This window comes from Rhamphochromis sp. 'chilingali' (genome assembly GCF_963969265.1).
Source record: "Rhamphochromis sp. 'chilingali' genome assembly, chromosome: 1".
In the NCBI taxonomy this organism is placed as follows: Eukaryota; Metazoa; Chordata; class Actinopteri; order Cichliformes; family Cichlidae; genus Rhamphochromis; species Rhamphochromis sp. 'chilingali'.
The window spans coordinates 44,524,147-44,596,235 of record NC_137929.1 but is presented as its reverse complement, the minus strand read 5'-3'; the positions used below and the strand labels follow the sequence as shown (position 1 = coordinate 44,596,235).

General features: G+C 42.2%; 1 protein-coding gene across 1 annotated transcript; it reads left to right on the top strand.

Annotated features, from left to right (window-relative positions):
* Positions 1–33,089: 33,089 nt before the first annotated feature.
* Positions 33,090–71,537, top strand: hdac8 (histone deacetylase 8). Its single transcript, XM_080896780.1, has 11 exons — positions 33,090–33,667; positions 33,765–33,817; positions 34,840–34,970; positions 36,273–36,414; positions 37,109–37,221; positions 37,345–37,422; positions 37,513–37,621; positions 39,727–39,899; positions 46,326–46,420; positions 62,194–62,299; positions 70,431–71,537. Exons 1-11 carry the CDS (start codon positions 33,551–33,553, stop codon positions 70,451–70,453), a joined length of 1,140 nt encoding a protein of 379 aa, XP_080752906.1. The 5' UTR covers positions 33,090–33,550; the 3' UTR covers positions 70,454–71,537.
* Positions 71,538–72,089: the final 552 nt, after the last annotated feature.

Sequence of the window (72,089 nt, the reverse complement as noted above, 5' to 3'; positions counted from 1 at the left end):
CAAAATGACTGACCATGAGAGACGTGAGACCGTCTCTGGAAGGCTCTGATTCTTCTATTGAAGTTGGACTTGAAGTGGATTGGACTTGAGAGTTTTATTTCTTGAACATCTGTAAATTGTATTCAACAGATATTAACTGAAATGGAACTAGGGCAAGAGCATAGTCTCATGTAACACACACTCGTGTTACATTTGTACCACAAGGTAACCAAGTAAGTTATTACAAAGATATTCCTATTTACAACGATGGGCTAGGGAAAGGTAGTAATGAGAGTATTTAAAAAGAAGTATCAAAAGTTAACCCTGTATTCCTGAGAATTCTTTTAGAATGTTTCGAATTCACAAGAGCTATTTTAGGATTTTTGAGAGTTCTATTAGAATGTTCCAGATTCCTGAGCGTTCTTAGACTGTTCCAGATTCCTGAGAATTCTTTTAGAATGTTTCGAATTCACAAGAGCTATTTTAGGATTTTTGAGAGTTCTATTGGAATGTTCCAGATTCCTGAGAATCCTTTTAGGATGTTCCAAATTCCTCCAAATAATTCTCAATGACACATTGCAACACCAAGTTTTATTATAGTCACACATTGCAATAGAGTTTTCTGGGTAATTGACCAAGTCTGGTGGCATTACCTCCAAAGCTTATAGAAGTTTCTGCTAACAGCAGCTACATTGTCAGGAACAGCACCTACCAACAGATATCCTCAACAGCTCACCTCACTATCATAACCGAGCAATATTATTGTCAAATGTTGATGTTATTCACCTACAAAAACTCCTGGCTGTCCGTTGCTGTCATGGGGTGCGGAGGGTTAAATAGCAGCGCACATCTGAAAATAGCTTAACATACTCATGGTCCCTTTGTGGTTGTATAATACCTTGGTGCCACTGGATTTCAGCATGTCTCTCACACTCATACTGGTAACAGATGGTATCTCAGGATGTTTGAGGGAAGCATTCACACATAAAGGACCCAGAGTGGGGGGAGGAGTCTTTTGTCTCCTTCTCCACTGTAAGAGGTGGCAAGGGAGTGTGAAACTTTCTTTGGGGGTGGGGGTACCAAAGGTGTGAAAACAGCTGTGTACTGCCTTTAGTTCCTGTAAGAGGTATGTAACTGAAGGCCATGCTAGACTCAGTTAGGGACTCTGCCCATCGTCTGCCCCGCAATGATGCATTCCTTCACCAAGCTTGGCTTCTGTTCTTGTTATTATTAAAGAATGTTAGCTACCACTGACCGCTTGTCTGGAGGCTTTATTGAATGGAAAACTTGCACAACACCTAACATCATGGAGACCGCTGGAAGCACTGTGAGAATCATGTTCTTTGATTTCTCCAGTGCCTTCAACACCATTCTTCCCTCGGTTCTAAAGGATAAGCTGGAGAACTCTGGAGTGGACCATCACCTCACTACCTGGATCCTGGACTACCTCACCGACCGACCACAGTATGTGAGGACTCAGGGCTGTGTGTCGGACAGGGTCGTCTGCAGTACGGGGGCCCCACAGGGAACGGTTCTGGCTCCGTTCCTCTTCACCATCTACACTGCAGACTTCTCCCACAATTCCACCCAGTGCTTCCTGCAGAAGTTCTCTGATGACTCTGCAATAGTCGGCCTCATCACTGATGGGGACGACAAGGAGTACAGAGGTCTGACCCAAGACTTTGTGGACTGGTGCCAGCTGAACTACCTCCAGATCAACGCCAGTAAAACCAAGGAACTGGTGGTAGACTTCCGCAGGCACAAGCATTCTCCACTGCAACCACTGAACATCCAAGGTATGGACATTGAGGCTGTGGACAGCTACAGGTACCTTGGTGTTCATCTGAACAATAGACTGGACTGGACTCATAACTCAGACGCCCTCTACAGGAAAGGGCAGAGCAGGCTGTACCTGCTGCGGAGACTCAGGTCGTTTGGAGTGGAGGGCCCACTCCTGAAGACCTTCTATGACTCTGTTGTGGCTTCTGCTATCTTTTATGGCGTGGTCTGCTGGGGCGGCAGCATCTCTGCTGGGGACAGGAAGAGACTGAACAGGGTGATCCGAAGGGCCAGCTCTGTTCTAGGATGCCCTCTGGACCCAGTGGAGGTGGTGAGTGACAGGAGAACGGCGGCTAAGCTGTCATCCCTGTTGGACAACATCTCCCACCCCATGCAGCAGACTGTGACAGCACTGAGCAGCTCCTTCAGTGGGAGACTGCGGCACCCACGGTGTGGGACGGAGAGATTTCGCAGGTCTTTCCTCCCCACTGCTGTCAGACTCCATAATAAAGACTTTAACTGATCAAGCACACACATCCATACATATGCAATAATACTAAGTGCAATAATCCTTCTGTCATCGTTGTATTTTTACTCAGTTGTATATAGTATTTGTATTTGTATTCTATTTTTATCTTATTGTATATTTATTTTATTTTATTCTACTGTATATAGTATTTTATTTTATTCTATTCTGTACAGTTGTGTACTGTATTTATTCTTATTGTATTCTAATTTTTGCCTCATAACTTTTGCACTGTCCACTTCCTGCTGTGACAAAACAAATTTCCCACGTGTGGGACTAATAAAGGTTATCTTATCTTATCTTATCACCCTGGTTTGGAAGAATTGCTCTTGATGAGATTCCTGCTTGATTGTACTTGACAGACATTCTGTAACAGATTTGAGTTCCACTGCAGCCCTTACAATTTATTGGTAGGGGATGGAAGAAACACGAAAAGAACCTGAAGACTATGGCAGCAGTGGGATTCGAACCCACGCCTCCGAAGAGACTGGAGCCTAAATCCAGCACCTTAGACCGCTCGGTCATGCTACCATTGCGAGTGAGGACCTCATCGCAAAACTCTAGACAGTAAAACTTGAAAAAGTGCAGCACAAAATAGGAGCTCAGAACATTCAGTGATGCTCTTACTGTTGTAGAAAAACATGTTTAATACTTTTTGGACACAAAAACATCTGCCTGTCCTGGTTAAAACCTGTTCATCAACCCTGATTAACAATGGGCTCTTGGCTCAGTTTCATCATTGTCCATATGCAACTTGTCATAAGCACTGATCAACAGGCAGGATCACCATTCACAGAGAGTCAAGGAAGGGTTCCAATCACAGCATTGTAAGATGGCAAGAGACATACCCTTAATGCACCCACCCTTGTTTCAAAGAAGCTCATTTGATTTTCACATAAACAGCCACCTTGACTCGCCGCTCATAATTGCAGGCCTGCTTGTGTACATCCTCATCACTGAAGACTGTACAGTCCCGATCTGAACCGTTATGCCATGTGCTTAGCCTTACCTGATGTTTGCCTTCAGCCAACAACTTTGCCCTATGTAATCCATCGTGGGATTAACACAAAGAACACATTGGCTTGTGGGCACATTAAAGACATGTTCCCATACCGGGAGTTGAACCCGGGTCGCCTGGGTGAAAACCAGGAATCTTAACCGCTAGACCATATGGGATTGGTTTGGTAATGCGCCACTGTCGTGCTCGTGCTGCTGGGTTAGAACCAGGCATTCTAGCCGCTAGACCATATGGGACTGCTCCACTGTCATGAAATCAAGGATACTCTTGTCACTCTGCAGCCTTGGTGAGACCAACATAGCAGCACCTTAATCAATTCTCCAGCAGTTGCAGGTTCTGCTCAAAAGCACATTACAAGGGAGTGGACTGGACTTGAAGCACACTTGAGTGGCATGTGGGAAAGTCCACTAACCAGTCAGTGATGAGACCATGAACAAAAAGACATGAAAAACATGCAAGTTGTAAATGACTTTACAGCACGTGCCTAATGTGGTTTGGAAGAATTGCTCCTGATGGGTTTCCTGCATGTTTGGACTTGACAGACATTCTATAACAGATTTGATTTCCACTGCAGCCCTTACAATTTATTGGTAAGGCATGGAAGAAACAAAACTTTGCCGCTAGAACACTATGGCAGCAGTGGGATTCGAACCCACGCCTCCGAAGAGACTGGAGCCTTAATCCAGCACCTTAGACCGCTCGGTCATGCTACCAATGCGAGTAAGGACCTCATCGCAAAAATCTAGATAGTAAAACTTGAAAAGTGCAGCACAAAATAGAAGCCCAGAACATTCAGTGATGCTCTTGCTGTTTTAGAAAAACATGTTTAATACTTGCCTGAATGTTTTTGGATACAATAGCATCTGCCTGCCCTGGTTAAACTCTTATTGCAGCAATAGGATTTCAACCCACATGTGTGAGGAGCCTGGAGTCTTAACCCAGATCCTTAGACCACACAATCTAACACCTTACAATGCGGTGGACTTGAAGCACACTTGAGTAGCCACTAACCAGTCAGTGTTGACACTGTGAATAAAAATATATGAAACACCTGCACATTGTAAATGACTTTTGCAAAAGAATTTCTTTTATTCATGTATTAATCGCATTATTATAAAAACAAACAATATCCTGCTCACTCTTCTGTTAATCTTCTTCTCCACTGATGCCTTACAAAAGCCGAAGCTATTGTTGCCTATCTGTACTTCAACATCATTAGTGAAAGGTCAAAATGACTGACCATGAGAGACGTGAGACCGTCTCTGGAAGGCTCTGATTCTTCTATTGAAGTTGGACTTGAAGTGGATTGGACTTGAGAGTTTTATTTCTTGAACATCTGTAAATTGTATTCAACAGATATTAACTGAAATGGAACTAGGGCAAGAGCATAGTCTCATGTAACACACACTCGTGTTACATTTGTACCACAAGGTAACCAAGTAAGTTATTACAAAGATATTCCTATTTACAACGATGGGCTAGGGAAAGGTAGTAATGAGAGTATTTAAAAAGAAGTATCAAAAGTTAACCCTGTATTCCTGAGAATTCTTTTAGAATGTTTCGAATTCACAAGAGCTATTTTAGGATTTTTGAGAGTTCTATTAGAATGTTCCAGATTCCTGAGCGTTCTTAGACTGTTCCAGATTCCTGAGAATTCTTTTAGAATGTTTCGAATTCACAAGAGCTATTTTAGGATTTTTGAGAGTTCTATTGGAATGTTCCAGATTCCTGAGAATCCTTTTAGGATGTTCCAAATTCCTCCAAATAATTCTCAATGACACATTGCAACACCAAGTTTTATTATAGTCACACATTGCAATAGAGTTTTCTGGGTAATTGACCAAGTCTGGTGGCATTACCTCCAAAGCTTATAGAAGTTTCTGCTAACAGCAGCTACATTGTCAGGAACAGCACCTACCAACAGATATCCTCAACAGCTCACCTCACTATCATAACCGAGCAATATTATTGTCAAATGTTGATGTTATTCACCTACAAAAACTCCTGGCTGTCCGTTGCTGTCATGGGGTGCGGAGGGTTAAATAGCAGCGCACATCTGAAAATAGCTTAACATACTCATGGTCCCTTTGTGGTTGTATAATACCTTGGTGCCACTGGATTTCAGCATGTCTCTCACACTCATACTGGTAACAGATGGTATCTCAGGATGTTTGAGGGAAGCATTCACACATAAAGGACCCAGAGTGGGGGGAGGAGTCTTTTGTCTCCTTCTCCACTGTAAGAGGTGGCAAGGGAGTGTGAAACTTTCTTTGGGGGTGGGGGTACCAAAGGTGTGAAAACAGCTGTGTACTGCCTTTAGTTCCTGTAAGAGGTATGTAACTGAAGGCCATGCTAGACTCAGTTAGGGACTCTGCCCATCGTCTGCCCCGCAATGATGCATTCCTTCACCAAGCTTGGCTTCTGTTCTTGTTATTATTAAAGAATGTTAGCTACCACTGACCGCTTGTCTGGAGGCTTTATTGAATGGAAAACTTGCACAACACCTAACATCATGGAGACCGCTGGAAGCACTGTGAGAATCATGTTCTTTGATTTCTCCAGTGCCTTCAACACCATTCTTCCCTCGGTTCTAAAGGACAAGCTGGAGAACTCTGGAGTGGACCATCACCTCACTACCTGGATCCTGGACTACCTCACCGACCGACCACAGTATGTGAGGACTCAGGGCTGTGTGTCGGACAGGGTCGTCTGCAGTACGGGGGCCCCACAGGGAACGGTTCTGGCTCCGTTCCTCTTCACCATCTACACTGCAGACTTCTCCCACAATTCCACCCAGTGCTTCCTGCAGAAGTTCTCTGATGACTCTGCAATAGTCGGCCTCATCACTGATGGGGACGACAAGGAGTACAGAGGTCTGACCCAAGACTTTGTGGACTGGTGCCAGCTGAACTACCTCCAGATCAACGCCAGTAAAACCAAGGAACTGGTGGTAGACTTCCGCAGGCACAAGCATTCTCCACTGCAACCACTGAACATCCAAGGTATGGACATTGAGGCTGTGGACAGCTACAGGTACCTTGGTGTTCATCTGAACAATAGACTGGACTGGACTCATAACTCAGACGCCCTCTACAGGAAAGGGCAGAGCAGGCTGTACCTGCTGCGGAGACTCAGGTCGTTTGGAGTGGAGGGCCCACTCCTGAAGACCTTCTATGACTCTGTTGTGGCTTCTGCTATCTTTTATGGCGTGGTCTGCTGGGGCGGCAGCATCTCTGCTGGGGACAGGAAGAGACTGAACAGGGTGATCCGAAGGGCCAGCTCTGTTCTAGGATGCCCTCTGGACCCAGTGGAGGTGGTGAGTGACAGGAGAACGGCGGCTAAGCTGTCATCCCTGTTGGACAACATCTCCCACCCCATGCAGCAGACTGTGACAGCACTGAGCAGCTCCTTCAGTGGGAGACTGCGGCACCCACGGTGTGGGACGGAGAGATTTCGCAGGTCTTTCCTCCCCACTGCTGTCAGACTCCATAATAAAGACTTTAACTGATCAAGCACACACATCCATACATATGCAATAATACTAAGTGCAATAATCCTTCTGTCATCGTTGTATTTTTACTCAGTTGTATATAGTATTTGTATTTGTATTCTATTTTTATCTTATTGTATATTTATTTTATTTTATTCTACTGTATATAGTATTTTATTTTATTCTATTCTGTACAGTTATGTACTGTATTTATTCTTATTGTATTCTAATTTTTGCCTCATAACTTTTGCACTGTCCACTTCCTGCTGTGACAAAACAAATTTCCCACGTGTGGGACTAATAAAGGTTATCTTATCTTATCTTATCTTATCACCCTGGTTTGGAAGAATTGCTCTTGATGAGATTCCTGCTTGATTGTACTTGACAGACATTCTGTAACAGATTTGAGTTCCACTGAAGCCCTTACAATTTATTGGTAGGGGATGGAAGAAACACGAAAAGAACCTGAAGACTATGGCAGCAGTGGGATTCGAACCCACGCCTCCGAAGAGACTGGAGCCTAAATCCAGCACCTTAGACCGCTCGGTCATGCTACCATTGCGAGTGAGGACCTCATCGCAAAACTCTAGACAGTAAAACTTGAAAAAGTGCAGCACAAAATAGGAGCTCAGAACATTCAGTGATGCTCTTACTGTTGTAGAAAAACATGTTTAATACTTTTTGGACACAAAAACATCTGCCTGTCCTGGTTAAAACCTGTTCATCAACCCTGATTAACAATGGGCTCTTGGCTCAGTTTCATCATTGTCCATATGCAACTTGTCATAAGCACTGATCAACAGGCAGGATCACCATTCACAGAGAGTCAAGGAAGGGTTCCAATCACAGCATTGTAAGATGGCAAGAGACGTACCCTTAATGCACCCACCCTTGTTTCAAAGAAGCTCATTTGATTTTCACATAAACAGCCACCTTGACTCGCCGCTCATAATTGCAGGCCTGCTTGTGTACATCCTCATCACTGAAGACTGTACAGTCCCGATCTGAACCGTTATGCCATGTGCTTAGCCTTACCTGATGTTTGCCTTCAGCCAACAACTTTGCCCTATGTAATCCATCGTGGGATTAACACAAAGAACACATTGGCTTATGGGCACATTAAAGACATGTTCCCATACCGGGAGTTGAACCCGGGTCGCCTGGGTGAAAACCAGGAATCCTAACCGCTAGACCATATGGGATTGGTTTGGTAATGCGCCACTGTCGTGCTCGTGCTGCTGGGTTAGAACCAGGCATTCTAGCCGCTAGACCATATGGGACTGCTCCACTGTCATGAAATCAAGGATACTCTTGTCACTCTGCAGCCTTGGTGAGACCAACATAGCAGCACCTTAATCAATTCTCCAGCAGTTGCAGGTTCTGCTCAAAAGCACATTACAAGGGAGTGGACTGGACTTGAAGCACACTTGAGTGGCATGTGGGAAAGTCCACTAACCAGTCAGTGATGAGACCATGAACAAAAAGACATGAAAAACATGCAAGTTGTAAATGACTTTACAGCACGTGCCTAATGTGGTTTGGAAGAATTGCTCCTGATGGGTTTCCTGCATGTTTGGACTTGACAGACATTCTATAACAGATTTGATTTCCACTGCAGCCCTTACAATTTATTGGTAAGGCATGGAAGAAACAAAACTTTGCCGCTAGAACACTATGGCAGCAGTGGGATTCGAACCCACGCCTCCGAAGAGACTGGAGCCTTAATCCAGCACCTTAGACCGCTCGGTCATGCTACCAATGCGAGTAAGGACCTCATCGCAAAAATCGAGATAGTAAAACTTGAAAAGTGCAGCACAAAATAGAAGCCCAGAACATTCAGTGATGCTCTTGCTGTTTTAGAAAAACATGTTTAATACTTGCCTGAATGTTTTTGGATACAATAGCATCTGCCTGCCCTGGTTAAACTCTTATTGCAGCAATAGGATTTCAACCCACATGTGTGAGGAGCCTGGAGTCTTAACCCAGATCCTTAGACCACACAATCTAACACCTTACAATGCGGTGGACTTGAAGCACACTTGAGTAGCCACTAACCAGTCAGTGTTGACACTGTGAATAAAAATATATGAAACACCTGCACATTGTAAATGACTTTTGCAAAAGAATTTCTTTTATTCATGTATTAATCGCATTATTATAAAAACAAACAATATCCTGCTCACTCTTCTGTTAATCTTCTTCTCCACTGATGCCTTACAAAAGCCGAAGCTATTGTTGCCTATCTGTACTTCAACATCATTAGTGAAAGGTCAAAATGACTGACCATGAGAGACGTGAGACCGTCTCTGGAAGGCTCTGATTCTTCTATTGAAGTTGGACTTGAAGTGGATTGGACTTGAGAGTTTTATTTCTTGAACATCTGTAAATTGTATTCAACAGATATTAACTGAAATGGAACTAGGGCAAGAGCATAGTCTCATGTAACACACACTCGTGTTACATTTGTACCACAAGGTAACCAAGTAAGTTATTACAAAGATATTCCTATTTACAACGATGGGCTAGGGAAAGGTAGTAATGAGAGTATTTAAAAAGAAGTATCAAAAGTTAACCCTGTATTCCTGAGAATTCTTTTAGAATGTTTCGAATTCACAAGAGCTATTTTAGGATTTTTGAGAGTTCTATTAGAATGTTCCAGATTCCTGAGCGTTCTTAGACTGTTCCAGATTCCTGAGAATTCTTTTAGAATGTTTCGAATTCACAAGAGCTATTTTAGGATTTTTGAGAGTTCTATTGGAATGTTCCAGATTCCTGAGAATCCTTTTAGGATGTTCCAAATTCCTCCAAATAATTCTCAATGACACATTGCAACACCAAGTTTTATTATAGTCACACATTGCAATAGAGTTTTCTGGGTAATTGACCAAGTCTGGTGGCATTACCTCCAAAGCTTATAGAAGTTTCTGCTAACAGCAGCTACATTGTCAGGAACAGCACCTACCAACAGATATCCTCAACAGCTCACCTCACTATCATAACCGAGCAATATTATTGTCAAATGTTGATGTTATTCACCTACAAAAACTCCTGGCTGTCCGTTGCTGTCATGGGGTGCGGAGGGTTAAATAGCAGCGCACATCTGAAAATAGCTTAACATACTCATGGTCCCTTTGTGGTTGTATAATACCTTGGTGCCACTGGATTTCAGCATGTCTCTCACACTCATACTGGTAACAGATGGTATCTCAGGATGTTTGAGGGAAGCATTCACACATAAAGGACCCAGAGTGGGGGGAGGAGTCTTTTGTCTCCTTCTCCACTGTAAGAGGTGGCAAGGGAGTGTGAAACTTTCTTTGGGGGTGGGGGTACCAAAGGTGTGAAAACAGCTGTGTACTGCCTTTAGTTCCTGTAAGAGGTATGTAACTGAAGGCCATGCTAGACTCAGTTAGGGACTCTGCCCATCGTCTGCCCCGCAATGATGCATTCCTTCACCAAGCTTGGCTTCTGTTCTTGTTATTATTAAAGAATGTTAGCTACCACTGACCGCTTGTCTGGAGGCTTTATTGAATGGAAAACTTGCACAACACCTAACATCATGGAGACCGCTGGAAGCACTGTGAGAATCATGTTCTTTGATTTCTCCAGTGCCTTCAACACCATTCTTCCCTCGGTTCTAAAGGATAAGCTGGAGAACTCTGGAGTGGACCATCACCTCACTACCTGGATCCTGGACTACCTCACCGACCGACCACAGTATGTGAGGACTCAGGGCTGTGTGTCGGACAGGGTCGTCTGCAGTACGGGGGCCCCACAGGGAACGGTTCTGGCTCCGTTCCTCTTCACCATCTACACTGCAGACTTCTCCCACAATTCCACCCAGTGCTTCCTGCAGAAGTTCTCTGATGACTCTGCAATAGTCGGCCTCATCACTGATGGGGACGACAAGGAGTACAGAGGTCTGACCCAAGACTTTGTGGACTGGTGCCAGCTGAACTACCTCCAGATCAACGCCAGTAAAACCAAGGAACTGGTGGTAGACTTCCGCAGGCACAAGCATTCTCCACTGCAACCACTGAACATCCAAGGTATGGACATTGAGGCTGTGGACAGCTACAGGTACCTTGGTGTTCATCTGAACAATAGACTGGACTGGACTCATAACTCAGACGCCCTCTACAGGAAAGGGCAGAGCAGGCTGTACCTGCTGCGGAGACTCAGGTCGTTTGGAGTGGAGGGCCCACTCCTGAAGACCTTCTATGACTCTGTTGTGGCTTCTGCTATCTTTTATGGCGTGGTCTGCTGGGGCGGCAGCATCTCTGCTGGGGACAGGAAGAGACTGAACAGGGTGATCCGAAGGGCCAGCTCTGTTCTAGGATGCCCTCTGGACCCAGTGGAGGTGGTGAGTGACAGGAGAACGGCGGCTAAGCTGTCATCCCTGTTGGACAACATCTCCCACCCCATGCAGCAGACTGTGACAGCACTGAGCAGCTCCTTCAGTGGGAGACTGCGGCACCCACGGTGTGGGACGGAGAGATTTCGCAGGTCTTTCCTCCCCACTGCTGTCAGACTCCATAATAAAGACTTTAACTGATCAAGCACACACATCCATACATATGCTATAATACTAAGTGCAATAATCCTTCTGTCATCGTTGTATTTTTACTCAGTTGTATATAGTATTTGTATTTGTATTCTATTTTTATCTTATTGTATATTTATTTTATTTTATTCTACTGTATATAGTATTTTATTTTATTCTATTCTGTACAGTTGTGTACTGTATTTATTCTTATTGTATTCTAATTTTTGCCTCATAACTTTTGCACTGTCCACTTCCTGCTGTGCTAAAACAAATTTCCCACGTGTGGGACTAATAAAGGTTATCTTATCTTATCTTATCACCCTGGTTTGGAAGAATTGCTCTTGATGAGATTCCTGCTTGATTGTACTTGACAGACATTCTGTAACAGATTTGAGTTCCACTGCAGCCCTTACAATTTATTGGTAGGGGATGGAAGAAACACGAAAAGAACCTGAAGACTATGGCAGCAGTGGGATTCGAACCCACGCCTCCGAAGAGACTGGAGCCTAAATCCAGCACCTTAGACCGCTCGGTCATGCTACCATTGCGAGTGAGGACCTCATCGCAAAACTCTAGACAGTAAAACTTGAAAAAGTGCAGCACAAAATAGGAGCTCAGAACATTCAGTGATGCTCTTACTGTTGTAGAAAAACATGTTTAATACTTTTTGGACACAAAAACATCTGCCTGTCCTGGTTAAAACCTGTTCATCAACCCTGATTAACAATGGGCTCTTGGCTCAGTTTCATCATTGTCCATATGCAACTTGTCATAAGCACTGATCAACAGGCAGGATCACCATTCACAGAGAGTCAAGGAAGGGTTCCAATCACAGCATTGTAAGATGGCAAGAGACGTACCCTTAATGCACCCACCCTTGTTTCAAAGAAGCTCATTTGATTTTCACATAAACAGCCACCTTGACTCGCCGCTCATAATTGCAGGCCTGCTTGTGTACATCCTCATCACTGAAGACTGTACAGTCCCGATCTGAACCGTTATGCCATGTGCTTAGCCTTACCTGATGTTTGCCTTCAGCCAACAACTTTGCCCTATGTAATCCATCGTGGGATTAACACAAAGAACACATTGGCTTGTGGGCACATTAAAGACATGTTCCCATACCGGGAGTTGAACCCGGGTCGCCTGGGTGAAAACCAGGAATCTTAACCGCTAGACCATATGGGATTGGTTTGGTAATGCGCCACTGTCGTGCTCGTGCTGCTGGGTTAGAACCAGGCATTCTAGCCGCTAGACCATATGGGACTGCTCCACTGTCATGAAATCAAGGATACTCTTGTCACTCTGCAGCCTTGGTGAGACCAACATAGCAGCACCTTAATCAATTCTCCAGCAGTTGCAGGTTCTGCTCAAAAGCACATTACAAGGGAGTGGACTGGACTTGAAGCACACTTGAGTGGCATGTGGGAAAGTCCACTAACCAGTCAGTGATGAGACCATGAACAAAAAGACATGAAAAACATGCAAGTTGTAAATGACTTTACAGCACGTGCCTAATGTGGTTTGGAAGAATTGCTCCTGATGGGTTTCCTGCATGTTTGGACTTGACAGACATTCTATAACAGATTTGATTTCCACTGCAGCCCTTACAATTTATTGGTAAGGCATGGAAGAAACAAAACTTTGCCGCTAGAACACTATGGCAGCAGTGGGATTCGAACCCACGCCTCCGAAGAGACTGGAGCCTTAATCCAGCACCTTAGACCGCTCGGTCATGCTACCAATGCGAGTAAGGACCTCATCGCAAAAATCGAGATAGTAAAACTTGAAAAGTGCAGCACAAAATAGAAGCCCAGAACATTCAGTGATGCTCTTGCTGTTTTAGAAAAACATGTTTAATACTTGCCTGAATGTTTTTGGATACAATAGCATCTGCCTGCCCTGGTTAAACTCTTATTGCAGCAATAGGATTTCAACCCACATGTGTGAGGAGCCTGGAGTCTTAACCCAGATCCTTAGACCACACAATCTAACACCTTACAATGCGGTGGACTTGAAGCACACTTGAGTAGCCACTAACCAGTCAGTGTTGACACTGTGAATAAAAATATATGAAACACCTGCACATTGTAAATGACTTTTGCAAAAGAATTTCTTTTATTCATGTATTAATCGCATTATTATAAAAACAAACAATATCCTGCTCACTCTTCTGTTAATCTTCTTCTCCACTGATGCCTTACAAAAGCCGAAGCTATTGTTGCCTATCTGTACTTCAACATCATTAGTGAAAGGTCAAAATGACTGACCATGAGAGACGTGAGACCGTCTCTGGAAGGCTCTGATTCTTCTATTGAAGTTGGACTTGAAGTGGATTGGACTTGAGAGTTTTATTTCTTGAACATCTGTAAATTGTATTCAACAGATATTAACTGAAATGGAACTAGGGCAAGAGCATAGTCTCATGTAACACACACTCGTGTTACATTTGTACCACAAGGTAACCAAGTAAGTTATTACAAAGATATTCCTATTTACAACGATGGGCTAGGGAAAGGTAGTAATGAGAGTATTTAAAAAGAAGTATCAAAAGTTAACCCTGTATTCCTGAGAATTCTTTTAGAATGTTTCGAATTCACAAGAGCTATTTTAGGATTTTTGAGAGTTCTATTGGAATGTTCCAGATTCCTGAGAATCCTTTTAGGATGTTCCAAATTCCTCCAAATAATTCTCAATGACACATTGCAACACCAAGTTTTATTATAGTCACACATTGCAATAGAGTTTTCTGGGTAATTGACCAAGTCTGGTGGCATTACCTCCAAAGCTTATAGAAGTTTCTGCTAACAGCAGCTACATTGTCAGGAACAGCACCTACCAACAGATATCCTCAACAGCTCACCTCACTATCATAACCGAGCAATATTATTGTCAAATGTTGATGTTATTCACCTACAAAAACTCCTGGCTGTCCGTTGCTGTCATGGGGTGCGGAGGGTTAAATAGCAGCGCACATCTGAAAATAGCTTAACATACTCATGGTCCCTTTGTGGTTGTATAATACCTTGGTGCCACTGGATTTCAGCATGTCTCTCACACTCATACTGGTAACAGATGGTATCTCAGGATGTTTGAGGGAAGCATTCACACATAAAGGACCCAGAGTGGGGGGAGGAGTCTTTTGTCTCCTTCTCCACTGTAAGAGGTGGCAAGGGAGTGTGAAACTTTCTTTGGGGGTGGGGGTACCAAAGGTGTGAAAACAGCTGTGTACTGCCTTTAGTTCCTGTAAGAGGTATGTAACTGAAGGCCATGCTAGACTCAGTTAGGGACTCTGCCCATCGTCTGCCCCGCAATGATGCATTCCTTCACCAAGCTTGGCTTCTGTTCTTGTTATTATTAAAGAATGTTAGCTACCACTGACCGCTTGTCTGGAGGCTTTATTGAATGGAAAACTTGCACAACACCTAACATCATGGAGACCGCTGGAAGCACTGTGAGAATCATGTTCTTTGATTTCTCCAGTGCCTTCAACACCATTCTTCCCTCGGTTCTAAAGGACAAGCTGGAGAACTCTGGAGTGGACCATCACCTCACTACCTGGATCCTGGACTACCTCACCGACCGACCACAGTATGTGAGGACTCAGGGCTGTGTGTCGGACAGGGTCGTCTGCAGTACGGGGGCCCCACAGGGAACGGTTCTGGCTCCGTTCCTCTTCACCATCTACACTGCAGACTTCTCCCACAATTCCACCCAGTGCTTCCTGCAGAAGTTCTCTGATGACTCTGCAATAGTCGGCCTCATCACTGATGGGGACGACAAGGAGTACAGAGGTCTGACCCAAGACTTTGTGGACTGGTGCCAGCTGAACTACCTCCAGATCAACGCCAGTAAAACCAAGGAACTGGTGGTAGACTTCCGCAGGCACAAGCATTCTCCACTGCAACCACTGAACATCCAAGGTATGGACATTGAGGCTGTGGACAGCTACAGGTACCTTGGTGTTCATCTGAACAATAGACTGGACTGGACTCATAACTCAGACGCCCTCTACAGGAAAGGGCAGAGCAGGCTGTACCTGCTGCGGAGACTCAGATCGTTTGGAGTGGAGGGCCCACTCCTGAAGACCTTCTATGACTCTGTTGTGGCTTCTGCTATCTTTTATGGCGTGGTCTGCTGGGGCGGCAGCATCTCTGCTGGGGACAGGAAGAGACTGAACAGGGTGATCCGAAGGGCCAGCTCTGTTCTAGGATGCCCTCTGGACCCAGTGGAGGTGGTGAGTGACAGGAGAACGGCGGCTAAGCTGTCATCCCTGTTGGACAACATCTCCCACCCCATGCAGCAGACTGTGACAGCACTGAGCAGCTCCTTCAGTGGGAGACTGCGGCACCCACGGTGTGGGACGGAGAGATTTCGCAGGTCTTTCCTCCCCACTGCTGTCAGACTCCATAATAAAGACTTTAACTGATCAAGCACACACATCCATACATATGCAATAATACTAAGTGCAATAATCCTTCTGTCATCGTTGTATTTTTACTCAGTTGTATATAGTATTTGTATTTGTATTCTATTTTTATCTTATTGTATATTTATTTTATTTTATTCTACTGTATATAGTATTTTATTTTATTCTATTCTGTACAGTTGTGTACTGTATTTATTCTTATTGTATTCTAATTTTTGCCTCATAACTTTTGCACTGTCCACTTCCTGCTGTGACAAAACAAATTTCCCACGTGTGGGACTAATAAAGGTTATCTTATCTTATCTTATCACCCTGGTTTGGAAGAATTGCTCTTGATGAGATTCCTGCTTGATTGTACTTGACAGACATTCTGTAACAGATTTGAGTTCCACTGAAGCCCTTACAATTTATTGGTAGGGGATGGAAGAAACACGAAAAGAACCTGAAGACTATGGCAGCAGTGGGATTCGAACCCACGCCTCCGAAGAGACTGGAGCCTAAATCCAGCACCTTAGACCGCTCGGTCATGCTACCATTGCGAGTGAGGACCTCATCGCAAAACTCTAGACAGTAAAACTTGAAAAAGTGCAGCACAAAATAGGAGCTCAGAACATTCAGTGATGCTCTTACTGTTGTAGAAAAACATGTTTAATACTTTTTGGACACAAAAACATCTGCCTGTCCTGGTTAAAACCTGTTCATCAACCCTGATTAACAATGGGCTCTTGGCTCAGTTTCATCATTGTCCATATGCAACTTGTCATAAGCACTGATCAACAGGCAGGATCACCATTCACAGAGAGTCAAGGAAGGGTTCCAATCACAGCATTGTAAGATGGCAAGAGACGTACCCTTAATGCACCCACCCTTGTTTCAAAGAAGCTCATTTGATTTTCACATAAACAGCCACCTTGACTCGCCGCTCATAATTGCAGGCCTGCTTGTGTACATCCTCATCACTGAAGACTGTACAGTCCCGATCTGAACCGTTATGCCATGTGCTTAGCCTTACCTGATGTTTGCCTTCAGCCAACAACTTTGCCCTATGTAATCCATCGTGGGATTAACACAAAGAACACATTGGCTTGTGGGCACATTAAAGACATGTTCCCATACCGGGAGTTGAACCCGGGTCGCCTGGGTGAAAACCAGGAATCCTAACCGCTAGACCATATGGGATTGGTTTGGTAATGCGCCACTGTCGTGCTCGTGCTGCTGGGTTAGAACCAGGCATTCTAGCCGCTAGACCATATGGGACTGCTCCACTGTCATGAAATCAAGGATACTCTTGTCACTCCGCAGCCTTGGTGAGACCAACATAGCAGCACCTTAATCAATTCTCCAGCAGTTGCAGGTTCTGCTCAAAAGCACATTACAAGGGAGTGGACTGGACTTGAAGCACACTTGAGTGGCATGTGGGAAAGTCCACTAACCAGTCAGTGATGAGACCATGAACAAAAAGACATGAAAAACATGCAAGTTGTAAATGACTTTACAGCACGTGCCTAATGTGGTTTGGAAGAATTGCTCCTGATGGGTTTCCTGCATGTTTGGACTTGACAGACATTCTATAACAGATTTGATTTCCACTGCAGCCCTTACAATTTATTGGTAAGGCATGGAAGAAACAAAACTTTGCCGCTAGAACACTATGGCAGCAGTGGGATTCGAACCCACGCCTCCGAAGAGACTGGAGCCTTAATCCAGCACCTTAGACCGCTCGGTCATGCTACCAATGCGAGTAAGGACCTCATCGCAAAAATCGAGATAGTAAAACTTGAAAAGTGCAGCACAAAATAGAAGCCCAGAACATTCAGTGATGCTCTTGCTGTTTTAGAAAAACATGTTTAATACTTGCCTGAATGTTTTTGGATACAATAGCATCTGCCTGCCCTGGTTAAACTCTTATTGCAGCAATAGGATTTCAACCCACATGTGTGAGGAGCCTGGAGTCTTAACCCAGATCCTTAGACCACACAATCTAACACCTTACAATGCGGTGGACTTGAAGCACACTTGAGTAGCCACTAACCAGTCAGTGTTGACACTGTGAATAAAAATATATGAAACACCTGCACATTGTAAATGACTTTTGCAAAAGAATTTCTTTTATTCATGTATTAATCGCATTATTATAAAAACAAACAATATCCTGCTCACTCTTCTGTTAATCTTCTTCTCCACTGATGCCTTACAAAAGCCGAAGCTATTGTTGCCTATCTGTACTTCAACATCATTAGTGAAAGGTCAAAATCACTGACCATGAGAGACGTGAGACCGTCTCTGGAAGGCTCTGATTCTTCTATTGAAGTTGGACTTGAAGTGGATTGGACTTGAGAGTTTTATTTCTTGAACATCTGTAAATTGTATTCAACAGATATTAACTGAAATGGAACTAGGGCAAGAGCATAGTCTCATGTAACACACACTCGTGTTACATTTGTACCACAAGGTAACCAAGTAAGTTATTACAAAGATATTCCTATTTACAACGATGGGCTAGGGAAAGGTAGTAATGAGAGTATTTAAAAAGAAGTATCAAAAGTTAACCCTGTATTCCTGAGAATTCTTTTAGAATGTTTCGAATTCACAAGAGCTATTTTAGGATTTTTGAGAGTTCTATTAGAATGTTCCAGATTCCTGAGCGTTCTTAGACTGTTCCAGATTCCTGAGAATTCTTTTAGAATGTTTCGAATTCACAAGAGCTATTTTAGGATTTTTGAGAGTTCTATTGGAATGTTCCAGATTCCTGAGAATCCTTTTAGGATGTTCCAAATTCCTCCAAATAATTCTCAATGACACATTGCAACACCAAGTTTTATTATAGTCACACATTGCAATAGAATTTTCTGGGTAATTGACCAAGTCTGGTGGCATTACCTCCAAAGCTTATAGAAGTTTCTGCTAACAGCAGCTACATTGTCAGGAACAGCACCTACCAACAGATATCCTCAACAGCTCACCTCACTATCATAACCGAGCAATATTATTGTCAAATGTTGATGTTATTCACCTACAAAAACTCCTGGCTGTCCGTTGCTGTCATGGGGTGCGGAGGGTTAAATAGCAGCGCACATCTGAAAATAGCTTAACATACTCATGGTCCCTTTGTGGTTGTATAATACCTTGGTGCCACTGGATTTCAGCATGTCTCTCACACTCATACTGGTAACAGATGGTATCTCAGGATGTTTGAGGGAAGCATTCACACATAAAGGACCCAGAGTGGGGGGAGGAGTCTTTTGTCTCCTTCTCCACTGTAAGAGGTGGCAAGGGAGTGTGAAACTTTCTTTGGGGGTGGGGGTACCAAAGGTGTGAAAACAGCTGTGTACTGCCTTTAGTTCCTGTAAGAGGTATGTAACTGAAGGCCATGCTAGACTCAGTTAGGGACTCTGCCCATCGTCTGCCCCGCAATGATGCATTCCTTCACCAAGCTTGGCTTCTGTTCTTGTTATTATTAAAGAATGTTAGCTACCACTGACCGCTTGTCTGGAGGCTTTATTGAATGGAAAACTTGCACAACACCTAACATCATGGAGACCGCTGGAAGCACTGTGAGAATCATGTTCTTTGATTTCTCCAGTGCCTTCAACACCATTCTTCCCTCGGTTCTAAAGGACAAGCTGGAGAACTCTGGAGTGGACCATCACCTCACTACCTGGATCCTGGACTACCTCACCGACCGACCACAGTATGTGAGGACTCAGGGCTGTGTGTCGGACAGGGTCGTCTGCAGTACGGGGGCCCCACAGGGAACGGTTCTGGCTCCGTTCCTCTTCACCATCTACACTGCAGACTTCTCCCACAATTCCACCCAGTGCTTCCTGCAGAAGTTCTCTGATGACTCTGCAATAGTCGGCCTCATCACTGATGGGGACGACAAGGAGTACAGAGGTCTGACCCAAGACTTTGTGGACTGGTGCCAGCTGAACTACCTCCAGATCAACGCCAGTAAAACCAAGGAACTGGTGGTAGACTTCCGCAGGCACAAGCATTCTCCACTGCAACCACTGAACATCCAAGGTATGGACATTGAGGCTGTGGACAGCTACAGGTACCTTGGTGTTCATCTGAACAATAGACTGGACTGGACTCATAACTCAGACGCCCTCTACAGGAAAGGGCAGAGCAGGCTGTACCTGCTGCGGAGACTCAGATCGTTTGGAGTGGAGGGCCCACTCCTGAAGACCTTCTATGACTCTGTTGTGGCTTCTGCTATCTTTTATGGCGTGGTCTGCTGGGGCGGCAGCATCTCTGCTGGGGACAGGAAGAGACTGAACAGGGTGATCCGAAGGGCCAGCTCTGTTCTAGGATGCCCTCTGGACCCAGTGGAGGTGGTGAGTGACAGGAGAACGGCGGCTAAGCTGTCATCCCTGTTGGACAACATCTCCCACCCCATGCAGCAGACTGTGACAGCACTGAGCAGCTCCTTCAGTGGGAGACTGCGGCACCCACGGTGTGGGACGGAGAGATTTCGCAGGTCTTTCCTCCCCACTGCTGTCAGACTCCATAATAAAGACTTTAACTGATCAAGCACACACATCCATACATATGCAATAATACTAAGTGCAATAATCCTTCTGTCATCGTTGTATTTTTACTCAGTTGTATATAGTATTTGTATTTGTATTCTATTTTTATCTTATTGTATATTTATTTTATTTTATTCTACTGTATATAGTATTTTATTTTATTCTATTCTGTACAGTTGTGTACTGTATTTATTCTTATTGTATTCTAATTTTTGCCTCATAACTTTTGCACTGTCCACTTCCTGCTGTGACAAAACAAATTTCCCACGTGTGGGACTAATAAAGGTTATCTTATCTTATCACCCTGGTTTGGAAGAATTGCTCTTGATGAGATTCCTGCTTGATTGTACTTGACAGACATTCTGTAACAGATTTGAGTTCCACTGAAGCCCTTACAATTTATTGGTAGGGGATGGAAGAAACACGAAAAGAACCTGAAGACTATGGCAGCAGTGGGATTCGAACCCACGCCTCCGAAGAGACTGGAGCCTAAATCCAGCACCTTAGACCGCTCGGTCATGCTACCATTGCGAGTGAGGACCTCATCGCAAAACTCTAGACAGTAAAACTTGAAAAAGTGCAGCACAAAATAGGAGCTCAGAACATTCAGTGATGCTCTTACTGTTGTAGAAAAACATGTTTAATACTTTTTGGACACAAAAACATCTGCCTGTCCTGGTTAAAACCTGTTCATCAACCCTGATTAACAATGGGCTCTTGGCTCAGTTTCATCATTGTCCATATGCAACTTGTCATAAGCACTGATCAACAGGCAGGATCACCATTCACAGAGAGTCAAGGAAGGGTTCCAATCACAGCATTGTAAGATGGCAAGAGACGTACCCTTAATGCACCCACCCTTGTTTCAAAGAAGCTCATTTGATTTTCACATAAACAGCCACCTTGACTCGCCGCTCATAATTGCAGGCCTGCTTGTGTACATCCTCATCACTGAAGACTGTACAGTCCCGATCTGAACCGTTATGCCATGTGCTTAGCCTTACCTGATGTTTGCCTTCAGCCAACAACTTTGCCCTATGTAATCCATCGTGGGATTAACACAAAGAACACATTGGCTTGTGGGCACATTAAAGACATGTTCCCATACCGGGAGTTGAACCCGGGTCGCCTGGGTGAAAACCAGGAATCCTAACCGCTAGACCATATGGGATTGGTTTGGTAATGCGCCACTGTCGTGCTCGTGCTGCTGGGTTAGAACCAGGCATTCTAGCCGCTAGACCATATGGGACTGCTCCACTGTCATGAAATCAAGGATACTCTTGTCACTCCGCAGCCTTGGTGAGACCAACATAGCAGCACCTTAATCAATTCTCCAGCAGTTGCAGGTTCTGCTCAAAAGCACATTACAAGGGAGTGGACTGGACTTGAAGCACACTTGAGTGGCATGTGGGAAAGTCCACTAACCAGTCAGTGATGAGACCATGAACAAAAAGACATGAAAAACATGCAAGTTGTAAATGACTTTACAGCACGTGCCTAATGTGGTTTGGAAGAATTGCTCCTGATGGGTTTCCTGCATGTTTGGACTTGACAGACATTCTATAACAGATTTGATTTCCACTGCAGCCCTTACAATTTATTGGTAAGGCATGGAAGAAACAAAACTTTGCCGCTAGAACACTATGGCAGCAGTGGGATTCGAACCCACGCCTCCGAAGAGACTGGAGCCTTAATCCAGCACCTTAGACCGCTCGGTCATGCTACCAATGCGAGTAAGGACCTCATCGCAAAAATCGAGATAGTAAAACTTGAAAAGTGCAGCACAAAATAGAAGCCCAGAACATTCAGTGATGCTCTTGCTGTTTTAGAAAAACATGTTTAATACTTGCCTGAATGTTTTTGGATACAATAGCATCTGCCTGCCCTGGTTAAACTCTTATTGCAGCAATAGGATTTCAACCCACATGTGTGAGGAGCCTGGAGTCTTAACCCAGATCCTTAGACCACACAATCTAACACCTTACAATGCGGTGGACTTGAAGCACACTTGAGTAGCCACTAACCAGTCAGTGTTGACACTGTGAATAAAAATATATGAAACACCTGCACATTGTAAATGACTTTTGCAAAAGAATTTCTTTTATTCATGTATTAATCGCATTATTATAAAAACAAACAATATCCTGCTCACTCTTCTGTTAATCTTCTTCTCCACTGATGCCTTACAAAAGCCGAAGCTATTGTTGCCTATCTGTACTTCAACATCATTAGTGAAAGGTCAAAATGACTGACCATGAGAGACGTGAGACCGTCTCTGGAAGGCTCTGATTCTTCTATTGAAGTTGGACTTGAAGTGGATTGGACTTGAGAGTTTTATTTCTTGAACATCTGTAAATTGTATTCAACAGATATTAACTGAAATGGAACTAGGGCAAGAGCATAGTCTCATGTAACACACACTCGTGTTACATTTGTACCACAAGGTAACCAAGTAAGTTATTACAAAGATATTCCTATTTACAACGATGGGCTAGGGAAAGGTAGTAATGAGAGTATTTAAAAAGAAGTATCAAAAGTTAACCCTGTATTCCTGAGAATTCTTTTAGAATGTTTCGAATTCACAAGAGCTATTTTAGGATTTTTGAGAGTTCTATTGGAATGTTCCAGATTCCTGAGAATCCTTTTAGGATGTTCCAAATTCCTCCAAATAATTCTCAATGACACATTGCAACACCAAGTTTTATTATAGTCACACATTGCAATAGAGTTTTCTGGGTAATTGACCAAGTCTGGTGGCATTACCTCCAAAGCTTATAGAAGTTTCTGCTAACAGCAGCTACATTGTCAGGAACAGCACCTACCAACAGATATCCTCAACAGCTCACCTCACTATCATAACCGAGCAATATTATTGTCAAATGTTGATGTTATTCACCTACAAAAACTCCTGGCTGTCCGTTGCTGTCATGGGGTGCGGAGGGTTAAATAGCAGCGCACATCTGAAAATAGCTTAACATACTCATGGTCCCTTTGTGGTTGTATAATACCTTGGTGCCACTGGATTTCAGCATGTCTCTCACACTCATACTGGTAACAGATGGTATCTCAGGATGTTTGAGGGAAGCATTCACACATAAAGGACCCAGAGTGGGGGGAGGAGTCTTTTGTCTCCTTCTCCACTGTAAGAGGTGGCAAGGGAGTGTGAAACTTTCTTTGGGGGTGGGGGTACCAAAGGTGTGAAAACAGCTGTGTACTGCCTTTAGTTCCTGTAAGAGGTATGTAACTGAAGGCCATGCTAGACTCAGTTAGGGACTCTGCCCATCGTCTGCCCCGCAATGATGCATTCCTTCACCAAGCTTGGCTTCTGTTCTTGTTATTATTAAAGAATGTTAGCTACCACTGACCGCTTGTCTGGAGGCTTTATTGAATGGAAAACTTGCACAACACCTAACATCATGGAGACCGCTGGAAGCACTGTGAGAATCATGTTCTTTGATTTCTCCAGTGCCTTCAACACCATTCTTTCCTCGGTTCTAAAGGACAAGCTGGAGAACTCTGGAGTGGACCATCACCTCACTACCTGGATCCTGGACTACCTCACCGACCGACCACAGTATGTGAGGACTCAGGGCTGTGTGTCGGACAGGGTCGTCTGCAGTACGGGGGCCCCACAGGGAACGGTTCTGGCTCCGTTCCTCTTCACCATCTACACTGCAGACTTCTCCCACAATTCCACCCAGTGCTTCCTGCAGAAGTTCTCTGATGACTCTGCAATAGTCGGCCTCATCACTGATGGGGACGACAAGGAGTACAGAGGTCTGACCCAAGACTTTGTGGACTGGTGCCAGCTGAACTACCTCCAGATCAACGCCAGTAAAACCAAGGAACTGGTGGTAGACTTCCGCAGGCACAAGCATTCTCCACTGCAACCACTGAACATCCAAGGTATGGACATTGAGGCTGTGGACAGCTACAGGTACCTTGGTGTTCATCTGAACAATAGACTGGACTGGACTCATAACTCAGACGCCCTCTACAGGAAAGGGCAGAGCAGGCTGTACCTGCTGCGGAGACTCAGGTCGTTTGGAGTGGAGGGCCCACTCCTGAAGACCTTCTATGACTCTGTTGTGGCTTCTGCTATCTTTTATGGCGTGGTCTGCTGGGGCGGCAGCATCTCTGCTGGGGACAGGAAGAGACTGAACAGGGTGATCCGAAGGGCCAGCTCTGTTCTAGGATGCCCTCTGGACCCAGTGGAGGTGGTGAGTGACAGGAGAACGGCGGCTAAGCTGTCATCCCTGTTGGACAACATCTCCCACCCCATGCAGCAGACTGTGACAGCACTGAGCAGCTCCTTCAGTGGGAGACTGCGGCACCCACGGTGTGGGACGGAGAGATTTCGCAGGTCTTTCCTCCCCACTGCTGTCAGACTCCATAATAAAGACTTTAACTGATCAAGCACACACATCCATACATATGCAATAATACTAAGTGCAATAATCCTTCTGTCATCGTTGTATTTTTACTCAGTTGTATATAGTATTTGTATTTGTATTCTATTTTTATCTTATTGTATATTTATTTTATTTTATTCTACTGTATATAGTATTTTATTTTATTCTATTCTGTACAGTTGTGTACTGTATTTATTCTTATTGTATTCTAATTTTTGCCTCATAACTTTTGCACTGTCCACTTCCTGCTGTGACAAAACAAATTTCCCACGTGTGGGACTAATAAAGGTTATCTTATCTTATCTTATCACCCTGGTTTGGAAGAATTGCTCTTGATGAGATTCCTGCTTGATTGTACTTGACAGACATTCTGTAACAGATTTGAGTTCCACTGAAGCCCTTACAATTTATTGGTAGGGGATGGAAGAAACACGAAAAGAACCTGAAGACTATGGCAGCAGTGGGATTCGAACCCACGCCTCCGAAGAGACTGGAGCCTTAATCCAGCACCTTAGACCGCTCGGTCATGCTACCATTGCGAGTGAGGACCTCATCGCAAAACTCTAGACAGTAAAACTTGAAAAAGTGCAGCACAAAATAGGAGCTCAGAACATTCAGTGATGCTCTTACTGTTGTAGAAAAACATGTTTAATACTTTTTGGACACAAAAACATCTGCCTGTCCTGGTTAAAACCTGTTCATCAACCCTGATTAACAATGGGCTCTTGGCTCAGTTTCATCATTGTCCATATGCAACTTGTCATAAGCACTGATCAACAGGCAGGATCACCATTCACAGAGAGTCAAGGAAGGGTTCCAATCACAGCATTGTAAGATGGCAAGAGACGTACCCTTAATGCACCCACCCTTGTTTCAAAGAAGCTCATTTGATTTTCACATAAACAGCCACCTTGACTCGCCGCTCATAATTGCAGGCCTGCTTGTGTACATCCTCATCACTGAAGACTGTACAGTCCCAATCTGAACCGTTATGCCATGTGCTTAGCCTTACCTGATGTTTGCCTTCAGCCAACAACTTTGCCCTATGTAATCCATCGTGGGATTAACACAAAGAACACATTGGCTTGTGGGCACATTAAAGACATGTTCCCATACCGGGAGTTGAACCCGGGTCGCCTGGGTGAAAACCAGGAATCCTAACCGCTAGACCATATGGGATTGGTTTGGTAATGCGCCACTGTCGTGCTCGTGCTGCTGGGTTAGAACCAGGCATTCTAGCCGCTAGACCATATGGGACTGCTCCACTGTCATGAAATCAAGGATACTCTTGTCACTCTGCAGCCTTGGTGAGACCAACATAGCAGCACCTTAATCAATTCTCCAGCAGTTGCAGGTTCTGCTCAAAAGCACATTACAAGGGAGTGGACTGGACTTGAAGCACACTTGAGTGGCATGTGGGAAAGTCCACTAACCAGTCAGTGATGAGACCATGAACAAAAAGACATGAAAAACATGCAAGTTGTAAATGACTTTACAGCACGTGCCTAATGTGGTTTGGAAGAATTGCTCCTGATGGGTTTCCTGCATGTTTGGACTTGACAGACATTCTATAACAGATTTGATTTCCACTGCAGCCCTTACAATTTATTGGTAAGGCATGGAAGAAACAAAACTTTGCCGCTAGAACACTATGGCAGCAGTGGGATTCGAACACACGCCTCCGAAGAGACTGGAGCCTTAATCCAGCACCTTAGACCGCTCGGTCATGCTACCAATGCGAGTAAGGACCTCATCGCAAAAATCGAGATAGTAAAACTTGAAAAGTGCAGCACAAAATAGAAGCCCAGAACATTCAGTGATGCTCTTGCTGTTTTAGAAAAACATGTTTAATACTTGCCTGAATGTTTTTGGATACAATAGCATCTGCCTGCCCTGGTTAAACTCTTATTGCAGCAATAGGATTTCAACCCACATGTGTGAGGAGCCTGGAGTCTTAACCCAGATCCTTAGACCACACAATCTAACACCTTACAATGCGGTGGACTTGAAGCACACTTGAGTAGCCACTAACCAGTCAGTGTTGACACTGTGAATAAAAATATATGAAACACCTGCACATTGTAAATGACTTTTGCAAAAGAATTTCTTTTATTCATGTATTAATCGCATTATTATAAAAACAAACAATATCCTGCTCACTCTTCTGTTAATCTTCTTCTCCACTGATGCCTTACAAAAGCCGAAGCTATTGTTGCCTATCTGTACTTCAACATCATTAGTGAAAGGTCAAAATGACTGACCATGAGAGACGTGAGACCGTCTCTGGAAGGCTCTGATTCTTCTATTGAAGTTGGACTTGAAGTGGATTGGACTTGAGAGTTTTATTTCTTGAACATCTGTAAATTGTATTCAACAGATATTAACTGAAATGGAACTAGGGCAAGAGCATAGTCTCATGTAACACACACTCGTGTTACATTTGTACCACAAGGTAACCAAGTAAGTTATTACAAAGATATTCCTATTTACAACGATGGGCTAGGGAAAGGTAGAAATGAGAGTATTTAAAAAGAAGTATCAAAAGTTAACCCTGTATTCCTGAGAATTCTTTTAGAATGTTTCGAATTCACAAGAGCTATTTTAGGATTTTTGAGAGTTCTATTAGAATGTTCCAGATTCCTGAGAATCCTTTTAGGATGTTCCAAATTCCTCCAAATAATTCTCAATGACACATTGCAACACCAAGTTTTATTATAGTCACACATTGCAATAGAGTTTTCTGGGTAATTGACCAAGTCTGGTGGCATTACCTCCAAAGCTTATAGAAGTTTCTGCTAACAGCAGCTACATTGTCAGGAACAGCACCTACCAACAGATATCCTCAACAGCTCACCTCACTATCATAACCGAGCAATATTATTGTCAAATGTTGATGTTATTCACCTACAAAAACTCCTGGCTGTCCGTTGCTGTCATGGGGTGCGGAGGGTTAAATAGCAGCGCACATCTGAAAATAGCTTAACATACTCATGGTCCCTTTGTGGTTGTATAATACCTTGGTGCCACTGGATTTCAGCATGTCTCTCACACTCATACTGGTAACAGATGGTATCTCAGGATGTTTGAGGGAAGCATTCACACACAAAGGACCCAGAGTGGGGGGAGGAGTCTTTTGTCTCCTTCCCCACTGTAAGAGGTAGCAAGGGAGTGTGAAACTTTCTTTGGGGGTGGGGGTACCAAAGGTGTGAAAACAGCTGTGTACTGCCTTTAGTTCCTGTAAGAGGTATGTAACTGAAGGCCATGCTAGACTCAGTTAGGGACTCTGCCCATCGTCTGCCCCGCAATGATGCATTCCTTCACCAAGCTTGGATTCTGTTCTTGTTATTATTAAAGAATGTTAGCTACCACTGACCGCTTGTCTGGAGGCTTTATTGAATGGAAAACTTGCACAACACCTAACATCACCCTGGTTTGGAAGAATTGCTCTTGATGAGATTCCTGCTTGATTGTACTTGACAGACATTCTGTAACAGATTTGAGTTCCACTGAAGCCCTTACAATTTATTGGTAGGGGATGGAAGAAACACGAAAAGAACCTGAAGACTATGGCAGCAGTGGGATTCGAACACACGCCTCCGAAGAGACTGAAGCCTAAATCCAGCACCTTAGACCGCTCGGTCATGCTACCATTGCGAGTGAGGACCTCATCGCAAAAATCTAGACAGTAAAACTTGAAAAAGTGCAGCACAAAATAGGAGCTCAGAACATTCAGTGATGCTCTTGTTGTTGTAGAAAAACATGTTTAATACTTTTTGGACACAAAAACATCTGCCTGTCCTGGTTAAAACCTGTTCATCAACCCTGATTAACAATGGGCTCTTGGCTCAGTTTCATCATTGTCCATATGCAACTTGTCATAAGCACTGATCAACAGGCAGGATCACCATTCACAGAGAGTCAAGGAACGGTTGCAATCACAGCATTGTAAGATGGCAAAAGACGTACCCTTAATGCACCCACCCTTGTTTCAAAGAAGCTCATTTGATTTTCACATAAACAGCCACCTTGACTCTACTGATTCCATCTATTTTGGGAACCAGTAGTCTGAGATATTGATGATATGGTACTGTAATGTCTTTAGATGAGATGGAGTCTGATTATTGAAGATGTGAAGAGAATAAATTTTCAGTGAGCCAATTAAGAGAAGTCAGGATTGGAGAATTGGCCATCTTTTCTTTAGTCTGTACCATTATTACTGCAAATAAATTTGACCAACATAAACAGAAAACAAAAATCAACATAGGAAAATAAAGCAATACTCAACTAAAGCCCACATGAGGAAAAAAGCCTCCTGGGAGGGGTCACTTTGTCAAGCCTCTTGGTTGCCCAAAACAAAGCGTAACCTGATACACTCCATTTCTCCTCTCACAGTGAAACAGTTTTTCAATTACCTTGACATACAAAAACACTCCAAGGACAAACAATGAATCACGAAAAACTCTGCTGTTCAGTCTGTCTGGATCTACTGAAGGATCCAGTGACTATTTCTTGTGGACACAACTACTGTATGAGCTGTATTAAAGTCCACTGGAATAATGAGGATCCAAAAGGAATCTACAGCTGTCCTCAGTGCAGAAAAATCTTCATCCCGAGGCCTGCTCTTGTGAAAAACAGCATGTTAGCAGAGTTAGTAGAGGACTCTAAGATACCTGGAATCCAACCTGTTTCAGCTGATCTCTGCTATGCTGGACCTGAAGATGTTTCCTGTGATGTCTGCACTGAAAAGAAGCTGAAAGCAGTGAAGTCCTGTCTGGTATGTTTGGTTTCTTACTGTGAGCAACACCTCCAGCCTCACTATAACTCTGCCTTTGACAAACACAAGCTGGTCAAACCATCGAACAGGCTCAAAGGGAACATCTGTTCAACTCATAATGAGATGATGAAGATGTTCTGCCGTACTGATCAAAAATGTATCTGCTATCTCTGCTGTGTGAATGAACATAAACGCCACAACACAATTGAAATGCAAAAAGAATTTGAGGTGATTTTGCAAATTGTTCACCGGAGAATTCAGACCAAAGAAACAGAAGTGAACGTGCTTGGGAAGGAAATCGAGGACATTCTGCAATCTTCTGATAGCGCTGAGAAGGACATTGAGACAATCATCAATGAGCTGGTGAGTTTCATTAAAAAGAAAGGCTCAATCTAATGCTTCTTGGCGACAATTCACTCCCTGGTGGAGATTTATCAGCCCTAGGATCAGGAACACAATTAAAATCACCTCCCAACACCAAATATGGGGAAGCTATGGCTGAAACATGGGTTAAGAGATTGGGGAAAAAAGAGACATCTTCTGAATTTGGACCATAAACACATCCTATAAAAACAGATTCTCTAAATAAGAAACCAGATATAAGAATGTAGCGTCCTTCCTTATCTTTTATGACTTTTTCTGTGGTTAGAGGCAAATTGCTATGGATAAGGATGGCTACTCCTCTGCTTTTTGTGTTATATGATGAGTAAAAAACTTGGCCAACCCAATTTCTTTTTAGTTTTGAGTGTTCCAAATCATTTAAATGAGTTTCTGAAAGTAAGGCAATTTGTATTTTTTCCTTTTTCAAGAATGAAAGAAGTTTTTGTCTTTTAACAACATTATTCAGCCCTTTAACATTTAAAGAAATTATTTTAAGGTCAGTCATATCAGCTCAGTCTCTTTTGTTATAGTTTCTTTCCCCCCTCTATTAAAACATGATGTGTGGGAAACCATTTCTCGGAATGCGCAACTGCAAATAAGCAAACAGATGTTTCCATAAAAGGGAAAGGTAATTTTAGATACATTATATAGACACAAACATGAAAAAATAAATGAATAAATAAACAACAGAAACAATAGCCACGCATATTAATGATTAAAAAAAAAAAAGGAAAAAGACAACCCCTAAAACCCCCCTTCCCTCCCCCCAAAAAACGATCCTACAGTCCATCAAAAAAGAAAACTTGGTCTCATGAAACCGAGCAAAAGTCACTGACAGGGAGGCAAAAAGGGAAAAAAAAGAAACAAAACTTCCTCTCCAAACTCCCGCATGCCACCGAGAGAACCAGCCAATCTCATTTATATTTCTGAGTTAAACATGTTTTACTTTATAAAGTTTGTAAGAAAAAACAAATAAGAAGGGACGGGACAGTTAAATCATTCCTTAATAAGAGTACAACTTCCAGTTCCAATATACCTTAACATGGACTGGGTATCCTTAAATTAAGAGTATGTCTAATATTTAAGTGCCGTAATAGAACTGATCATATTCAATCAATTGCTGTCGGTGTTCAATTTAACTCAAATTGTTCAAAAAAGCAAGAGCATCTTCAGATTTACGGAAGGAGTAATTTTCCCCTCCGTGAGAAAAGTTAAGTGTAGCAGGATAGCGCATATAAAAGCGCATATTTTTCTGGATTCGTTTTTGGCACACTCCGTTAAACGCACGTCGCATCTCTTTTACTCCTGTTGCCAAATCTTGTCGAATATGAATGATCTGTCCATCATAAGTCAGGGGGCCATTATCTTTAGCTGCAGTGAGGATCCTAATCTTGTCTACCGGATTATGCACCTTAATAATCATTGCACGAGGGTGATTAGGTCTTGATAATCCAATGGACCGATGGGCTCTGTCGATTTTGATTTTCCCCTGTTTTTAATGTAAATGACCCCTGTCAGAGTGTAATGACCTAATAGTTGTGCGAATTTAGAATTTTAAGTGACTGTCCTATTCTGCTCTTGGGAACAGGGCAGTGGCGACGTGATAGCAACTTCCTGAACTCAGTTGGTTACTCGTATGATTAATGTCTTTTCCTGTCATCTACTTAATCACTTACTGAATAAATACTGTATATATAAACAAATACAAAAACATAAACACTTTGCTACCTATGTAAAGAAATCGAAATAATAAAGATGACTAATTATGCATAATACATAGAGTACTATATTTATTGTGTGTTCACTTCATGAATTTGGTGACTGCTGCTGTAGAAAAAGCTCCAAAAGACCACGGATTTTGGCAGGACCCAGAAAGCAATGTTACACAACAGATCATAAGTAAGTGTGTTTATTTTTCAACAAAAGGAAAGAGGCATGTAGAGCCAGGATCAGGGCAGTCATAACATATTTAACAAGCAAATAGGGATTGTTTGTAAAGAAGGAGGGGGAAAAAATTAGTCAGAACAGGAATGGCAGGGAGAACATAAATTGCGAGACGAAATCCGGGGAGTTGGTCAGTGGTCACCGATCGATGATCAGTGGTCACTGATTAAAAGTCTTTGATCTGTGGTTGTTGATCAATGGTCATGACAATTTGAATATTAACAAGAAACTGACCTCACAGGCCATTGTTCACCAGTGGTGCTAGTTTCAGTCATTGTGCAAAGGTACTGTTTATAAAGTTGGGGAAACCTGCAGTCAGGTGAGACTGAAAAAATCACATGTATGATTTTTCCAAGCCCGGTTCGAGCTCCGGCTTGGACAGTCTCGGTCGTTGTGTCCTTGGGCAAGACTCTTCACCCGTTGCCTACTGGTGGTGGTCAGAGGGCCCGGTGGCGCCAGTGTCTGGCAGCCTCGCCTCTATCAGTGTGCCCCAGGGTGGCTGTGGCTAGAATGTAGCTTGCCATCACCAGTGTGTGAATGTGTGCATGGATGACTGGATATGTAAAGTGCTTTGGGGTCCTTAGGGACAAGTAAAGCGCTATACAAATACAGGCCATTTACCATTTACCATTATTTCTCAACTGAGAGGAGGTGACCTTCTGAAATCCCATGATTTCCTTAAACACAGTGTAACCCAGTACATATCACCTTCTCCTCTCACAGTGATAATGTTTGGCATGCATTTTGCAGACAAAAATTGACACCCAGGCTACAAAATGGATCAAGAGAAACTCTGCAAATCAAATCCCAGCAGAAAAATGAAAGGTGTCGAGTTATAATGCTTCAGAAGAAGCTGGAGTAGGAGGTCTCTGAGCTGAAGAAGACGGACAAGGAGCTAAAGCAGCAACATGGAATTTCTACTCAGCTACTCCCTGCTTTTCAAACTTAACAATTATACAGACTCACCAAACTTCAAAATGTGTCCAGTTAAACACTCTGAAAATCTGAAAACAGCAGCGCTAGAAGGCATCTATAAGTTGGAATTTTGACTTAATAACTTTAAATTATGGGTAGTTATGGGGTAAGGGGGATAGGGGTTAGGCTTTTATAGCTATGATAAAACAAACAATGCATATATCTTAGGGTGATGTCACAATGGAGAACACTGCCCCCTTTAGTTAACTACACGTTTATTGGAGTTTAACCAGGTTCTATTTCAGTTTACAGCCCTGTTTTCCCCTCTCCTACTGAAGGTTGTTTGTGAAATACATGTCTGGGTTGGTGGAAGGACAAAGTTAGGGTGAACACGTATTATATTCAGCAGACTCGTCTGTCTCGACGAGTTTATCGGTTGGCTATCAATGTAGCGGTTGAAGAGTCCGTGAAAAGACTACAAGGAATCCCAGAATGCACCTCACGTGCGTCCGCTGAAATGGAGACAAAGTGTCCTCGTGCGGAACTTTAGACGAGTTCTTAAAATCTTCTATCTCTCGTTACAGAATTATCGAATTGACTTTTTTTCATGGAGATAAAATAGCATTAAGACATAATATAAAACACAAAGTTATAATTTTCAAAACCTGTATGTCTGTTAATCTCACGGTTGAAGCCAGCTTTACCGGGTGGGTAACACGGAATGTTGACAGTGTGACGCCAGACTCGGGCAGTAGAAGCCGCTCTCTGTGTTCAGAATTTGTCTTATATTTCAGCTCCATCTAAACATTTGGATTTCAGCCAACCTAAATGAGTTTCAGGGGTGACAGCGATGATGACGACAGCTGCAGTAAACGAAGAGTCGCGTATGTTTACGGTCCGGAGTACATCCAGACCTGCGACACTTTATCCAAAGTGCCAAACCGGGTGAGTTGAACTGAATGAGAGGCGTTACAGAGCTAGTTAGGTAGCAGCCTTTTCCTAATCTGGAAAACGATATCCTTGTCTTTACCTCTGTTACCAGGCGAGTATGGTCCACTCACTGATAGAAGCCTATGGACTGCTTCAACACATGAGGTGAGCTGCTGGTGTTTGCACCGAGAGAGAACACAGTTGGTATTGTTTTTGTCAGTGAGCAGGAGAGGATGTACAAAAGACACACTGTGCAAGATGAAGGTGGGTGGATCAATCCAAATATCAATAGTATCGCTACCAAAGCTAGTATTTGTATCGGATCTATATAAACATTTGCATTGTTGCACAGGAGTAGTGGGAGAGGATCAGCGATTTATAACTAATGATTAAAGCAGCAGAGTGCTGTATAAACACACTGAGAGTGAAAACAGGTGAGTAAAGAAGAAACATTTAGTCTGTCAGGAGAAGCCCCAATCACCCTTGGCCTATTGCAGCATAACTAAAGCAGGATTCAGGGAATTATTAAGATGTTGGTCAAAACTGGGAACACTGTCCAAAATGATGCCAAAATTCCTGACTTGCTCACTGTGAGAAAGGGATGATAACAAAAACCTCCTGAGACAAAAGTTTTACTATTGCTCGGCTGGTAGGTGGCAGAGATGGTGACAGTCTGCTAGCAACAAAAGAAATCACTAGGAGGTTTCTGGTGCAGCATCTTCTTTCACCCAGCGAGAGCCAACAACCTCCGTAGTAACCACTGGTTGTGTCACATCTACTATGGTGGACAGCCCTAAAAACAATGTACGTGTGAAGTACAAATAAAACTTGTGTTCTTTCATTTATAGTCATTTACAAATGATGTTACCGGTTTAGCTCAGTGCATTAAGTGGGCGAACACATGCCGTACAGCTAAGAGTGGCTAGTCCGAGTTCGAGTCCAACCCGTGGCCCTGCCTGTTTTACCCCTTCTCTGTCTGCTCCTGCTTTCCTGTCCACTGTGTCTATCAAATAAAGCTGAAAAATCCCCTAAATTCCACTTTTTCAGGTAAACACTTATATTTAATATAATTATATAAAGTTTCTCTTTTTACCTTGATAACTGTTATTTTTAACTCAATTTCTTATGTCTGTTTGTCACTGCAGTGTCTCTGCTGTTAAATCACTCTTTCTCTCTACTCTCTCCAGCATTGTCAAACCCCACGTGGCCACTATAGAGGAAATGGCCAAATTCCACACTGATTCCTACCTGGAGCATCTCCACAAGATCAGCCAGGACGGAGACAACGATGACCCCCAGTCGGCTGACTACGGCCTGGGTGAGCAAAACACATTGCTACCTTTTTATTATTTAATCTTTAATGTGTTAAACGCACACACTTTCAGTGCAGTATGGTGTCATTGGGTTTCTGGTTTAAAGCACAGCTGCCTTTTTCCTGTATGACTAAAGTGATGAAGGGGTTAATTGATCATTACCTGCAATATTAAAGCAGCTGTAGTACAAAAATGGAAATAAAGGGGTTAAAATGATTTCACCAGTAGATGGCGATGTAACACTGCACTTAATAACACTGACAGCGATCATAAATGTTCTCCTCAAATAACATTTTTTTTCTTTTGTTTGAGACACAAGTGCTTAAAAAAAATCTAAGGGTATGTTTGTTGATCTTGTCCCACTCCTAGGATCCCACTGTTGTTTGTTGTTCTTGGATGGGTTGTATGTTAGTCCATCCTTTTCCGAAGTTTACATTTCTAACTTTAGACTAAGCTTCAAGTTCACTCTGCTTGTTTTTGTTCCATGACATTCCCTTATCCTTTATCTTTCTCTCACCCTCTCTTTTTTAACTCAGTAAAGTTCTCATTCAAGGACTTGAGTTACCCTTCAGACTTCAGTGCGGTTTAAGGCGCAAATATCAGGCAAAGTTTTGTGCTTTTGTGTGTCGTCGTAAAATCCACTGCATGCATGCATGTACCGCGAAGCATTATATTAGGTGCCTGTTGAAGTAACTCGGTGTTTATTAGTGGCGTTTCAGTGTCACCTCTTACTGGCATGCATCACTAGGGTCACATGTGCTGCAGACCTAACCACATCCAGTTAAGACACCGCAAAGTGACCAATCAGTTCCTTGGAAAATAGTGTTACGATTCCTGGAAAAGCTGGTCATATGAGACTGATAAGCCCTCGATTAACTTATCGAGTTGATAACCATCTGCATGTGACTTTTGACAGGAGCAGACACTTCCCCCAACCAGCTGTACGGTGAGGGGAGGAAGATGGGGGGGAAAAAGACACACTGTGGAAGAGAGCCACTGGTAGATAATAACTAATGATTAAATACAGAGTGGTGTATAAACACATAGTGAGTAAAGAAGAAACACAGTGCATTGTGGGAATACCCCAGCAGCCTTGGCCTATTGCAGGGTAACTAAGAGAGGATTCACCTGATCCAGCTCTAACTATAACCTTTATCAAAAAGGAAAGCTTTAAGTTTATCCTAGCTGTCAGATCCCTGACAAATTAACATGCGTACTGCGAATTGGTTTTGCCTTTTTTTTTTTAAAAAGTATTTATTTTTTAAATCCCTCATCTTCCTCTCGCCTGCTGTATTTTGTCCCTCCAGGCTATGACTGTCCAGTGGTCGAGGGCATATTTGACTATGCAGCAGGAGTGGGGGGTGCTACGCTGACGGCAGCTCAGACTCTGTTGGACCAAAAGTGTGACGTGGCCATCAACTGGGCAGGAGGGTGGCACCACGCCAAGAAGTAGGCTAACACACTTTAGTGTGCTGTGACCTTCCTGTGTGCTGCATTACATGTGCATATAGTGTCTCCCAGCAGGCTGTCCTCCTGACCCATGCCCTCCTTCTGCACCTAAACCAGCTTTAGACGAGCACTTGTTCAGTCAGTACTTGTCAGTTTAAGAACAGAGACAGTGTTTGGTGGATAATGTGACTTTATTTATCCACTCAGAACAAAATCTTTTGGCTATGTCCTTTTAATCGTATCTGTAGACAGTAATAGCCCATTAATGTGTGCCGATGTGATGTAATCGCACTGTTGTCTCCCCCCGTGACAGTCACATAAATGCCCGTGAAGGCAGACTTGCAGTTGGATTATTTGTCACTCATGAGGGTGAGAACGGCGAGCATAAATAGAGCCCCAAGCAGCCAGTTTCCCCTCTCCACTCAAAGATCTACTGTAGGAATCACTGTTTAGATAAACTATATCTGCATAAACCTTTAGAGACATTACACACTGGTCACCGAACAGTCGTTGTTGTGCTTATGTCAGTCACTCTGGCTTAACTGATCCAGCTGTGATCCGGTGTTTCAGGGAACTCAGAATTTGTTAAACCATCAATTTCCATCAGTTACATCAAATAGCCTGAAGAGGGTGCTCTTGACAAAGCAGTACATTTCAAACGTGGCGCTTCATCTTCATCTCTCTTATCGTCCAGGGATGAGGCTTCAGGCTTCTGTTACGTGAACGATGCCGTGCTGGGAATCCTCAGACTGAGAGAGAAATACGAAAGAGTCCTTTATGTGGACGTTGACCTGCATCATGGAGACGGTGCACACCAAACCGTGACTTTTGCACAATTTAAAATAAGCGTCTTTTACATTTTGTCATCCTCACAGCAGTTTTTTTGGTTCCAGGCTTTAAAAGCTCTTTCCTCCCCTTTGGTCTCTGCAGGTGTTGAAGATGCCTTCAGCTTCACATCCAAAGTTATGACCGTTTCACTGCACAAGTTCTCGCCCGGGTTCTTCCCAGGTCAGGCAATACAGTGAGCTTAACCACGGCATGCTTTAATATGCCAATTTGAATCATGAGACCGTGTTGGATAAGTTTGTGCTTGCTTAGGTACGGGTGACCTGTGTGACACCGGGCTGGGTAAAGGCCGCTGGTACGCTGTGAACGTCCCGCTGGAGGACGGCATCAAGGACGACAGATACTACCAGGTTTTTACCAGGTACACACACAGAGAAACTGTAGCGCTGTCCTCCTATATAACTCCAACAGATCAGAGGTCAGTGTCATCCATTGATGAGTGCTATGGAGCATGTGCAAGTTCAGCATTTTATCAGGGACACTTTAGCAGGGAAATCCTTCCATTGTGAGGCTTAAACTGGGGATTTTCTAGTTGAAGGAGTTTCTCTGTGCTGAGCACTCAATGCAAATGTGTCGCCTCTAAAAGGAAATAAAGGGCTAAAACCCCTTGTTTGTTCTCTCTATCTCAGCATCTGTATATCGCAGATTCTGTGATCTTGAACAGGAGGAGCTGAGTTTGTTTCCTCTCAGCTGCTTATAAATCCTTAAAATCTGTATTTGAGCAAAAGAGCAAAAAAAGTGTAGGCGGTGTTTTTTTTCTGGGTTTTTTTTGGCAAGCACCAAGCAGCAATCATCTCAGCTCTGTGTGTGACTGCTGGGATCATTCCAGGAGGTTTTTTTTGTTTTGTTTTTTTAATGGAGTGGCACAAGAGTAAGACAGAGGGGTCTCAGTGGAAATCAGACATAAACAGAGTGTAGAAAATTAGCATAGAAAACACTGGATGTGATTTTCAGGCCCATGTGCCCTCACACACGTAATGCTACAGTTACGAAACAGGAATTTAGGCTTTCTTTAGTACAACTCATAAAAACACTTAATTAGTCTAATAACACTAAAGTTACACCATCAAAATAAACTTACAAATAGTCATTATAAACAATTGAATACACAAGGTTATTGGGTTATAATTATTCATTCTATAATGTTTATGTCAGTTTAATGGTGAGAGATCATTTTATTTGACTATGTGCTGCTTTGTTGGGTTAGCTTTAGTAATGCAGCATCACTGTTATTGTGCAAAAGTCTTGAGTCACCCCTCATTTCTTCATAGTTTACTTCTAAGGAGCATTTCTTGTCAGGCTTTCTGAAAGTCTTTCAATGTTTTTCTTTTATCGGCTGCTTTTTCAGTTATTTTCAGTCTAGTCCATTTTCAGAAGATTGTTTTTTGTTGGTTAAGTCAGTTTAACACTGTACTACGCATCATTCAGGCATAAAAAATGGTAAATGGCCTGTATTTGTATAGCGCTTTACTTAGTCCCTTAGTCCCACAGCCACCCTGGAGTGCACTGACAGAGGCGAGGCTGCCGGACACTGGCGCCACCGGGCCCTCTGACCACCACCAGTAGGCAACGGGTGAAGTGTCTTGCCCAAGGACACAACGACCAAGACTGTGCGAGCCGGGGCTCAAACCGGCAACCTTCCGATTACAGGACGAACTAACAACTCTTGAGCCACGATAAAGCACATCATTTGTTCCTTCGCCTATGAAAAATGTCAAATATAACAAAGTGATTCCCAGAGAGCTATTAGATTAAAGAATCTTACCATATTTGTGCATTGTGTGCAGTTTCCTCAAAAACAAACTGAGGAAACCTAAAAAAGCATGTAGTACATACAATAGATGAACAGTAACAGTGCAAGTCATGTCCTTAACAAAACAAGACCTGACAAAACCTGGAGAACTGTTCCTGAAAACTGCTTTTTATCCTTGTTGTAATTTCATGGTTGCGGATCAGCCGGCATCTGTGAGCTGATGGTGATGGAAATTAAAATTGCTCTATTACACAGCGTCGACTTCTAATGGGTGAAACTAAAGGGAGACTGTGCAAACTCCACAAAAAAGACAGCGTAGTGCTCCAGCTCTGTGAAATAATGAGTAAGCTGCATGTAGACTAATACTTCATTACTTTTATTGGTATAATCACAGGCTACTGCTTTAGCACCTCTAATTGGTGGAAGCAACTGAACAAATTGGGTGTAAGTGTTTTGTTTTAGTGTTCTACACTTACTATAAAGTTATTATTGTTCAGAACGGAATGTACAGGTAAGTCACGTTAGCCATCACTGCTTGAGTGCCAGGAAGGTTTTTGTTGGCTCAAAAGGCCCCTATGGTAGTGACTATGCACATAAGCTCAATTAGTCACAGAAGTCTATACATTTTCCTGAATTGTTTTCTTTTTTGGATGCTTGATAACCAAATGATATGCATCCTCTGCGAGTAACAGAATTCTTTCTTCTTTTTACAGCGTCCTGCAGGAGGTGCGGGCACAGTTCAACCCGGAGGCGATAGTGATGCAGCTGGGTGCCGACACAATGGCGGGTGACCCTATGTGCTCCTTCAACATGACCCCTGTTGGGGTGGGCAAGTGTCTGCAGTATGTCCTGCAGTGGCAGCTACCTACACTCCTGCTGGGCGGAGGTACGCTTCACGTATGTGTTTATTATTCTGACTGATGTTGATGTGTGTGTGTTGGTATATCTCCACGTATGGCTGTATGCGCATGTTTCTCGGAGTGCTGAGGTAGTCCAGATGTAACGGTGTAGTGCGCCTTCTGTTTGTGCGTGTTTGCGTTGAATTTCTGAGTCTGTTACTTAAGCACATTTACACACACTGCCCTGTCCCAGACTCCTCAGCCCTTGGCCAGATGATAGCTACTAATTATACAACACAATGAATCCATTTTACTCAACTACAATCCCACCTCTCTTCCTTTCTCTCCCCTCCCGCTCTGCCCTACATACTTTCTCCTCAGTCCATTCCCTCCATCTTTAAACTTTCTCTGTGTCTTCTGTATGTGGGAGGCTTTATAGTTTTTCTTCCAGAGGATTTTGTCATGTTAGCTTCCTTTTTTTGGTCTGAAGAGCCACACAAAGCTGTATAAATGTGAAAGTACAAATGAGCTCTTATTGCACACACATTCAACTGACCACAAGAATGAGCTGGTTCAGGTCAACAAAAGAATAGACTGTGTACAAAAGCTGCTCATACCCACATGGACAAACATAACTGCTAATCAATGCTAAATAAAAGAATAAATAAGTACTCAGATTTCATGCACTTTGACAGATAAAAAAATTAGAAATCGAAATACTTCAAAACAGCAGCACAAACAGTGCAACTTTAACAAGAAAAAAAACACCCTCCATACATTTGTTCTGTGGCACACTGTAAACATGTTTATGTCAGCTTTTATATGTAAAGTTAACATATAGTATAATATTAGTAGTATTATAGTTTTATATGTATACCGGTAGTTAACATAGGCGTCTTCAGAGATGGTTAGTCGGCCTCAAGTGGCCATTAGAGAAACTGCAGTTTGGACACATAATTAGAAACAGGGTATTTGATAGGTTAGTTTAGTTTTTTAATCTAAAATTTTCTCCCAGACATGTTTATCCTCTGTGATTTGACATGGGAATCTATGGTTATTTACACCTCAAGTGGCCATGGGAGGAACTGCACTTTTTGGCACTTGTGAGAGTTGGCTTAATTTTTCACTGCTTTGAAGTTGAAGGTTACTGGCATTTTCTCACACTTCATGACTTGGTAACAGGGGCAGATGTAGAGAAATTTTCTTAGGCTGGCATGGAAATCAAATGGCAGGACAAAATCAAAGCCTTTTTTTAAATACATGTGCATGTGTTACGTATGGTAAAAATGATTCAAATGCAAGTATACATGCATTTCATATAAAAATAGTCTGCAGCTTAATTAATTTCTGTAGCCCACATAATGAACCTTTTCAGTTACATAATACATGTGATTTTTTTATGTACTGTATAGCCTGTATAATAAATAAATACATATAAAAGCATTTAGTGGCCTGTCATTAAAATTTAAAAGCTGGTATATACTTTGAAGTCCAAACTTTCAACACAAGCTGAAATAGAGACTCAGCGTGGCTGCAGCTTGTTGCTATGTCAGCTTAATCACATGCCCGTCATCACACAGAGTGTTAATAACACTCACCTTCATTCCACCTTCAAAGTGTTAATGCTATCTTATCTTAATAAACAACACAGTCATATGCAAAACTAGTTTGGCACTAGGGGTGGCAAGAGATCATTTTAGGGTGGCACATGCCACCCCTCTAGATGTGCTCCTGCTTAGTAACCTGATGACAGTGTACGACCTCTTATTGGGGGCATTTTCACATTCTATATTCAGTTTTTACCCCTTAGCCGTTAAATGCTGATCGGGTATCTTCAGCGTAGACACCCAAGTTTGTGATTAAAATAACTAGATAGGTGGCTGAGAACAAAGCGACGCATGATTTTCAAATTCATCCCATACGTGGAACCACTAAAAATCTCAGATAAGTTAGAATCCCAATTACCTTTGCTTCAAGGTCGAGGTCAGAGGTTAGGTTTTCTGAAAATCTTGTGAATATCTCGTGATAACTCAAGAGGGAAATCAGCTAGGATTTTCAAATTATAACCACAGGTACATCTACTAGGAGGCTGAGCTGTAACACTGATGGACGCCGGTACTTTTAATATAGTAGGTACTGTATGTGACACATTGTGGTTAATTGAATCAGTAGGTTTAATAGCTGTTCTTAATTGTGTCAAATATTTTACTGTTAGGTAATGCCTGAGACACCATGTTATATTTTCCCGTCTGTTTGTTGCTGGGTTAGTGGAGATCTTTTCTGACTCCTGCCAAGGAAACATGTTGCTTCACAGATGATTTATGTTTTGAATTATGTAAGACATGGTTCTGTTTGGATATCATTGTCATTGGTCGTAGTCATGTGACCTATCACAGGTGATTTAAGATGGCGTCGCCCTGTGTTTCGTTGTGTGACGAGGAGCAGGTGTGCTCAAAATGTCATATGTCATGAAATTGGAGTTCTGCAGCATGCAAACTTATTTTTCTTTTTTCTTTTAAAAGCTTACTGTGGCCTCAGGAAAAAACACATTTTTGGCCACAACCAAACTCGTTCACAAATACAAATAAGTTCGGGGATGAACTGATTAGATTTCAGATGCTAAATGGTAAAGCTCACAGCGACTTTACATGATACATCACTCAAAAAACAATAACTCTTGTGATATCTACATACAGCCCCCAAACATCAATATAGCAAAGGAAACTAACAGTTGCTCAAAATGGATTTCCCCACTCGTTTAACTTAATAGAGTATATATATTTTATATTATTTTATTTATTTTTTTTACAGATAAACAGATGTTGTGCTGTATCCTGTGTAAAGTAATGAAGTGATTTTATTTTATATGGAAAATGTCCAGTCTGGACAGACAAATTATTAACAATACAAAGGATTTAAGTTTTATTCCAGTGAAAGAACAGCCAACACAGTAGGGTCAGTAAAGTCTTTGTATATTTTCTCTACAGGAATCATGTTCTTCAACTTCGTTTGACCCCATATGTTTTTTTCCTCTGGTCATCCCATCCTGCAGTGTGGGTCTCTTTCCCACCAGTCAGGCCCGCCCTGTAGTTTGAGATTCAAACTGCTTTAAGAAAGTGTTTGAAGGTTTAAGTGGAGGATTAAACAACAGTTTAGCAGCACACACATGCTGAGGCACAACCATCATTTCCCTGGGCAAACTGTGTTGTCACAAATGTGACGGGCAGTAGTTTAAAGCTGGTGCATTCAGTTTGGAGGGGAAGCTTCTGGATTGCTCTACACACTGAAACATGACAAGATGATCCTTGATTAAGCAAGAAAAACATAAAATTCAGTTTGATGGAAGAGAAATGTGTAGACTGGAAGTTTTATTTCTGACAAAACTGATTGGTTTAGATTTAATTAATGAGCAATAAGTTGTAGATTCCTGCTAAACAGGTAAAGTTGTATCAAGTCAAACACTTGCTGGCTCTGCTTTATTTTAACTTCAGATTCAGCTTCATTGTCACATCACAAATTTACAAAGAGTAGGGTGAAAAACCTTGTGTTGCAGAGCTCCATATTAGCAGATAAAAATGTAAAAAAGCGCACAATACAAGCATATTTTAGATATGTGCAAAACACAGAAGAAAAAGAGCAAATGACCCTATAATGAACCCTGGGGAGCTCCAGTGTGACAGTCAGCCTGGCCAGATGTGATGTTAGGCCTTCTCTTTCTGTTTACGATTTTTCACCTGTCTATGCAGTCTTCACCAGTTTTTCACAGACAAAAACAAATGTGGAAAAACAGTAGGGGTGCAAGATAAACTAGCATTCCTGCAGATGCAGTTATATCATGCTACGATTTAAGGATCAGTCCAGCTGTCAGGAATATCGTCCTGCTCCTGTTTTCTCTCATTTAAAAGACAAAGATGGAGCAGTGTAGCCATGCATACACACGTACATCAGCTTCAAAGCATGCAGATGTCCGGGCATGAATTGGGCATGACACATCTGTGTTACAGGTGTCTGTCACACGTGCCGTGAAATTTTTTTTTTTTTTATAATTCAAGTATTTATTAGATTTCGCATTTTATAGCAGCAAATACAGAGATGCAACAACCAAAAGCAAGAAGCAAACAAACAAAAACAAACAAAATAAATAAATAAATAAAAAATAAATAAAAAACCACAACGAAACAAAACAAGTGAGGTTTTAACATATGTTGTATTAAGCTCAAATGTCCAAGTCAGGTAGACATGTAGGTGCAAAAATTGTCCCACTGTTCCAGCGCAGCTTCCGTCACATGATGTATTTTTCCCAGCATCTTTTCGTATACAACATTCCCAATCATTCTGTCTTTCCGCATTTTAAGCGTTGGAATATGAGAGTCCTTCCAGTGTTCCAAAATGACACGGGCACATGTTACCAAGGCAGTACTTAACACTCTAAACTGGTGTTTACTTAATTGCAGCACCTCTCCTTTGTCTCCTAGTAAACATAATTTAGGTGATCTGGGTAGGTTACAAAGTGTCCACCCCTGCAAATAATTCAGTACAGTGTTCCAAACTGGAAAAACCAGCAGGCATTCCCAGAGGGCATGTATCAGAGTACCTTTGGCTTGTTGGCATTTCCAACACAAGTCATCTCTACCAATCCCCATTCTATACAGCCTTGAAGGAGTATAATAGTATCTGTTAAGAATTTTGTATTGAATAAATTTCCCCCTGGCTTCCCTAATGTATAATCCATTGTTCGACAATATAGAATCCCATGTACCTTCATCCATTGTACCCCCTAGATCCCTTTCCCATGCTTTTTTCAGGCTCTTATTTATATTGTTTTTAATCCATGGGCAAATATTATACCATTTCGCAGCTGTGCACAGAGATGGGGGTAGTAGCATAAAATTCTCTATCGGATTACTTTCACATGTTATTGTAACTCCTCCTTTTAAACAGTTTCTTATTTGCAAATACTTCCAGAAATGACTGTTACCCTCTAAACAAAACTTATTTTTAATATCCTCATACGACATGAAAACACCCCCTTCAAATAGGTCACTAACAGTTCTGATACCTCTTCTCAGCTATTGTGTCCAGTAAACAGTCTGCTTACCAATTTTAATTTTAGGATTATACCACAAGGGGGCATACTTCTGTACATATGGCACAAGTTTATATTCCTTATGCACCTCCAACCATACCATTTTCGAAAATTTCAAAATAGGGCTTTGCGTCTTACCGTGATTATTCACTTTTTGTGATAAAATATCATTTGGTGTGAATGGAGATGCAAGCTCTTGTTCTATTAACATCCAGTCTATATTGTTTTTCCCTGCCCAATGTTTGCCTAATCTAGCCATTTCAAAAGAGATACTATAATACTCTATATTTACCACCCTTCCAAAGAAAATCTTTTATCGTATTATTGTAGCTTTGCAACATCCGTCGCGGGATACACATAGGCAGCATTCCTGTATAATAGTTGATGAGCGGTGGCACAACCATTTTAACTGTGTTCACTTTTCCCCACAATGTCAAATTTAGTTTACTCCATTTACCCAAGTTTTTATTGATCTTGTTTAATAATTTTCCCATACTGTTAGCCATAATATCCTCAATACTGGGGTTCAATTCAATTCCAAGATATTTCATTCCCTTGTCCACCCACTTAAAGTTAAAGCCCGATATTAAGTTATGACTGCAAGCCTGGGAAACTGGCATCGCCTCTGATTTATGCCAGTTAATTTTGTACCCTGAAAACATTGAGTATGTATTAATCACCTCTAATAGTTTTGTGATAGAATTAGTTGGGTCTTGGTTTAATTTCAGCACATCATCTGCATACAGGAATAATTTGTGTTCTCTGCCTCCCCCAAATACACCTTTAATCTCTGCATTTTCTCTGATTTGAATAGCTAATGGCTCTAAAAATATTATAAATAGCAATGGGCTTAAATTGCATCCTTGACGTGTTGATCTGGAAATACTAAAAAAAAGGAGAAAGTACCCCATTTGTAAATACAGCTGCTTCTGGACCAGAGTACATGGTTCTAATCCATCTGCAAAAGTTGTCACCTATTCCAAACTTTTCCAGGGCTGTGAACAGAAAGTTCCACTCCACCCTATCAAAAGTTTTCTGTGCATCTAAAGATATAGCCAATACAGGATTTGTGTTATTTCTATTCAGCCACACGTGCCGTGAAACTTAAGTGATGTTGTTCAGTTGATGCCTTGATGTACCTCCTGACTACTTTGTCTTTGTAAAAGGAGCAATTTTTGCTCCTCTAACTGTAAACCAACTTTACTCTGATTGGCTACTCATCAAAAACGCAAGGTTTGAGCAGCTGTAAATGTTTAAAAGTTTCAAATTCATATTTAATAGTCTTCAGGGCTCCAAACGTGCCTTCATGTGGGTTCCAGGTACTCCATAAAGATGATATCATTTGTGTTTCTTCTCATATGTGTCTGCGTTCCTTCTCTCTACTCAGGAGGTTATAACCTGGCTAACACAGCTCGGTGTTGGACCTACCTGACAGCAGAAGTGCTGGGAAAGACTCTCTCCTCTGAAATACCTGACCATGAGGTACACGGACACACACACTCACACACATCCTCCCTTTCCCTGCCTGTTACAGCCACACATTTACATATTCCCACATGAGGACAAATGTGCCCCTTCATTGTACCATCACACGCACACACATGCATGGAAACGCAAACACACCCTCTTGTGTCCTCTGTCTGCTGAGTCACTCCATCTAATCAAAGATGGCTGCCCGATCTCAATAAAGGGGTTTGTGTACAGGTGAGCGGGACAGGTAGCAGTGCTGACAATTCCTCTCTGTCTGCTGCGATGAACACAGACTCCTCTCACTCTCATCTTTTATGCGTCGTCTGGGTGAACGTTATTAGAGGAGTTATAGAAGTCGGACTGGAAGGACTTAAACCGCAGCTTTACCTGTCCAGTTAGTTCAAAAGGGTGGACGTCAGCGAGGATTCTTAAAATAGCGAGAACACATATGCTGTTGATTTAATTTAGCGAGGAAGGAACTGTGTATTTTATTTGTTGACTTGTTTGTGAAACACGGGACATGTGACCAGTTGCTTTTCGGTAAATCAAACAGAGCCATCCTCTCTCCAAATAGAAATCGGCGCGCCCATCTGTCTGTCCCGCTCCTATGCTCTCACACGCACAAAGAGCCTCTTTCTCCAGCAGCTGATTTTTTGGACCTTGTCTTGGTCAGATGTAATGAATAGCTGTGAGCGCCTCAGTGTGTGCGTGCGTGCGTGTGCACGCGTGTGTGCGTCCTGGTCGAGAAGAAGGTACCTCTTGTTTCTCCTCGTCGGGCGTCCAATGGCCCCAAATGGCCTTTGACCTCATTAAGGAGCACTCACTGAAAACAAAGCAACTATCAGTGCGGCCAGCTGCCACAGTTGATAAAGATGAGGTGACACACACACACACACACACACACACACACACACACACGGTTTTCCACCTGAAACAGTTAAAATTTTATTGTGTTTATGTCTTGGTTTTTTCTGATTTATGAAGCAACCTATTTTCAAGGTAAACTGCAACCTCTGCTAAACTTCACATATATGTGTGTATGCATGTATGTATGTGAATGCATATGTGTGTGTGTTTGAAGCTCACTCTGTGTGCGATAAGAGGGGCATTTATCCACGATGACCAAGCAGAGCTGTTCCAGTTCCAGTGACACGGGGAACAAAAACTACCTTTGTGCCCGTTTGTGTGAGTGCGTCTTACTCCTCCTGCTCCGCTGTAGACAAAACCCCATGAATACACACATTCATTACTGTCAGATAATGCACTGGCCTGTTTTATAACGCTTCTCATGTGCTTCATTGTATGATATATGGACACCAGTGTGGAGGAAACTCAAACAGGCAAACTGGCAAAAGTGGCTCAAAGTCGAAGGAAAATGCAAAAACTACAAATTCAAACACTCTGTTTGTTTTATCTGCAGAAATCTCACTAAAACCAGTCCGAACATATTTGTTGCTTTTAAATATTTATTTGGAAAGGTTTATTTTCAGTGCCCGAGAGGATTCGCGGTGCTCTGTTCTTGAAGCACACAAGCTTCAAATGAAATAATTAAAAATAGCAGTCTAAAGAACACAAACATCAGTCAGAGTTGGCCAGTCACGTCAACAATAAGTGCTGTAATACTCGCTGATTACTAGACAAAATATTACACTACAGATAACGCACACAATGCCTCTGCTTGTGTCACACTCATTATATTTCAGTATCTAATGCAAACACGCCAGGATTCCAGCCACCGGGTGGAAAGTTGTTAACCTTCGCTGCTGACTCGTATTGTCTGCCAGTGCTGAGCTGATCCCGATTGACCCCCCCTCTCCCCCCCATTGTGCGATAGCGGCGGCTCCTATCTGCGTGTGAATCGAAGGAGCCGCGGTGTTGGGCGTGCTAAGTATAGCCGCACGGGTCAAAGGTTAGTTGGTGTCTCTCATTTGACAGGAACAGTTTGTCTTTATAACGAACTTTATTTTGAGGGTGGAAACAATTGTTCTTATGGTTACAGGAACTTTTTATTTGTCACATGTGATGTTCACATGGTTTTGCTTTGCCTGTTAGCCTAGATTTATTATCTTTAATTTAAGGCGGGGTGGAGTATCATCTTATCTAAACATGTGTTATGTCATGAAGAAGGGCAAAAACCACAGTAGGGTCTTTAATACTTCTCTGAATCCCCTTAAAGTAACTTCTGTCACTGGCACGTACACCACGTTTTTAAAACCATATGAACTTAAACATCTCAGACCTGAAGGCCACTCTCCATTTTTAGTTAATAATAAAATACCTTTTTTCAAGTGGTCACATCCACTCCAATGGAAGTGGTTTAATGGAAACTCTCATCTCTCGTCATCTCATCTCTCAAGTGTTTCAGTTAAATCTTTTTCAATTAAATTCAACAACAGTCACCACAAGACACTCCACAAATAGTGTTGGGGAACCTTAAAAACCTGGGTCAGCTATAAGAGTCCAAAAGGGTGTTCGACGATCCAACGATCACAAGTAATACATAGACATAAGTGTTGGTCTACACCTGTTAATATTTGAATTCGGGTATTTTCAGTCCCCTTGCCATAGCTGTATGAAATCAAGCACCTAGCCTTCACAGACTTATGTGAGAGAATGGGTCGTTCCCGAGAGCGTGGTACCGTTGCAACAAGTCAAATTTTCTGCCTCTTAGAAGTGGTTCCTTAACATCCTCTGGCATTAACATCTGCACTCAAACTCTGTGCTGGGAGCTTCATGGCATGGTTTTATTTGGCCGAGCAGCTGCTGTGGGGGTAGGTGGTCCAATATTGTGATCCATGTAGATTGCAGGGCAACAGCAGGTGAACCAGCATCCAGATCTGTACCCGGACCTATGATTAGATTTTAATGGACCTTTCTATTTCACTTTGCACAACTTTTCTTTTATTTATGGTTATTTCAATTGATGCATTTGTTTTTTGTCTTTTTAGCACTGACCAATAACTCATCCCGCATTGATCTGTCAATCAAATTATTTATTCAGAGTGCGGATGAAAACGGAGAAAGTCCAAAGAAGTAAATCAGGAAAAAAATAATTACAAAAATCAAACCTTATTTTACTTGTAATGAGTAAAAGAACATTTTATTAATATTTTATAATAATAAAATATAATACTGTTGAATTGTACTTTAGTACTTCAACTTCCAGTTGTTGACTGCATACAGACACTGATCCGACTGTTAGGCCTCTTCAAAATGCATTGCATTGAATTATAATGAATGTATAACTTCATGACATTTTGGATCTTTGTTTGATCTTTAAATTTTAATGGAGTACCTTTGTGTTAGAAGGTATCAGTTTAAGTCAAAGGACTAAGAACTATGCACATTCATTTTAGAGTAATCAATGAATAGTTCTGAGTAAAATAGTCTTTTTTGTGTGTGTGCTTAAAATGCTGCACATAAACCAATATTTATGGTTGTTTTTAACCCTTGGATATATTCACATATCATAGAGGAGTGTACTGCTCCAGTGCTGCTATTGATTTGAGACTAGTTTTGGTGACGGTGACAACAACATGAAGTTGCACAGATTTGGATCAGATCGTTCTCTAAAAACTCAGTGTGTACCATTCAAGGACAGAAACAGAGAAGAGACCCCCCACCCTGCCACCACCACCTTTATTTCTGTTCTTAGTAACTTCCAAACTGCTGAGTCAGTGGGCAAACACGTATGCCATGTCCTCGCAAGGTTGTTGATGTGAATCCAGCTCATATCCTTTGTCACACGCTGTACCTTCACGTCTCCGTTGCTCATCTCTTTTTCCTGTCTCTGCCATGCTCCCATTAAGCTCATAGTGTAACAACAACTGGGCTTGGCTGGATCAGCACCCAGTGTGGGAGGGTGCACTGCCTTACACTGCCTTACTGCGACTGTGGCTCAGGGGGTTGGGAAGCGTATCTGTAACCGGAAGGTCGCCGGTTCGATCCCCGGGCTCTCTGTCCTGGTCGTTGTGTCCTTGGGCCAGACACTTTACCCTACTTGCCTACTGGTGTTGGCCAGAGGGGCCGATGGCGCGATATGGCAGCCTCGCTTCTGTCAGTCTGCCCCAGGGCAGCTGTGGCTACAACTGTAGCTGCCTCCACCAGTGTGTGAATGTGAGAGTGAATGAATAGTGGCATTGTAAAGCGCTTTGGGTGCCTTGAAAAGCGCTATATAAATCCAATCCATTATTATTATTACATCGGTATTTTGAAGCAAAACCTTGACTTTTAACTCGTTCAATATTTCTGTGTAGAAAAATGTCATCATTGTGCTGAAGGAAGTTGAAAACTGGCCAAAGAATTATTGTATGTTTTTAGAAGGCTAAACCAGATCTGCAGTCCAAAAGCAAGGCCTTTTCTCTCTCCCTCTCTCTCTTTTGACCCTACTGGTCAAATAAGCATATTTATATTATTTAAAGGATATTTTATTTGTCTGGGCAGCAAGCTGCTAAACTGAGACCAACTGGAAAGGGTTTTTTTTTTCTTCAAGTTCATTTTGCTCCTTCTAAGCAACATGCTCCTTAAGAGCTACAGAAGTCTGGAAACAAGTTATCCCGTCATCTCTGTGCAGATAATGGTAACACATGGGTATTAAATTACTAGCAGAGAATACAAACGGATAAAAGTCAGCCAGATTTTTTTTTCCTTTGGATTGCCCAACAACCCGCTTCGATCAGATTCTTCTCTGGTGAGAGGAACAGAAGTAGATACAAACGTGTGTCCGTCTCAAAGCCGCACAGGAAGGGAGGACATCTCTGGTTCCAGATTGGCAGCGGGGAAGCGTCCCGCCTCTTTACTTCCTACTTCCCCTTTTTCCTGTCTGCAGCCACTTCCTGTCCTGCCCCTCGGTGCCGTCAGGGATGTGCTGGCTCCCAGATTCACAGGCTCAATCACAGGAAATATCACCAAGCAATAGCGTGTGTGGGCACAGGGATATGTATCTGTTTACAAAGACTGACTGAAGAAGCTCATTATTACAATATTATGATTGATTAAGTTCAAAATGCTGCAGCTGGAGATCCTGCGACACATTATTGGTGAGCAATGAACTGAAAGACTGTTTCCTTTCTGTCTACCCTTTATGGAGCCACGGCTCTGTTGTAGTTGAGTGATTGTCTTCATCTCATGTTCATACAGTAAATGACTCCATCCCAGAAGATGGCATCACCACTGATCCTGTCTGTGTAGGTTCTCAGTCATCCAGGTCATAGTAGTCTAAGGAGCTTGCATCAAAAGCAACTTGACTTGATGTCTCACATGTTAATAGCGGGTCAAGTACCCGGGACTCTCCACCTTTTGGTTTTTCATCTGAAGAAGGCTCTTGGATAAGAGGTGAAACATCTTTAAAAAAAACTTGAAGTCCCTTCACCTTTATTTCAAGCTGCTTGGACTACAATTGATCCTGAATACTTTATGTTCCTCTCAGGTGAGATGTTTTATAGGCCAGAAGACATCAGTTTTGAATTTTGGAGGCTTTCAGTTCTTTTGGGTTCATTATAGGAGATCGTAAAACCACATCACTGTACATTACAGCATTATTGTAAAAGCTTATCCTACCATGAATTCATCAGTCTGGTAAAAGCTTTGTGAATTCTCTTTTTTTCTTATCATAGGGTTTGTTTTTATTCTAGGCCCCTAATGGCATTTTAAAGTTTTGCAGTGAATCTTGGGTAATGGTCCATTCACACCAAACATGACGTGAACTTTAGCCGTGATTTCTAAGAATGCCACCCATAGTAAAAGCAGAAATATGGTTTTATTTTTAATCCTAGAATCTATCAAATCCATCCAATATTTTCATCAGCTTCTTATCAGCAAACCTTTTCTCTACACTAAGTGTACAGCAGGCCACCAAATGACAACAGCGGTGGTTGCAAAAAGACTTCTGGTCCTGTGGAAAGGAAAACTGCTTCTTTCACTTTCGCTTTGCTGATGAGCTTATCGGCTCAGCTGCTCACATTGTTTTCTAAATCATAGTCATATCTTTTTTTCTTTCAAATATTATCCTTAATATGTTAATTTACCAGTGAACATGCAGTTTTATAGTCAGATCAACTTTTCCTCATCCCATCCAGTTTTTGCAGCCAAGGTGGCAACAATAAAAATCCTAATCTTAAGGCTTCAGAAACCAATGGGTAAAGTCTACCTTTTGTACTGATGCAGCCACACAGAATATTTGCTCCAAACAGACAGTATGATCAATAAAAAGTACAGGAAATCTCTAGTAACTATGATTTCACTCACTTTTCTCCAAGCACTCTCCTTTTATTCCTGTCTCTATAAAAGTGAAGTTGAAGCACACACGTCCAGCTGTGCTCCAATGGCATTGATAAGCTCGCCTTTAATTTCCAATCATCTGTGGCATCTGGAGGATCTGAGCATTTTCACAACAAACTATGAAGGGAATTTGCATCAGTTCATCAGAGTTTTACGGAGTCACCAGTTCATCTGCTGAGGTTTTGCAGATACGTGGCAACTAATCCTGCAAAGTTAAACAGGTGGTGGGGTACAGAAAGATATTTTACAAAAAAAATGTTACTTGCCTACTGTTATACACAATTCTCTCAAAACATATCTTAAGTTTTAAAGTGCTTTTTTGGTAGCACTTTTTATTATAGCTCGGTCAAAATGACCACATTATTGCATTATTTTTCTTCCTTATTACACTATTATTGCGGAGCTCTATTTCCATGTTATTACCCCCAGTTTTGGGGCCCTTATTATGCTATTACATAAGTTTCAGGGTAATATTACTCAGCTATAACCACTGTTGCTACATTATGTTACTTAAATATTACATAATTATTACTTTTGTAATTGCATAGTAATAACTTTGAAATCACCAAATTATTACCCTGTTCCCCTACTATTACCTATTTATTACCAAGCTGTAGAAAGTTCTACCGTTTTCCCCCCCCCCGCTGTTATTGAAGCAAACAATATTTGTTTTCTAAGAAGCAGCAGATGAAGATTTTATAAATGTGAATGCATTTTATATAACTCATAATATTCATAGAATACACAATTAACATTAGAACATTTAGGAAGCTCTGTCACTGATATACAGTAACAGTATAGGTATGATAGGCAACAATTGTGTTACCAGATATTAGTGTATAGAAGTGTATTACAGTATAATATATGTATCACACAGCAACACACGGTAATCCACTGGTGTTTTTCTGCAGTGTATTAGTTTCACTGTTTTACATTTGATGTGTGATACACTGAAACTATACCAGGGGTTCATAGTATAAAAGCCCTTCAAAGTATAAAATAATCCTTTATTCTTGCCACAATGGAGCAATTACACTGTTACAGCAGCAGTTCAAGAATAGAAGTGGGTTTTTTTTCTTTCTTTCTTTTTTGAAGTCCAAATGGTATTTGCGGGGCAGGTTTCCTTAAAAGGAAAACTATCATATGAACCAAGGAAAAAAACATGGACTGATGAAAAGTGGGAAGGGTGAGAGAGAGTCCAGATGCAGAGCGAGGGAGAGGAGTACGTGCGCAATGTGACCATGATTGGGGCATTGCACTGTTTTTTGGGGTTTTTTGTTGTTGTTTTTTTCCTTGTTGAAAACATTTATTAGATAGCAGCTTGATATGAGTCAGACTCCATTTGTTTTCGGAGATGTTTTCCTCCCTGCTGCGCTGCTCAGTGTCCTTCATAGCTGGAGATCCTGCTGATCGCTGTAAAAACAAACAACCCTCCCTCACTCTCTCTCACTCACTCTCTTTCACTCTCACACACACACATGCGCACACGTGCACACACATACACACATAGCCTGGTGCGTACTGTCACACACTCCAGCTTTCTCACAGGGCATGTACTCGTTGCACAAACACAAATATGAACTGATGTTTTCTCGTGCTTTCGTCAAACAGCGCTGTAAACAGCGTTTCTTTGGGTTTTGTTTTTGGGTTTTTTGCAGCCAGTTTGTTGTTTGCATGTTCAGATGTAGGAACCGTCACCTTGATGTGAACTGGTCACACGTATGAGCCATAACAGAGTTTATTATAATGCTCTGATTGGGGGCAGGGGTTAGTGAAGGTCCTCTTATTTACTCAGAGCGGCACAGATTTACAGATTAGTAATTTATAGACAGTGTAAAGATAAACACACGCACATATGGAGGATATTTTGTTGATTGGTGCGTTTCCTTGTTGGCAGGAAAATATGGATGATGGCATGTTTAGTTTTGCCAGTTGCAAATTAATTTAATTGTAACGTCGCTGAGGTAATGTACGTATAAAAAAATAATTAATTTAAAAAAGAAGTTTATGATTATTAAAGCTGTTTAGCTGTTCAGGCCGATGGAGTCCCCAGGAGTCCTGAGCACCTTTTAAAGGAGGAGGGATGAAATCAATTAGACCAGCTTTTACTTTTAAAAGATACTTTAGAAGATGTTGCAATGTTTTAAAATTTACTTAATCTTTGCAGAGTTATATGCTAATATTAATGAAATTTATTACTGGGAATGGCTGAGGCTCAGAAGGTAAAGCTAGGTCATCTACTGCTTCTGTCTGCTTGGCAAAGTATGCTCGGGCACGATACTGGAACCCAAGTTTCTTTCCATGTCTTTATTGGCGAGTATGAATGTTAGATAGAAAGCACTTGGATTGATTTGTGTTCCCATTCATGTTCCTGCACTCAAAAGGTGAAAAAATCTACGATTGGAGGTTCGAAATGGTGGTGGAGTGAATTGTTTCGCCAGTGTTGAGTGATACACATTACAGCGTTGTTATATTTACATCTACCCATCCATCTGTCATAGGGAGAGTGAATTGGGGTTTCTGGTTTGGCAGCTTTGTCTTGGCAAAATATGAGTTGACTGGTCAACTTAGGGCTGAAGCTGCAACTGCTAACAGCACATGGCTGCTGTGGCCGGCAATCTTTTGCGTTTTGTGTGATGTTCATTGTTGATGAATAAGCACCTGATTGGTATGCACCTTTAAAAAAAAAAAAAAAAAAAAAAAAAAAAAAGCCAGTGTAGCTTTGGTCCTTTCCTGATATATCTCTGTAAGGTGGGAGTTGAAGCTGGTGAACGTTTTCAGTGTGCATGGAACAGGTATTAAACCTCAACTTTAGATGCCGATTTGGATCATTTTCTTCAATATTCCAAATATGTCGCGGTTTTGCTTCCCAGTGCTCCTTTATTTTGGGACATCCAGCATTGATAAGGACCCAAATAAAAAGCTAAAATATGGAGACGCCAGAAGAAAGACTTCCCTTTATGTGTTTGCCTGTTGTCATGTTTTCATTGTACATGTTGTCACTTTGATTTGCACCAAAGCAGCTGAAATGGACTCAAACTAGTTTCTGATTCCTAACTGGTGCACTGATTATCATGTGGTACAGCCCTAGCACGGTCTCCCCCTGAAATTGACCTTGTGTGTGTGTGTGTGTGTGTCTTGCCATATCTCCTGCCTTAGATGCTACCTTTTTTGTACAGCTGACTCCCATCAGCAATTAAGAATGCTTAAGGCCAGAGAAAGGTGAGCTCTAGTGCCAGAGAGCCATGTTGGGTTGCAGCTAATGAGCTGTTGTGACCTGGCCCATTGTGTTACACTTGGTCGTAAAACAAGTGTTTCCTTTTTTTGAGCAGTGTTACATAGTTACAGCTCCAAATATTATTAACAGACTAATCCATAGACACAAGCTGTTAAATTTAGTGCACTTTAAAAGAACAGAGCTTTGTTGCAGGAGCTGAAAATGAAACTAAACGAGGATTAAGCATTTTAACTTAATGAATAGTTCTAAAACCTTACATTATTTGTTTTGGGGGGGTGTTATAAAGACATTCTGATGAGAACACACAGTGTTCCCTTCACAGTACAAACAGGCTCAGTGAGTGATGGACAGAAGTTTCCATGTATAGGACCATGGTAAATAGGCAGAGACCTTTCCCTATTTATCTCCCTGGGCGTCTCTGCCGGAGACACTGGAGCCAGTCACCGGGTATTTTCTGTCTCCTGACCTTGGCCAGGTGACGTAGCTGTGCCTCTATCTGTTGTCATGTGGCGTTTTCTCTTACAAACACACACACAAAAACAGCACAGAATTGCTGGCTATCATTTTATTTGCCTCTACTATGAAGACAATGTTGAAGAAGTGTGTCAGGATGGGCTTCACTTTCCTCACTTCCCCTCTTTCTCTTCTCTCTATGGTCATCCAAGCCAAACAAGCAGTCAGTGGGAGTCTGTGTGTGTGTGTGTTTTGCTGGACAGCAGGAGACAGAGCACTGGGTTCATGGGAATACAGTGTGTGTGTGTGTGTGTGTGTGTGTGTGTGTGTGTGTGTGTGTGTGTGTGTGTGTGTGTGTGTGTGTGTGTGTGTGTCTCACGTTGGGCTCTGTTGAGGCCGGAGGTAAGACACAGAAACTCATCTGAAGTAATTGGAAACAGACACACACACACTAAAACAGGGCCTTACCTCTGTGTGCATGAACTGCCACAAGCAAATATACGTGGATAATCACACAAAACACACATATAGGGACACATTAATAAATCTAGCACATATACACAGGAGTGCATTCTCTCTATCTGACTCACACAGGACCATTAATCAAAGACAGAGTAGCCTTTGTCTTCATATAAACAAAAGTATACTCCTACTGCACATTGGCTCAGTTCGTGTATGTGTGTTTTGTTTGTTGCCAGCAGACTTTGTGAAGTCTTGTCTACTAATGTACATCTAAGCCACTAAAGAGGCTCCATTCAAAACAAGACTTCTAAGTGACTGCAACATCAACGCAGGAATCATTAGGGGATGCTAACTGAACGCCAACTCGAGGGGGCCAAGCTGACTTTTTTTTTTTTTCGGGGGGGTAATTTAAGCCAAAGGAGCAAATGTGACAGTAGAAAGTTTGATAATGAAGGTTTAGGAAGTCCAAAACAAACAAAAGAAGAAGCCAGATATTCACTGACTGCAGTCTGCTTATAAAGTTTTCTACTTTTTCTCATTGTATGTAAATGTAAACTGAATCCTTCTAAAGCTGTAACCATGGGACTGCGAAATGAAGTTGAGTTTTAGGTTTAGTCGTTGTTTTAGTGTTGTCTTTGTTTATCCGTCCATCTAAAACTCATTCAAGGCTCTAGGGCAGTAGTAGGCATCAACACCTCCTTCTCCCCAGCAACCTTGTCCTGCTCTACTAAAGATTTTTAATTATTATAATATGGACGGTAGTGGTCAGAAGTAGGGCTGGGTATCGTCACTGATTTCTAGAATCGATTTGATTCCGATTCACAAGGACCCGAATCAATACAATCCACGATTCAATTCGATTTGATTCGATTTAAATCTGGGAAATTTTGCCTCAGACAGTCAGAAATATTATAATTCAGATCAGTACATTTACATATTTTGTATCTATAAAAAGGAAGCTGATACTCGCAAGACTTTATGTGAACATCATTTTGCACAACTCTGTTGCTTGTGAAGCTCGCACACAAGAATTTCACTCACATGTGCTGTACCAATGTACCTGCACATGTGATGTGACAATAAAAGTGATTTGATTTGATTTGACATCACAGCAGATGCCTTTGTGTCAAAGTAGCTGAAGATAAAACACAGAAAAACATGAAGGTGGTTTTCCTGCCCTGGAATTTTATAAAAATGTTCTGCAGTACATCAAAAACGAAAGAAAACCATTAATCAACATATGAACATCACCTCTGAAGTTACAGCAGTTTTATTAGAGACACGGTTAAGCGTTTTGCATTTTGCATCATTTTAAAAAGTTTACATTTGTTCAGTATTGAACAGCAGAAATGAGGTTTTCTTTTCGGAAGTAAGTAAAAGGGAAAAAAACAGCGGCCGACAGCCTGTAAACAACGGTAGACTTGTGCGTAACAAGCAAGCGAATAATGCAGAAAACAGATTTTCAGACGGGAAACTGTTCTTGAAGTACAGAGAGAGAGAGAGAGACAGAGACAGCGAGCTGTGCATGAAGTGTGATTTTTATCGTGGTGGAAACAAAATAGCAAAAGTAAAAGTGAATTCATGATGATGTTTTTGTGAAGTGTAGTTTGACTCTTCTTTTGCTGCTGGTTCAGTCAATTTTGTTTGGAGAGAGATTCAATTCAATTCAATTTTATTTATATAGCGCCAAATCACAACAAAAGTCGCCTCAAGGCGCTTCATAGATACAGAGAAAAACCCAACAATCATATGACCCCCTATGAGCAAGCACTTTGGCGACAGTGGGAAGGAAAAACTCCCTTCCCACTGTCAAACTAACAACTTTAGAATCACCGCAAAAAGGGCGTAAACACAAAGCACGGACCCGCCGAAACATCAGAATCAGCGAGCTGTCGGCTTTCAGCCCCGACCGTGTCCATGCCTTTGGATGAGAAAGGCGACATCTCACTGATTCTGATCCGTCGGCGGGTCCGCGCTTTGTGTTTACATCTTTGTGCAGAATCTGTGTACCTGCTCTCATTTACTGTTATAGCTGTTTGGTGGTTGTTGAAATTTGGTGAGGTTTAACCTGAGATTCTGGCGTTTCGGGCAAAATAAATTAATATTAAAAATTAATCGATTCAGGATTTTAATGAATCGATATCACGTTATCCAAGCCAGAATAAATCGATTATCAAAACCCACCCCTAGTCAGAAGTGAGGTTTAGCAAGTTCAGAATGGACATTTCAAACTCTTAAAAAGTCAAAACTGAACTTTGAAGATTTCTAAGGGGACCAGCTTTGTTGCATTTCAGGAAACGTTCCTATTTCCACACTGATAAAACTAAGACAATTTCATTTTATTGTCCTTTTAATCTAGTCTATTTTGTCTTTTTTCAGATATGTATCTGTAAAACTGCAGAAACTCATTAAATCAAATCATTAAATGGTCTCACAGGCAGATTGGTGAGCCACGCTGAACCTAGCATCCCTGCACCGAAGACTATTACAGTTGTTGGTTGGTTTGATTTTACTTGAGTACTCGGACGCTTTTGCAGAGCGTTTTCTTTTACGTGATTATCTGAAAAATTGAGGCTCTATGATACTACAAGGTTTTTGACTGTTGATCAAACAAATCTAAGCCCCAATTCACTGTTTCCTGATATCTTATTAACTTAATAATCTTTTCTTACCATTTTAACCCCCATCTTCACTTAATCTCCGTCGTTTTGCTACATGTCCCACTCCTCTGCATTAGACCTCAGCTTGGCTCGCTCAGCGTGTTTCTGCTGAGTCCTCAGAGTCCAAGGCTTTCACAACAGTCACTGCAAACGGACTGACGCACTTGTGGTCAGACCTGGCCTCAGAGTTTGCTTAGCTCTCATGGCACTGAGTCATGGCCCCAAACTGACGTGCTCTGGTTTTAACTTCTGGTTGAACCCACTCTCTGGGTTTCCACCTGTTTCTTTTTTTCAATTGGCTGACACCCGGTTCTGCCTGAAATGCCAGGAGCCTTTGGTATTTGCTGAAATACTCTGAGTTGTTTTTTTTGTTTTTTTTTATTCAAGTTGGCAAAGCCCAGGCTGTCTTAGCAGAGGCTTGACTGATTTGTGGTTCCTCTTCTGTGTTATGCATTACATTTTCCTTCTGTACAGGCTTCAGAATCTCGTATATTTTTTTGTTTGTGTTGATCCAGCTCCCAGACAACACAGGAGGGAAAAAAGAATCCGAGAATATAAACAACATGTGTCTATCTGAAAAATGTGTTTCTTTGCTTGAGGGATCAGTCAGTTAATCAGTGCACTGCTTTGGTCCAGATGGAAATATCTCAACAAATACTGGACGGATTACCATGAAATTTTGCACAGTGTCTAAAGAATTGAATCCTACTGGCTTTTGGTGCTCAATGGGCAATTGGATGGAGTGTCATGAAATAAGTGCCGTATAGACCTTTTAACTAACATCATTAAAAATATCCCCAGACTCATTGGCCCTTCTTCATGGGGAAGTACTAATCTTTGAGCTTCCTCTTTCATATGCAGTGATGGATGGAACCACGTTATGCTTCCTTGCTCTTTGACCACAGTGAACACTTTCCTGATGACTTCATGGCCGAAATTCCAAATTTCAGATCAAACTAGAGTATTAAATACCATATTGTTCGGACCATAAGGCACCGTATTATAAGGCGCATTAAGCAAAACAAAACAGTCAGATAAGTCAAACTTTACTCAACTCATTCTCCTTGCTTCCTCCACTTCCGTACCATTGATTCATTAATGTTGAATTCTCTCGCCGCTGCTCTTTTCCCATGTTGTTGCAGTATATTAATGACTAACTGCTGTTTAGTTTTCTCTCTTCATTTATGTTGGGAATGATAGCAGAGCTGTATGTTTTAATTGTTTCAGAAATCTCTCAGTAAGAACATGATATATCATGTTTAGGTGGAAACTAGCGAGCTAACTTCCTGCTAACTTCTAACTCCGTTGAATTTTATACATTCTGTTTTCATGAATGCCTGGATGTTAAACTTAATTTTTACACCCGATAAAGCAGCAACGCTGATCATTTTATTAAAGATGAAAGAATTTAGACAGTTTTTAACTCTCAGTGATGCTGCAGTGTTCGTTTGACTTTGGGACCTGAAGCCAACGGAGTTTTGGACCCAGATTATTCCACGAGGCTCCTGATTATGGTAGCTGTAAGGCTCCGACAATCCACCAAGCGGTGCGGCTCGGTAGCTTACCAAAGTGGTGCTAAAACATTTTCCACAGATTTTTGAGCGCCGTGTACCAAATCAGTTCGAGGTCAGTAAGCACAACTAGAATTCATACATAAGGCGCAGCGGATTATAAGACGCACTGTTAAGGATTTTAAGTGTGCCTTATAATGTGGAAAATACAGTGCATGTTTTACTTATTATGGTCATTCTAAGAGTCACGTAGGAGGATTCTCCAAGATATTGGCTAATGACTTGTCAATCACAAGTTTCTTTTGTTTTTTGTTGGTTTTTTTGGCCAGTAAGCTTCACAGTCAGGTCCACCCCTCACTTGCCTCATCCAGTTTCAAGACCTCTAGGTGGTGACACAGACCTTCACTCAAGACTTGATAATGGGTCTTTGCTAACTTGTAACAGCTGCAGTCAGACAGAAACCCAGAGCAATAATAATTTTGCAAAACTTAAATACTATTTAGGCTTTGTGCTTTTCTATTAAGAAACTAGAAGCCTTTCAAATGAACTTTCCTGCATTTTGGTCTCCTGGTACAGGATTTGTAAATTCCTGAAAATGTAGCATGTGAGCGTTAGAAGTGAATTTGCCCCTGCCCCCAACACTAAACTGCTGAGTTAATCTCTAAGCTGTTAGAGGAAATTTGTGGAAGCAAGTTATGCAAGCTCCTCATAAGTGTCCAGCCGTGGCCTGAGTTTCAAACCCAGAACTGTGTGGCTGGCTTTACAGGAACAAAGCCAGAAAGAATGGAAAGAGATATCTTGATATGGTTGAGAAAAACAGAAATGATGGTCAAAAACTGGAAGGAAGTGTGTCCTTTTTTAACCACTGTTTTGAATTGATTTCACTGTTATGTTTAAAAAAAAGATCCCTGAAAGCCTGTGTAAATATTCGTCACCAGTCAGTTCAGTTCTTCAAAGTCCAAACAGACCCCGAAACTTTCCAGGAAAGCAGCTGCATTCTCCAAAAAAAGAGGAAAAAAACAAAGACAAAGAAGACAGAGTGTATTTTGGCACTCTGCTGCAGTGACTCTGGGCAAATGTGATGAACACATGACTGTGAATAAGAAAAATGAAGTATTATTTCAAAATCGGAAAATGCAAAACCTTACGATGTGATCTGTGTGTGTATGTGTGTGTGTTTAGTTTTTTACAGAATACGGACCAGACTACTCGCTGGAGATCAGTCCGAGCTGTAGACCAGACCGCAACGACACCAAACACCTGGACCAGGTCATCAGCACCATCAAAGGTGTGCATGTCATGTGTATGTGTTTGGGTTGGATGCACAGGTGTGCCTGTTTGTGAGGGTGTGGAGCGTAAACAGGTGTGTGTTTGTGTTGCACTGAACCCTGGCTCATCTGAGGCCCTTTGGTCTCTCCACGGCTCTTTTAAAGTGCAGTTTCATGTGTCTGCTCTTGTTTCTATACGTCTCTGTGTGGGATGAAAGTATGTCATCTTCTCTCTTTGTGTCCTCTCTGTGGCTTTTTAACGTCCTTTTGTATGTGTGTGTGAATATGCACAATATGTCTATGACCCCTGCTCGAGTCTGGCTCTTGATACATGTGGTATTTTTTTTCCTTTTTCTGCATCTTCCTCTCTATATGTGCCTTTATGTTTGTATGTTCGTGTTCCCGTGTGTGCGTGCAGCCTTGTGGTTAAGCCTGAAGTCGGGTCTTTGGTCTCAGTGCTGACAGCCCACAGCTCTCAGGAGAAATCGTCCAGCAGGGTGAAATTTAGGCGAAAAGTTGAGCGAAGGGAGAATTATTGTAAGGAGGTGAGGTCAGGAAACGACACGTCGGCAACCATGTCAGACGTTTCGCCGCACACAGCCACACATCCGAAAAGGAAAACAAAATCTGAGTTTGATCATTCGGCGTCTCCGGGGTATAAAAGTGTGAACCGTAGAGTGACAGGAAATCCTCCTTTCCTTCCTTTTCCTCAGTGAAATCTTATATTTTAAACAGCGGTTATCCATTCTGGTAAGTTATGGTGAGGTGAGTTACCGACCAAATAAAAGGCACTCACAATATTGTGGGAATAGTAAAATCCTACCAAGATCAGGTCACGTCACAGTGATCCATGTCGGAAAGTATAAAACAGACTAATAATTATCATAGTTTCAGTGTGATGGAAATGGATTTATAGTAGGACACACCACAAAAAGTAAAAGCTTTGAAAGTCATTGTCTGCACTCTTCTTCAGTATTACCAGCGTTTGCTCACAGTTATCTTTACAATAGAAAAGAGAAAGAAGATATTTATTTCATTAGCAAAAAACGTCTGTCCACACGGCATTCGTTCATTCAGTCAGCATCAGGTGGCAATGTTTAAACGCTTAAACTGCAATTCCTGTAGGCATTGATCCTCATTGACTCCAGTGTTAAGATGCCCTGCGTTAGAGGAGAAATAAGCATGCTTACAGCCTGTTGTGGTCTCTATAGTTGTTTGGTGGATTTTTATACCAGTTTGTTTTCGGACTGACATAAGGGAATGTACAATAAGGTGGAAAAACTCAAGGTACAAATATGTTTGTCCTTGGAAAAAAAATGACCAAACCAAAGAGACCAAGGCTCAGTCATAAAGGGCTGATGAGGTTTTATCGTCGCCCCGCAGGGCGGGCAGGTGGCATGGACATCCAAGTTTGCAAATGTGAGAACTTGAGGATTAAGTAATATGGGATTTTTAAATTCATGCAATAGGTGCAGCTATTAAAAATCTCTGACAATTTAATTTCAGAGACCTCGGCCTGAAGGTCAACTTCAGAGGTCAAGTTTTCTGAAAGTCTTGTGAAGAAAGAAGGAAGTCACCTAGGAATACCACACCTGCATCTACCAGAAGGCAGGAGTATTACTGGCAGCTGCCAGTATTTTTTTACCATGATCCTCTACCCATCTGTGGCTCTGAGAAACTCTTTTTATACCCTATCATGTTACCGACCTCTTGCCAATTAATCTAATTAGTCTCATCCTAATCTCATTTTAAGTGGAGGTTCTGTGATGTAAATCAGTGAAAGTGAAAAATAGCAGGCAGCTAGCAACCAAGTCGTTTCCCATTTGTCATTCACTGCAGCTAAGCCCCCAAAAATTGTAATTCTTTCAGAATTCAGTGGAGTGAGTTACATAAAATCCACCCACCTGTGCAGTTTTATAATGGGTAAATTGGCTATAGATCGCAACAGTTTTTTTTATTGTTTTTTTTTTCCACCATGTTTGTTTATTTCAGCTCTAAGGCTGAACTTTTTAACATAGAAGTCTACAGGGAAGACGGTGAAGAAGCTTCTCAGATGAGAGGTGAAACGTCTTAAACCAACTTAAAGAAGTCCAGACGCTTTTCTTTGCAAGCTCCTTTGACTACGATGACCTGGATTACTGAGAACCTTCACAGACATACAGGGAATATGTCTTCTTCTTTTAAGTCTAGAGGAACAGCTCTTTTTTATATTAATGCATTGGCTTCGTTTTCAGTCCTACTTGGTTTCTACCTGTTAATGCTCTCGGCAATCATCTGCCCAGTTAAGTCCAAACTCAAATCCACTCGCTGGAAAGGAAGTTTGTTTATGGAAATCTGCGGATCAGTGTGAATGGAAATCCAGAACAGAGAGAAAATTGTGCGTTCTCAAATTTTTACCCTCAGTCGACTGGACATGGTATCAATTAGTATCTAAACCTTCATACATTTAAACAAGTCATCTGACTGTAGCAAATGACAAAAAGCCTTCTGGACGTGGAATAGGTTTATCCAAACAGCATTAAATCCTCAGCTTTGAAAAACTTCAGGTCACATCAAATCAGGGGAGGCGAGGGGGGATCGGGAGTCTGTTTGCCGAAATCCAGTTGGTCTGTTGGCTCGCATTAAATCATCACAACTGGAGGGGCTGAAAGTATCGCTCTTTTCCAGTCATACGGCTTTTATTAGAGCCAACAGAGGGAACCGGTGAGTGGACGGATGGAGGGAATAAAAGGGAGAATAAATGAATGCAGACGAGCCAAAGATGAGAGAAGCAAGTGAAGTTTATGTTTGGCTCCTGCATCCCATGTGCCTCCTCTGTGTTTGATCAGATCCCTCATTCACCGTTAGCTCCCGCTGAGGACAGAAAATGAAACGGTTAACTCTGTCAAGTTTATACTTTCGGCTGAATTCTGACGTTTCTACTTCTTAAATTTATTTTAAAAACTTCTGCATACATTTTGCAGTTGAGCTAATTATGTTTCATTTTTTATAAATCCAGAGAATTTCCTATCCCTTTTTCCCTCCTTTCTCTGATCTCTCTCCTGGTTTCAAATTGTCAAATCTGTTTTATGTCGCTTTTTTTGTTTTCTTTTTTTCTCCTCCTCCTCTGTCTGTCGCTTCTGCTCTCTGTCACATTTATTGTTACCACACAGCACCATAATCCCAGTGGGCAGTCTGCGTGTTACAATTTTAAACACTGGATGTTGTCTGTTTCCCAAAAAGAAAGCCCAGCGTGTTTGCTAACTTAACTTATGCACACACACGAGCGCTGAATAAAGGATAGCCTACAACACACACACACACACCTCAAAGCAAACATGTCTGCATGACATCATCGGGCTGGATAAGTGTTTCTTGGGTTTGGAACAAACTGCTGCTTATAAACATCGGTTTCTCTGAGAAACTGGGCAGAGTGGGAGTGTACGTATGTTTGTGTGCCCACATCTGCTCTTTCAGCTCGCACGAATGGATACAAATTTTAAAGTGGTAATCTCCAAAAGCCACCGTCGCTCCGTTTTTCACTCGCCATGTGTCAGCTTCTGATCCCATATGTTAAACCATGACTGTACGTATGCATGACGTACAGTCATGTACGTATGCATCGTGGCCAGTTTGAGCCCACAGAACACTGTCATGTTGGCAGGTATTTACAGAGATGCGAGGCGTACATATGGCTCATTTCATGAAAAATAAGACAGTGTGTCTCATCTGCAAAATCTCTCCTTCACATTATGAATGTTTTTACAAGGGGGATGCTGTTTTCAGCATGATATCCCAGCTGGTGGTTGTTAGCACTGTTGTCTCACAGCAGGAAGGTCCCGAGTCTGACTTCACCATCTGTGTGGCGTTTGCATGTTCTCCCTGTGTTTGTGCTTGTTCTCACCGGGTACTCCGGGTTCCTCCTACAGTTAGGTTAACTGGTCACTGTAAATTGCCCATAAGTATGAATGGTTGTCTGTCTTTCTGTGTTAGCTCGGCCCAGGATGTACCCCACCTCTCGGCCTATGTTAGCTGGAGTAGCCCCCCTGCTACTCTGATAAGGACAAGCAAAGAGAATGGATGGATAGAGGGGTGAATCCCAGCAGTCATAGGCCCAGATGTGGGTACACCCTAAAATAGCTCGCCAGTCTATTCTAACACTAATATAGAGAGACAGAACCATTCACACCTACGCCCAGCTTAAACTCACCAATTAGTTTAACAATAATGTCTTTGGACTCTGGGAGGAAGCTGGAGTAGCTGGCACAGGAAGAACCATCTTTTTTTTAAATTATTATTATTATTTTGGGGGGTTTCTGACATGATGTCATGCGTACAATCTCAGTAGTTGTCCACCTTGGAACTTCAGCATGATGTGAAACAGGTATTCCCCAACATGTTGACACACTTTCCTGGAGGTTTCCAGCTCTCATTGGGTGAAACCGATTACAAAAAAGTTGTTGCAGCAAAAATCATCCTAGCAGTTGCTTTGGTTACCAGCAGGTTGCCACGGTTGCCTGTAGTTTCTCATGTCTCACATGTTTCACATGTCTGGAAAACCTTTGTACTATTGTCACCCTTCACTTACTGGTGTTGTCACATCAGAGGATTTGTAGCAACACAACCTAATTCATACCAGCACATATTCCCCAAATCAGCATGAGGGGTCAAGCTAGGTCAGGTTTTTAGCAAAAACTAAAATACTATTTGAGCTTTTTGTCCAGAAGCAGTTCTAAATAATGATTTTTACACTTTTAGCTCCACTGAGTCCTGTTCAGTGAGAACTATCCCACAAATGTCTCCTAATTTTCGGCCAAGTCTTGGGGTCGAGGGGGCAGCAGACTAAGCAGAGATGGCCTGACCTGCCTCTCCCTCATCCAGCTCCTCCGGCTCTTGTGGCCAATAAATAGAGTCCAGGTTTAAGGCGCTACGACGTTGGTGTCATTTTTCAGACCCAGACTGTCATGAAAGTAAAGTATCTCCATGCCACTTAATGAAAACTTGCAAAAACTAAAAATGTGAGATGTCAGCGTTTCTTACCGTCTTTGCAACCCAGTCCGTTTGCGTGCGTACATGTGCTGCAGTAGAAGCAACAATTGAAAACATTCAGATGTTACTCAGCTTTTCCTGTGGCTTCCCTCCCGTCACGCACTCGGAGGCTTTATTAATTAAAATGTGATTTTTATGAGGTGAGTGTCCAAGGCTGCGGCAGCTGTCAGGCTGTTTGTGCATTCACGGTTCTGGGTTTACAAGGCCAGTAGTGTGATTTCCCCAGAGAGTGCTTGTTTGTGTGTAAACTGCCAGCCTCCCCGTGTAACAGTGCCTTATCTGCACACTTCTGCAGGGAAATATTGCAGCACCTTTACATTTTGATTACGATTACGCCTTCAGTCGTTAATTCTCCACTCTGTTGACGCAAAATAAGATGCATGCGTTGCGGGAAAGAGAGATTGTACGAACACGCCTGTAAAATACACACAAACATGCACAGTATAGATGCTTCCACGGACGCTGTGATATGGAGTAAACATCAGAGCCCACGGTGGACTCTGGTAACTTTACCAGATTTAAATATCTACATCTGGAAAAGAGGGACAGGCACTTTTATCAAGTCTAAACCAGCCAAACAGCGGAGCCAGAATAAAGGAAGAGGGCACATTAATTACAGTCCGAATCTAATCAATATTTCTAACCACAGATGTCCTGTTGTTGAAAGTCCGCTTGTGCCTGCTGTTCCTCTTTTTGATGGACTTTTCCTGTTTTTAGCACACATCATGATTTTTGAGTTTCCCCTCGTCACAGCAGGAGGAGAGGAAAAAAACTGCATTGTGAGCAACAATTTCCCGTAAAATAAGTCAGCAGCTTCTCAATCGGGGTCTTTTTTTTTGTTTTTTAAAGTCGAGATAGTAGCAACATGACTCACATGTAGCCACACCTCCTTTTGTACCTGTAATTTCCTTTAAATGCCACCTGGCTTTAGTTAGATAAAGGGAAAGTTCCTTAAAATAAAAACATGCGACAGAGACACTTTCCTGTGTGAGGGCAACAAACACCTAAAATTAGACCAACTGTGCTGACTTCATCAGATTTAGGTGCGTGTGATCTGCTCCGTGCTCTGTCCGCCCTGTAGTCTCGCCACGATTGCCAATAATCAATACCATTGCCGCCAAGGCAGAGACGGGAGGAAGAGGAGGAGGTTAAGGTGCTCCAGAGCCTCGTTCACACACAACAATGAATTATTTAGCCACAGTAGTTATTAACAGGATTGGACAGGCATCAGCTGAACACCTCACACATTATTAAAGTGTAATACAGTTCCACACCAGCAAATAGATCAGACTTTCTTATTTAATCAGATTATACAGTTCCAACCCTATCCAGAGCAATGTAGCATAACGCTTTTCATTAGCGGGGGTGCAGATTTTGTCAGTTTCTTTCACAGAGGAATTAAAGGGGCGAAGGAAAAAAACACGTCAATGACCAAAGGGAGCTGACTGATGGCCAACGTGCTTTTTGAATGTCTTTGAATTTAACTGAAAAGCAATCCATATCTAAGCTTACATGCTTCTATGTAACATTCAGTCGGATGAACACATCGAGGGTGGCTTGGGGTTCACATCCCACAAAGGGGCGCGTACTCAACTCTGCTGCTCAACCCATAAATGCATTTTCCTTACAAATGTGGTACCATTTAAAGTGACAAAGGGTTGCTACAACCAGGATATAATCCACCAAATGCAAATTTCCTTGCTTTTTGTGCTAAGTATGCATTAGTATGTGTTGCTTTTCCTTGTGGAGTCTGGCCAGCATCAGCACCGCTGGCACAAACAGTCCTCCTCCTTTGCATCCACACGCCTGTGAAAGATGTGGTTGCACATCACTGTGGCTGAGTAGTGATGGGTTGGATTACTCTCACGGCCAGTCGTTGTCTACAGATTTGTGCCCCCATCATTCATGTCTGCGTGTCGTAAAATAGCGAGGCGAAGAATAAAACGGAGAGGACGCAGCCCCACTAAGTGGCGGGTGGCGTCGCAACGTCTTAGAGCCCACAGGTGAAAATGGGTGTTTAAATGTTTAGTCAACTGGTCATTAAATGTGTTTTATGTAATATAAGCATATACAAAATGAGGAAATGGATAATTGGCCCCTTTTATTGCTGAGAAAGGGGAAATAAAAACATTAGGCTTAAACACTGGCAATGCCACGGTAACCAAGTCGCTCTGTTATTGTGGGGTTATGTTAGAAACTGCTGGATGACCACATTGTGGCTCTGGGAATGTTTTTTTTTAGGCCAGATGACCCCGTGTTTGTGTTTTCTTTCTCGAATCGGTGACCTCATCGGAGTAAATCAGGAGGCTGATTTTCATCCCAGCCTCCGTTGGTGTAAGCACGTCCAAAAGCCTCATAAGCGGGATACTTTTTAATCTGTTGACATTGTAGCGTTTATTTAAACCACCAGTGGAGTCTCAGCATCCAGACGGGGATGGGGAAAAAATAAAACCCCAAAAACAAATTTTAAAAAAAGTCCACACCAAATGTTGTAAACGGCTCATTTTTTCCAAACTGTTGTTGTCACTGCAGGGAGAGAACATGACAGGCCCACAGTGACAGCTCCACAATGGCCAACAAACAGGACATCCTCCCTCAGTGCGTCAGGGCAATTACTCATCTGCAATCCATGCGTACATGCGTGTGTGTATGCGTGTGTGTGTGTGTGCGCGTGCAGCGTGTTTGTTTTGCCTCCGACGGGCCGTTTAACATGACAAAGGACAAACAAGGCGGCACTATTTGCAAAGTAAACCGTCGACTAGACTTCATAATGCAGCCATTGTGTCAAAACACTTGCTTTGTCTGCGTGTGAAACCAATCTGTGCCCTCATGCAAATGAGCTCCAAGTGTTGCTTACCGTTGTCATTTCCATATCGATTCCCCTTTTTGCTTTTGTTTCCATGGGAGTGACAGGATTTACCTCAGCCAGATGTTATTTAGCATTTTTATTGGCACGAGTGTGTGCTTGTGTGTCTGTCCTCCAGACTGCCTCCATCTTTGGTGTCTAATATGTGTGTTTAGCCTTACTTAATTTGATAAAGTTGACCCCCACCCCTTTTTTTTGTGTTTTTCTTTGTAGTTGTCTCATTTTTCTCTCGCTCTCTTTCTTTTTTCTTCTTACAGGGAATTTAAAGAATGTGGTTTAGGACTCAGGAGCCTCAACCTCCTCCACCCCCCCCCCCCCCACCCCCCCCCCCCCCCCACACACACACACACACACACACAGGAGAACACACACCATGTTTCCAAACCAGGTCGACACTCTGCGACTTTAATGAAGACAATATGGAGCGGACCCCTTCGGCCCCGAGGCACGGAGCAAACGAGGGAGGGGGAAAGAGAAGGAGTTTTGGAAAACATTAGCTGAGTGTTTCCAGGGGAAAACAGTTTTAATAAGGGTTGGGGATGGGGAGGGATGGATGTGGTTGGTGTGCCAGTGTTCGCTGTTTTTAATTCTTTGTTTTTTGGAAACGGTTCACGTGTTTGCGTGAATGAGAGAGTTTATGGTATGTTCAGTGCGGTTATGTAAAGCTGGGTTACAGCTGAGCGTTCTGGTATCCAGAGGACGGGGGGAGTGCATCGGTCAGACGTATTAAACCAAATGGAAAAAGCAGATTTTTCAGGAGTACGGTTTCACGGTCACCCCGCTCCTGCTGCGATTTCTACCCCTCGACGACCGATAAGCGTTAAAGCAGACGAGCGGCCGTGTTTCCCCAAAAGCACCGTTAAAACCTCGTTCTCGGTCCGAGAGGCCTGAAAAGTATTTGAGATGTCTGGAGAGAGAAAAAAAAGCTGGAAAATAGCCGGTTGCACATTGTAGCCACATTGTTTGGAGCCCTGGGCAAAGTCAAACATCTGGACGGCGTTTGGAATTTTACATGGAAAATATGCAGAGAAAGTTAAAAAGGGTTAGTCTTTGGACAGGCAACAACAAAGATTACATGACCCTTAAGGAGAATTTAGATAGACACAGCAAACCCTGAACTGGTTTGGTCTACTCAGAAACTGGGTTCCACAGTAGGACTGAAGAAGAAACTGTATTGAATGATCCTTTGTAGTTATGCTGGTACCAACTGAAATGCATCCCAGACTAACAAAGGTTTGGAGTGAGATTCCGGTCAAGTTTGTTGTTGTCTTTCTGTTGATCAAATGTTCATTTAATTCAAGCATCGCCCGTTTTAAACTGTTTTTATTGTTGCTGTCTTTTTCATATTAAACATTTTAAAGAATTGGCGTCTTTTGTGAAAATGGTTTCATACTGGCAGCCACATCTAATAAGTTCAACCCTTTGTGGCATGATAACTCCGCTTAAAAAATGTGTTAGAAACAAGTTGACAGATGGTAAATGGTCTGTATTTGTATAGTGACAGAACTAAATAGAAGCGGAAATGACCACTAGGAATCATTGTGATCATCGGAGACCAGTTGGCAACCTGATAAAAAAGGACCCAAAAGCCTAAATCAAGCTCCTGTTGATTTAACACTTTTAAAATCAAAATTGTGTTTAAAATGTGTGCCTTTTGTCCAACTAACAAAACACCTGAAATACCTTCATCTACCTGTCTTACCTGGATTAAGTGATATGAGAGCTTCCTCCTGCGACATGATGGAAAATTGGTTTTCTCCAACTGGTTGGCAAGTGGTTGCTAGCTGGTTGCTGTACCAAAAACCTCTTTTATTTGGTCGCTATCATATTGCTGCGGTCACGCCGAGATTGCAGTGAAGAAAAAAACTGTTTCTGCACAGAGCAATTGAATAAAGAGACCTAAAACAACTAGACTT

Coding starts and splice junctions, on each gene's coding strand:
- hdac8 (XM_080896780.1), top strand. CDS start 33,551: ATGAGTTTCAGGGGTGACAGCGATGATGACGACAGCTGCAGTAAACGA. Junction 33,668..33,764: donor TATCCAAAGTGCCAAACCGG/GTGAGTTGAACT, acceptor CTCTGTTACCAG/GCGAGTATGGTCCACTCACT. Junction 33,818..34,839: donor GGACTGCTTCAACACATGAG/GTGAGCTGCTGG, acceptor TACTCTCTCCAG/CATTGTCAAACCCCACGTGG.